General features: G+C 33.8%; 6 protein-coding genes across 6 annotated transcripts; 3 read left to right on the plus strand and 3 right to left on the minus strand.

Annotated features, from left to right (window-relative positions):
• The first annotated feature begins 1,238 nt into the window (after positions 1-1,238).
• Positions 1,239-4,103, plus strand: LOC111425810 (uncharacterized). Its single transcript, XM_071199904.1, has 3 exons — positions 1,239-2,446; positions 2,521-2,798; positions 2,861-4,103. Exons 1-3 carry the CDS (start codon positions 1,825-1,827, stop codon positions 3,833-3,835), a joined length of 1,875 nt encoding a protein of 624 aa, XP_071056005.1. The 5' UTR covers positions 1,239-1,824; the 3' UTR covers positions 3,836-4,103.
• Positions 4,104-50,285: 46,182 nt separating this feature from the next.
• LOC111421736 (histone H4) lies at positions 50,286-50,645 on the minus strand. The gene has a single exon (XM_023054918.2). It carries the CDS (start codon positions 50,614-50,616, stop codon positions 50,305-50,307), a length of 312 nt encoding a protein of 103 aa, XP_022910686.1. The 5' UTR covers positions 50,617-50,645; the 3' UTR covers positions 50,286-50,304.
• A 208-nt stretch (positions 50,646-50,853) lies between these two features.
• LOC139431923 (histone H3) lies at positions 50,854-51,373 on the plus strand. Its single transcript, XM_071200198.1, has one exon. It carries the CDS (start codon positions 50,895-50,897, stop codon positions 51,303-51,305), a length of 411 nt encoding a protein of 136 aa, XP_071056299.1. The 5' UTR covers positions 50,854-50,894; the 3' UTR covers positions 51,306-51,373.
• Positions 51,374-52,577: 1,204 nt separating this feature from the next.
• LOC111422075 (uncharacterized) lies at positions 52,578-57,689 on the minus strand. Its single transcript, XM_071200020.1, has one exon. The coding sequence runs from the start codon at positions 57,687-57,689 to the stop codon at positions 52,578-52,580; it is 5,112 nt and encodes a 1,703-aa protein (XP_071056121.1).
• A 4,750-nt stretch (positions 57,690-62,439) lies between these two features.
• LOC111416285 (histone H2B) lies at positions 62,440-62,962 on the minus strand. Its single transcript, XM_023048256.2, has one exon. It carries the CDS (start codon positions 62,894-62,896, stop codon positions 62,525-62,527), a length of 372 nt encoding a protein of 123 aa, XP_022904024.1. The 5' UTR covers positions 62,897-62,962; the 3' UTR covers positions 62,440-62,524.
• Positions 62,963-63,170: 208 nt separating this feature from the next.
• LOC111416284 (histone H2A) lies at positions 63,171-63,666 on the plus strand. The gene has a single exon (XM_023048255.2). The coding sequence runs from the start codon at positions 63,212-63,214 to the stop codon at positions 63,584-63,586; it is 375 nt and encodes a 124-aa protein (XP_022904023.1). The 5' UTR covers positions 63,171-63,211; the 3' UTR covers positions 63,587-63,666.
• Positions 63,667-67,935: the final 4,269 nt, after the last annotated feature.

A 67,935-nucleotide genomic window follows, 5' to 3' on the forward strand; every position in this document is an offset into this window, starting at 1 on the left:
AAGTTCGCAACAGAAACATCAATCCGGTGAACTACGGAAGGATATGAGGGAGAAAAGCACCAAAAAATTAACACCAAGCTGAGCAAGAGGATGAGTGTAAGCACAACCGCAAAAAAAAATTAAAAATAAAAAGACAGTGTTTGTTCCTGAAGAGAACTATGAACTACCAAATACAATTTTTTCACTGTTTTTACTACTATATCTGAATGTGTGATGAATATGGGAATTTTTATTCTTTTTGATTGCATAATCTCCGATCTTTGAAAGGAGATGAATTGATTAATCGCCTGAGGGAATGGAGATTCATCCTCAAGGAGGGTAACTATAAGTGTCCTGAATGTGAGACACCCCCCCCCCCCTTGTATTACAACATTGCAGTAATGCAATTAATGGTTACTTGTGGAAGTGCAATGGGCACATTTCCATTCGGAAACAAAAAAGAAAGAGGTGCGGTAAGGTTGTATCGATTCGAAAAGGCACCTTTTTTACACATTCAAAATTACAAATATGGCAAATTTTAGGGTTCGTGTTTCTTTGGATGGAAAAGGCAAATCTGAACCTCATTGCGAAACTTACCGAGATGTCCTTGCAAACAGCTGTTGATTGGGCGTCGTTCTGTCGAGAGATAGTCCTGGATAAATATCTGTTGCACCCAGAAAGGTTAGGTGGTCCTGGCTCTATTATCGAGATAGATGAGAGCAAGTTTGGTAGAAGAAAATGCCATCGAGGACACCGTGTTGAAGGCCAATGGGTGTTTGGCGGATATGAACGCGGGACGGGTCGCGTCTTCATGGAGACTATGGAAGATAAAAAGGCCGATACCCTGATTCCATTGATCGAAAAGTGGATACTTCCCGGTACCACCATTATTTCAGATTTTTAGAAAGCATACGATTGCTTGGAAAGACACGGGTATGTACACCTTAAAGTTAATCACCCAATTAATTTTCGGAAACTGGCGCGCACACCAATGCCATCGAATCCACCTGGCGTCATGCGAAGAGTAGTATGTCAACATCTAGCCGTACTAAAAGTCATATAAATGAACTAACAATCCGAAACATTCCAGGTTCTTCATCACAGAATGCAGAACAGAGCTAAAAGAAATAACGGAATCAATAGGAATACTACCGATACGACTAGGTGTAGCATACAATAGTAAATTATATTTTGAAATAATGACCCAATTAGATCTAAATAATATAATGAGGTTATATAACAATTATAAGAAATCATATATGACCTGGTCTACGAAAAGGGGGCTTAGGTGTGAAAACAAGTTTTCGAGAAAACAGCTGTTAAAGATAAAGAAGTCATTTTATCATTTTCGCTTTAGTTGTTCGCTTCTCCCTGCATCCCACCGCATCCTACTCTGTTCGAGGACATCCAGTGTTGTTTCTGCTTCGAATAATATCGTATTTGATCGCGTGATTTCGTGGTTTTGCTAAGTTTTGCACTTTAACTACCAACACTGAAGAGGTGAAATGCGTAAATATTATTATCAATGGTGACGAATTCGTTGTGTTGTACATTCCTCTTTTTCATTACGTTTACTGAATAATTTTTATGCGTCTTTTGCTTCCGGAAGAAATTAAAAATGAGTGTTGAAGAAGAGTTCAGTGCCGTTTACAGACAATATTTTGGTGAAAACGAAGAAGATAGTGATAAATCCGATATTGATAATGATTTGGACAGCGATTATGATTTATATCAGGCAAGAGATGATACAGAAGAAAGTTTCGTTAAAATGGACTTATCTATGGCCGATTTAGAAGAAGAAGAGCTGATAGCAAAATTTCTCTCTACCAATTGTTGTATTAAGAAATGCAATACACCATTTCCAATTGTTTAGAGCTATCCAAAAACAAACTTGATTTAGTGATACTAAGTAATATCGAAGCTGGAATAAGGTATAACAAAGAATTCCAAGGTGTTTATTCAGAAATTGCTAAGCGGAAGATAGAAGGATGCAGAAAAGGTAAAGAAGTTACAAGGCATAAGATTCAGTTCTCTTTCCTCGGCATACCAATTTGTCGTTCACTTTTCCTTTTTATACACGCGTGCGGAAATAAACGTTACGAACACTTGGTAACTCATTATCATAAAAATGGTGTAACAGTGCGAGAACATGGTCTAGCAAATAAACCAAGTACGAATCAAAAATCATTTAAACCGGATGAAATTCAAAAGGCTGTAAAATTCATTGAATACACTGCGGATCTGTTAGCTCTGCCCCTACCTGGCCGACTCCCAAAATTTAAAGATTACCGAGTTATGAAATTACCATCGAACGAAACGAACTCGTCAGTTTATCGAAAATACATTGCTTCACTCCAAGATGACGAACCAAAGATGAGTAATCGCAGTTTTCGAACTATATGGGCCAAGTATATACCCTATGTGACAACTATGAAACCAGCAGACGATTTATGCGACATTTGTCGTGGTAAGTAGATGAATGTTTACTTATCCAATAATTATATCCAACACTAATCGACTTGACTTTTTTTTCTGTCACAGGAAACACGCTGTCGATTGCGCTAACTAAAAACATCCCTGATATTGAACGAGAACAAAAACTGAATCAATTTCTCGAACATCTCCATAGAGCTCGAAACCAGCGAGCACACTATAAAAGTTGGTGCGAAAATACTGATGACACGGCAGTAGTTCTTTCCTTCGATTTTGCCCAAACGGTTCACTATCCACTTAGTCCGCAGCAGCCGGGTACAGCTTACTTTAAAGCAACAAAGAAGTGTGGAGTTTTTGGAATAACAAACGCAAAATTAAAAATTCAGGTGAGGATATCAAACATTAAAATTGTACGAACTCGAACCACTTGACCTAATTTTTTTTTCAGCATATGTACTTAATTGACGAGAAGGATGACGTGGGGAAAGGGCCGAACTGCGTCGTTAGCATTTTGCATCACCACTTGGAAACCTATTGCGAAGACATCGAAAAACTTGTTATTTTTTGTGACAATTACGTAGGGCAAAATAAGAACAATGCCGTACTATCGTATTTACAATGGAGAGTTGCTCGAAAACTTAACCAAACGATTTTATTCAATTTCCTTCTCACAGGACACACAAAATTTGCTCCTGATCGCTACTTCGGGATTTTTAAGGCGAAATATGCTACCAGCAATATAGATACGTATGAAGATTTATTGCAATGTGTCGTTGAATCCTCACCCAGTAGTCATAATAAAGCGGTATCGGCGGAGAATGTTACATGGTATCAATGGGATAGCTATTTGAAACCATTTTATCGGCCACTCGTTGGTATAACGCAGTTCCATCACTTCATAATCTGTACGGATTGTGTCAAAACGAAAAAATTCGCTGATAGTGAGGACGTGGACACTTTTCATCTGTTGTTGAAACCTATCGATAGCGAAATGCCGGAAACTATACAACCAGTTGGTTTAACTTTAGAACGCCAATGGTATATATACAAAAATCTTCGCAGTTTAGTCACAGATCCAGGAAAAGTAGATATTACAGCTCCATTACCAAAAGAAAAGTTGGTATCAAAGAAACAAAAGCCCGAAGTTGATGGAGAGGATAATTCTGCGGCTCCCTTGCCAAATAAAAATTCGGTATCGAAGAAACGAAAGGCAAAAGGTAATGACGAGGAAGATTCTACGGCTCTATTCCCAAAAAAGAAGTTAGCATCGAAAAAAAAAACAAAGGCCGAAGAAACAGTGAAGGAACATTATGTGGCTTCATTATCAAAGAAAAAGGTAGCATCGAAAAAACTACCTTTTTTCATTTTCAATCATTTCTGCTCTTCTTTTTGTACATTTTTAACAAACTTCCCTACCAGTTAGAAACTTCCGGTTTGCGCCATTCGAAAGAGCATATTTTACTTTATCTAAATCGCCAAAAAAGTGAGAAATGATTTTTTCACAACTAAGCCCCCTTCGTAGACCAGGTCACATATTATAATACTTTAAATGAAATAATAATTTTACTGAAACAGAATTGTTAAAAGAATTAGATAATGAAATTTCTTATAAAATAAATGCTTTAAATTTAAAAACCAGACATAAAAGAGGATTAATAAATCTATTAGGAAACGCTATAAAGTTTGTCACAGGAAATCTAGATTTTATCATATTTCAAACAATTATATGAATACTATCAGATATCTGAATGAAACAACTGATAAAATTAATAATAACTTTATGCAAATAAGTCAAGAAATCAATAATTTAAATAAAAGAAAATCAAAACAAGATAAATTACATGCTCAAATGTCATATTTACATGAATTTAACGTAAAATTAAGTGATTTAATTGAAATTATAAATTTGGTAAAAAGAAATATTTTACATTCAGTATTAATACCGCCAGAAAAATTAATTGAAGAAATGAAAAATATTAATTTCGAAAATAATCATAAATTTCCTTTTGAAGTATTAATTGAAAATGAGTATTTAATTGAAAGTATGTTAAACGTAAAAGCATACCAAAAACGAAACGTTTACGTTTTTATCAATTCAGGTACCTATAATTGATAATAATGAGTATCAATATTATTAATTGTATCCATTACCAACACTGATCGAATTACGATTTAAGCCGCTAATGACGATACGTATTTAATGAACGAACCATGTAAAAGTTTAAAACAAAACGAATTCTTATGTTTCAATCAAATTAATCGATACAATAAAGAAAATTGTGAATTAAATATTGTAACACATGGTAGTACAAAATATTGCAAATTATATGAAGTAAATATCAGATCTATTAATATACTAGATACTAGAACATCCAGATATAACAATTCTAGAAATTAAAGAAATATGTGGAAAATTAACTAGAATCCTAAAATTAAAAGGTACATATCAAATTGTAAACAATAATAAATGTCAGTATAACATTAACGGAACCGTAATACAAAATTATTTTAAGATTAACAAAAACTTAAGAAATTTTGTAACCAAAATAAAGTTTGAAAACATTAAAATTGAAAAACATCCTCAAATAATGTTAAAAAATATTACCGGTATAATAGAAAATAATATACCATATTTAAATTTAAACGCAAACAATAATAATGATCGTAATTGTTATAATATGCGTCATTTATAAGTATCTACACAAAAGATATCTACATTATAAAACAACAAGAAAAGAAGACATCCAGGAGAATGTCCATATTAGAGAGGGAGGAGTTATGTGTCACCATATCTAAGGAGAACCATGAATCATCCTAGAATCCCCAGAAACTTCCATAAAAAGCCCTTATTCAGCATAAACCTTCTGAAAATAGTATAAAAGGCCACGAAAATCTTAATAATTAATTCATTTCACTCGACGTCGTTATAGTGCTAGTTTGTTGAACTTTGTAATTAATTGTAAAAATAAAAATAACTTAATTTTTGAAAAGAGTTTTTAAAAATAAAACTTTTAACTTCAAAAACAAAAGTGATATCAGCTAATAAAATACTGGGTGGCGGAGATTGAACGACCACATTTGAGAAGGGCGGTGGTTTTGGTAGGGAAGGCTGGGTAAGGTCGTTGAACCTGTCATTGTGTAGCCTTGAGTGGGAAGTTTAGTTGCCATCAGTGATGCCAGATCTACCGAATTTTCGGTAGATCTACCGAATTCCAATTAAATCTACCGATCTACCGATTTGAAGGATGGATCTACCGAAAAATTACGGTGTAGATTTATGATTATTGTAATTAGGTATAAAGATCTCTTCAGATACATATCTGTTATCACAGTTCTCTTAATAATGTTCCTTATTCAAACCTTTTTTGAACTTCAATATTGGTACACTTTTTGTAGTAACCTGTAATTAAGATCTTGCGTATAGGTCCCTGTACTATACTTTCCAAGCTAGTTGTCTACACTGTGGTACAGCATAATGCCGGGGAATTTTTTGATTGGTGCCGCCGCGCCGCCAACTGGGACTTTTTTGATAGTTAATTTCAAAGAGCAGTGTAGTTATTTGGTATTCCTTCCACAATCTTTAGGCGGTCAGACGTGTCTCTATTAAACTGTTAATCCAAACATTGAAAATAATGAGTGATAGTGATGGTGAGGGTACTAGTACCGGTGCAATAAAAAAAAGAAAATATGCACAACATTACAAAAATATATGGGAAGGAATTCCAGATTTCAAAGAGTGGCTAACAAAAAGTAACAAAGGTACAGACTATGCTAAATGTAAAACCTGTGACAAAGACATTAACATAATCAGTGGAAAAGATGCTCTTAACAAACACTTTCTAAGCAGAAAACACTACAAGAATTTGCGACAGCAGGACTTCCCTCCCAAATTCAATTAGAAAATAAAATCAAAGAAGGTAAGTTTAAAATGACTTTGTGTGACAGAAATATAATTCTTTTCATTTTCTTAGGGAAAATACGGTTAAGTGCATTTGTAGCCGAACACAATATTTCCTGTAATGGACCATTAAATAAAATTATTTCCGAAAATTTGCGATGACTCAAAAATTGCCAAAGGGCTGACATGTGGAAGAACAAATACCACAGCCATCGTAAAAAATGTTTTAGGGCAACAAAGTTTTGACGATTTATGTGCTCACCTTCGCCAAAACAAATTTTCACTGATAGTAGATGAGTCAACGGATCGAACAACCACAAAACATCTGTGCTTAGTAATAAGATATTTGACGAGTAAGGGCGTCAAAGATAATTTTCTGGGTTTGATACCACTTTCCGCCGCAGATGCCAATACTTATATAATAACATTATTGTTTTCTTTAAAAAAATTGACGTATCTTTAAAATATAATTTAATAGGATTTACGGCAGATGGTGCAAATGTTATGATGGGGCAGCACCATTCTGTCATGAGTCTCTTAAAGAAAGACATTCCCTGTTTATACGTAATGAAGTGCATATGTCATTCGTTCCACTTATGTGCTTCTTATGCATGTCAAAAATTGCCCAGATTTATTGAAGATCTGACTCGGGATATTTATAATTACTTCGCGTCTAGTTCAAAAAGAATCAGTGATTTTAAAGAATTTCAAGAATTCTGTGAAGTTAAATTGCATAAGATTTTACAGCCCTCTCAAACGAGATAGCTGTCAGTACACTTTGTGGTACACTTTGTGGTACGTAGAATTTTAGAACAATTCGGGGCTTTGCAATTATTTTTCACCGATGCGGTAAACAAAAAAGATCTTTTAGCAGCTGAAAATATATTACATAAATTAAATGATCCGACTACAAAGTTGTTTCTTCAATTTCTGGATTTTGTATTACCGTTCTTTAATAGTTTGAACCGAGAGATGCAAGCCGAAAGACCAAAACTTCATTTATTGTATCGTAACATTTGTAACATTCTAAAAGCCATTTTCGATTGTTTTATTAAACGTGAGTATTTATTATCCACATCTCTTGAAAATGTAGAATATAATAATCCAAGAAACTATATGCCACTTGAAGATATTTACGTTGGAGGAAATGTGTTGAAAATTATATCACAAACAAATTTAAGCCAGCAGCAATTGCACTTTTTTAGGTTGCGTTGTTTAGAATTCTATATTGAGGGCTGTGACCAAATAATAAAAAGATTTCCGTTAAAGAATAATCCTCTGAAAAAATTTAATTTTCTAGACCCTTTGGAGGTAAAGTCGGGTTCAATTCCATCTATATCAGATGTAGCTATTTTATTTCCCAACCTAATTGATGAAAGCATGCTACAACCTCTGGATAACGAATGGCGTCTTTTACGAAATAATAATAAAATCCTAGCCTTTCCGGATGACGTTTTCTTATTCTGGAATGAAGTTAACAAAATTGAAGGCGGTGATGGGACTTTAATGTTTCGAACATTAGTGAATTTTGTTTTCAATATTTTAATTTTACCACATTCATCCGCAAACGTTGAAAGGGTGTTTTCCCAAATAAATTTCATGAAAACAAACCAAAGAAATAAACTAGACGCTGACACTATTTCGGCATTACTACACACCAAAAGTTACATTGGTGAGAATAACTGCCACGATTTTATTGTAGAAAAGAAGATCATACAAAGTATGACATCCCATAATTTGTATAAAAATACCTAAGCAGTAAAAATAAATTAGAGTTTTTTGTATTCTGTTTTATTTAATAAACATATATATATATACATATAACTGAGATTTATTTATATTACTTATAAAAAATTTTGCATGAATACAAATTTAAATCTACCGAATTTTCTCGAAATCTACCGAAAAATTACGAGCTGATCTACCGAATGTCGCTGCAAACCATCTGGCAACACTGGTTGCCATGCCGCGTTGGAGCGTTCAACATCGCTCGTTCGCCGTGGAGGCGTTTCTCCGTAACAATGAGTGTTTCGCAGCTACGCGACGCACCTTCCGTACGCATTTTAATCTCCCTCCACGTGCAACTGTTCCTAACAACAAACAATTGCGGAGTGGGTTGATGACTTTCGTCGGCACGGTAATGTTGCCCCAAAGACTGTTACACGTGTTGCAAATGTTGTGACACCGGAAAATGTGGATCGTGTTCGAATGTCCGTTGAGCAAAGTCCGCGACGTTCAACGAGACGCCGCGCGCAAGCACTCGGAATTTCGCGTCGGAGCCTTCAAACCATTTTGAAAAAACATTTGAAATTTCATCCCTACAAGATAATGGTCGTCCAGAAGCTCCTTCCAACTGACTACGTCCAACGTGTACAATTTAGTGAGCGAATGTTGAAAATTTTAGAGGACAAAAATGCATTAATCATTACATCAGACGAGGCTCATTTTCACTTGGACGGCTGTGTGAATAAACAAAATTGCCGATATTGGTCACATGATAACCCAAGAGAATTACACCAACAACCTCTTCATAGTGAAAAAGTCACGGTTTGGTCTGCAGTGTCAAAAGTAGGGATAATCGGGCCTTATTTTTTTGCAGATGAAATGGGGCAGACGGTAACGGTCAATTCAGAGCGCTACGTGCGTATGCTTCAAGAATTTTTTATCCCCTACTTAGAAGAAAATGAATGGGACACTGAGAACATTTGGTTTCAACAGGACGGAGCCACAGCTCATACCGCGAACATTTCAATGGATCTCGTCCGTGAAACATTTCCGGGACATGTGATTTCCAGAAATGGCAATGTTTCGTGGCCACCTCGCTCGCCTGACCTCGCACCCTGTGATTTCTTTTTATGGGGTTACCTCAAGTCCAAGGTGTACGTTGACAAACCACGAACTCTTCCAGATTTGAAAGAAGCAATAAGACGTGAAATTGCAGCCATTCCGGAAGAAATGCTACAGAGCGTCATGATCAATTTCACTGAGCGTCTGCAGGAATGCATCTTCATGGAAGGACGGCATTTATCGAACACTCTGTTTCATAATTAATTATTTTCTGTTTTCTAATAAAACTTCCATCCATTAACTACCACTGGTGCTTTTTTCAACCTAATACCACAAAAATTAAAAATTTTGCGTCAAGTTCAAATGTGGTCGTTCAATCTCCGCCACCCTGTAGATAGGAAGTTACGGGTAAAAGTTTGTTTTTGGAAGGTTTGTTGCTATCGTCACACGGGTTATTTATTTATTTTTATTTTGTAACCATGTATACACATGTTTTTTTTAATAACTATTTTAATTTAAGTAAACTGCTATTAAGTAAGCTACTATACTTATTTATCATTATATTTACAACATAAATATTCAGATATTTCAGTCGTTTGACAGATCAATTGATACACAATCTATTAACACAAAGTCTATTAATACACATTTGGTAGAAACAATTCTATCTAACGACATTTAATTGTCGTTATGCATCGATAGCCTAAAAAACAAGGTTTTTATCCGAAAATATGTTGCAATCTCAACAAGTTTAGTGAAAATAACTTTTTATTTTGTGCGTGGGTATAAATTAAACAATTTGAGGTTAGGATTTAATACGAAAATGCATGGTTAACATTGCTTATAACCTCACAAAACAAAACGTCAAATCGCAACTTTAAAGTGATTTTTTCGGTAAGTACTACACTTTTGCGCACGTTTTTTTAATTCTTAACTCATTTTTGGGTCATTTCCTATTGGTTTAAAAAAAATCATCGATTTTTAAAACAGACTAATATTCTTGAATTATTCCCTAACTTCTTCAAACAAACTCAAACCACGCGGGTGCGTACGAACTTTTACAAATTTAACGATGTGTAACTTACAACGCCTTGATAACAAAAGAGGAAGAGTCAACGTGAACAACGCTCAAAAGTGGTTGACCCCACCCCTAACAACAATAAAATAAATTTACAGGAATCGATACGATCTGTAAATGACAATAAATGGTAATAGATGACGCCAATTAATATTCACAAAAAACGAAATAATTCACAAAATTCTACTTGTTCAACTGTATACGTACTGAACAACACATGGCTGCGGTAAGTTGGATTTGTTTTCCATAATTTTAGATATTAATTTTTATTCTTTTCGATTGATAAGGTTAATTTGTTTAATTCATTCTTCCAAAGGAGATGAATTAGTTAATCGCCTGAGGGAATGGAGATTCATCCCCAAGGAGGGTGAGTATAAGTGTCCTCATTGTGAGAGCCCCTTCGTATTACAAAATTACAATAATGCAATTGATGGGTACATGTGGGTGTGCAATGGGCACGTTTCCATTCGGAAACAAAAGAGAAAAAAGTGCAAATTTTAGGGTTTGTGTTTCTTTGGATGGAAAAAGCAAACCTTAACCTCATTGCGAAGATTACTGACATGTCCTTGCAAACAGCTGTCGGTTGGGCGTCGTGTCGTTCTGCCGAGAGGTAATCCTGGATAAGTATCTGTTGCACCCAGAAAGGTTAGGTGGTCCTGGCTCTATTGTCGAGATAGATGAGAGCAAATTTGGGAGAAAAAAATACCATCGAGGACACCGTGTTGAAGGTCAGTGGGTATTTGGCGGATATGAACGCGGGACGGGTCACGTCTTCATGGAGATTGTGGAAAATAGAAAGGCAGATACCCTGATTCCATTAATTGAAAAGTGGATACTTCCCGGTACCACCATTATTTCAAATTATTGAAAACCATATGATTGTTTGGAAAGACACGGGTATGTACACTTGATTTACTTTAAGAAATCATTCGATTAATTTTAAGGACCCGGAAACTGGCGCGCACACCAACGCCATCGAATCCACCTGGCATCATGCGAAGAGTAGTATGTCAATATCTGGCCGTACTAAAAGTAATCTCCCAGGGAAAGCTTTTTTCAGGGAAAGCACCCTATTCCGCTTTTTTTATTAGTAACGCCATTTTTGAGTCATTTCATATCGATTAAAACAAAATCATCGATTTTTAAGACACAATGCTATTCTTTAATTATTCCTTTTTTCAAAAGAAAATGTTTCCTTGGTGTTACCGTTCATCGGATCAATAATAATTTAGAACGGCATTCAACTGCACTGTCTTGCTGCAGATTTAAAGGTTAGTAATGATAATGATTTTTATTTATTTCAGTATTCATCCATCTAATTTTTAGGAGTGCATTCATTTAATAGTGTTGCTGAAGCATTGGATAAAATTAACACAACAAATTTAACTTAAATTATAAAAATATTGTCAGTACAGTTACTGATAATGGTAGCAATTTTGTAAAAGCTTTCAAGGAATTTGGCTATACACCTCAAGCTCACGATACGGGTACGTTAAATAGTTGTTCTTTTGCGAAGTAAATTGACCAAACATTTTAGGTAATGATAGTGAAGATGATGAAACCATCCAGTTCGGCAGCATTACTGAATCTGATGGGAATGATGGAGAAAATACTATACTTGTTCATCGCCATGTTCGTTGTGCTAGCCATACCCTCAATCTGATAGCAACGACAAATATTAAAAATGTTCTACAAAAGCATGCATTATTAAGAAACAGAAATATATGAAATACCTATAAATAGCCGTTTTCGATTACTGTTAAGACTAGAATGTGATGCAGCTATTATTGCAGTTGTATCACATCCTAGACTTAAACTGCGATGGCTTTCAGGGGTTGAACACCAAAATATAGAAGAAGAAGACAATAAAATAAAAATTAAAATTCTTAATTTAATCCAGGAGGAGAACCTGGAACCTGGAAACGAATTTGAAAAAACCAAAACTAATAAGAATAGCCAAGGGTATTGTGAAATACAATTATTAAATTATCTTCAGGATAAGAGATGCGACTTACAGATGTTAAATGATTATCCAGCTATAAAGAAGATATTTTTAAAATACAATATTTCCTTTGCCTTCTTCTGCGGCAGTCGAGCGCTTATTCTCTTTTGCCGGGATGATTAATACACTTCGTCGACATAGCATTTCAGATCATAATTTCGAAATGTTAGTGTTATTAAAAGGAAACAAGAATTACCAATAATACAGGAGCAAGAATTAAATTTGGGCCAACAGAATCAAAACTTGATTAATATAAAAAAACCAGGTTCTTTAATTTATTTATAATGTACGACCCAACCCTACCCAAGTAATAAAATGAAACCATGGAAATATGAGGAACAGATGTCGTTCCTTCTGGACTCCACGACCGTAAGTGTAATTTAACATTCCATAAGCTTCCAGTTGTGAACGGAGGTATTACGTAATATTCCTTTTCTGTTGCAGAAGTGAATCTAATGTCGGTGTTGATCATAGCCAACACAAAACCAACTCGATAAGTATAGATGGAGATGAGATTGAAAATGAGACCGAAGGAGAACAACCAGAATCCGCAGCGCAAACCATCATAAAGAATTGTATTAAGAAATATACGAATGATATCCAGAACTGTAAAAAAAGAAAAGACGTAAATATCGATGGTGTTCTCTCATATCTTCGTGATAAAGATAAGAACAAGAAACCTCTAGAAGAAGAATTTAATCATGACATCGATTATAACAATGTGTCTCTCCTACACAACTGTAAGAAGGGTAAAACATTAGGCCTTTTAGAACAACTCGAGATAGATAAACACAAACATAAAAATCTAGAATTAATGAATGATCAGCTTTGCTCCATTTACAAACCTTTATACTCACACTTAAAATTCTAGTTTTTAATGACAGGTGGGGCAAAAGTAATGTCATAATGTGAATGTATCATAATTATTGCAAATGGCGTCAAATATCATTGTGTTTTGACATTTATGTTGTAGACAGATAGAGAATTAGTTGACAATAAGCAATGGAGCGATACACGCTCGAAGAACGCGGAAATATTGTTACTGCTTATTGTTGCAATATTGCAATATTGTTTGGCTGAGCGTCTCGTGCAAACTGGGTCCACTAGAGATGCTGCAAGAAGTGGCCGGCCCCGTAATGCTCGTTCGGTTGAGAATATCGCTGCGTTGGCCGAGGACGTCCGAGAGAGTCCACAAACATCGACGAGACAACGATGCACACAATTCGGTATCAGCAGACGTTCGTTGCGTCGAATTTTGGTGAAAGACCTGAAGTTGTTTCCGTATAAAGTCCAAACCGTTCACCAATTGCTGCCTGCTGACCGTCAAGTGAGGTTAACTTACTCCCATGCTCTCTTAAACCTGGTGCAAGAAGACGATGATTTCGTATCCAAAATCATAATGAGCGACGAAGCCCATTTCCACTTAAGCGGTTATGTGAACAAACAAAATATGCGTTTCTGGGGTACGGAGAATCCACATGAAATGCACGAAGAGCCATTGCATCCCCTCAAAGTGACTGTTTGGTGCGGCATATGCAGTGAAAAAGTGATTGGCCCTTATTTTTTTTGAGGATTGCGACGGCATTGCCGTAACCGTAACTGGTGAGCGTTACAGACACATGTTAAACAATTTTTTTTGCCGCAAATCGCTGAATTGGGTCTCGAGCATTGTTGGTTCCAACAGGATGGAGCAACCGCTCACACAACTCGGGCAACGATGGAGAGTTTGAAACGCCAATTTCCGGGCCGTATGATCTCCCGTTTTGGCGATTTGAACTGGCCGGCCAGATCGCCAGATCTGACGGCGCCAGACTTCTTTCTTTGGGGTTTTTTGAAATCTCGCGTTTACCGCAACATACCACAAACCCTGCAACTCTTGAAAGCTAACATTAAAGAAGAAATCGCCAATTTGGAGCCTGATATTTTGCGAGCAACAATTTTAAATGCCGTAAAACGAGCACAAATGTGTATTAACTCAGGAGGGGGTCATTTGACCGATATAATTTTTTCAAGTTAATATAACAAATTTTACACTTTTAAATAAACTTTTCGTGAAAACAGAGCCCTATTTTTTTCATTTCTAACAAAATGGCAGCCAATTCACATTATGACATTACTTTTGCCCCACCTTGTATATCCGTGAAACTTGTTTTATTCTTTTGTGATTACTCCATTTTAACCTGTAGTGTTGTTCAGTGTCGTCCACTTTACATCTTTATTTCTCGTTATTTTAGTTTTTAAATCATTCTATATTGTGACTTTTATTATTTATTTGACTGTAAATTTACTTATTTTATTTATTTATTTTATTTATTTCTATATGCCTTTATTATAATTTCGCTTGTAGATTTAGCTGATGATGATAAGTAATTATCGAAACCGGTACTAAGTATATTTATTAGAAAACTGAGAAAGAGCTCTTTTAATTTTTACCTTATTTTAAATCATACACCTCAGTGATTATGGATTTACTAGAACCTCTAGAAGAGTTGGATTATTTCTTTGCTAGCGTATGTGAAACCACGAAACGACTTCCAAGACTTATGCAACTAAGAGTAAAGGCGGATGTGATGAAGGTCATTACAAACGCGGAAACAGAGTACCTAAATCAACAACTTCCAATAGCGTGGAGTTACATTCTCATACTCCTTCACCCGGTTATGTTTCAAGTCCTTCACCTACTAAAAATTGTGTAAAAGTGCTAAGTGTAAAGCACATTTACATACAGTGACACAGAAAAGTATACATACATCCCCGTAACACACCGTTTTGAGTAATTTATGAAAATTAGAAGTATGAAACGTTTATTAAATGAATTAGTATTAAGTATAATACTTGAAATTGAAGAATTAACTGCGTATTGAACAACTTTTATTAACAATAATAACCAATATTAATTTTTTAAACACAGAAAAGTATACATACGGCTAGATTTTAAATTTTGTAAGTTGGCATTCATCTAAGGCCCCGTTCACATGACAATGATCTGACGCGCGTTTTTTAAGCGCGCGCTTTGATATCCAATCAGCACGTCAGATTCTGACGCGGGTTCATATAAACGGTTGTATATAAATACATTGGATATCAAAGCGCGCGCTTAAAAAACGCGCGTCAGATCATTGTCACGTGAACGGGGCCTAAACAGAGCTGTTAAACCATGCACTCGTATTAATGAAGTAGGGAACATACGTTTAATTCTGGATACTGTCACTTACAGCGTTGCTTTCGATTACAGAACCCATTTTAGCCATTTTTTGAGTTGTCAGTTTGGCTGGTTTGACCAGGTTTGACATAGGAATATTTTTGATTGCATGATTGTATTGTGTATAGAGGAAGAGTTGCTAGCGATTTGAAGAAAGAGCGATTTGTTGTTGTTGCTTTATAATAAGTACTTCGATTGATGTTATAATCAGCCATGAGGAAGCAGCATTGGATAAATACAATAAAATTAAAAGGAAGTCTTTGTTATTCATTTAAAGACTTCTTAATAAACCCTGTACCAAATAATTACTTAATACCTAGTCATGTTTTTTCGATGTTTTCTTTTTTGGAAAACATTGTAAACGACAAAATTTAATGTGTTTAAAATTTTGTACAGTTTTGTCGCCAAGCAATGTTTTCGTAAAAAACATCGACAAAACTTTCAAATAACAAATTTAATTTATATTTCCCGCCTGCCAATGATTTCAGCGCTGTAGGTGACAGTATCCAAAACTAATTGCGCATTTCAATCAAACGTTTATAATTGCCTATCTATATAACAAATATATAATCTGTTTTTTATTTAAATCAATTGTCAAAGTGTCGTCAAGTTGGTATTGAAAGTAAAAGCGCATGTCGTGACTTTTACTTTAATTGTGTGCCACCACTGTCTATCAAATTTGTTAAGATTGATTAAAAAACAATTTTCATATAATTTTTTTGCTGCTAAATCTACCATAAAAATGTTAAGAAAGGGTGGAACGGGATGTCAACTGTCTAAACGCGAAAAAAACTCTATAATTAGGTATTGTGAAGATAGACGGAGACACCAAATACGAATTTAAAATATATATGTGATAAAGCTTTACGTATTTTTGATGTATGTGTATTGCACTTGAGTTTTAAAATTAAATTTATATTCAACATAATTGTATTAGGTTCACAGCACGACGGGTTTTAAAATTATTCAAACCTACAAAAAATATCAAACTGTAAAAAAACCAAAAACACAAGGGCGTTGTAAAATGAACTACAAAACGGATAACAATTTATATTTTATTAAAGAAGAGTTAGGAAGACAAATACAAAAATTGCATGAAAAGAAACAGTATTTTAATCTTAATGATTTACTTAATTTTGCAAGAAATGAATGTGATTTTACTAATGGTAGATCAAAATTACATAAAATTATAAAATCTATGGGATATAGATATAAAAAGATTAGCAATAGAAAAGTGTTAATTGAACAACCACATATAGTTTCAAAAAGAATTACATGTTTAAAGACATACTTGCAATACCTAGAATCCGGAGAGTATACTTTTGTTTTTCTTGACGAAACTTGGATTTACGAAAATGGCACCCAAGTTTATCAATGGGTAAATGAAAATGAAAGATTCGGTATTCCGCAAAGAGCAGAAGGCAAAGGAAAAAGATTTACAATCTTGCACGCAGGCACTTCGTCAGGGTTTTTGCCAAATTGCGATCTCTTGCTCAGTGACAACACGGAGCACAGAGATTATCATAAAAATGTGACGTCAATTATTTTTATGGAATGGGTGAAAAATCAATAACTTCCAGCATTAAATAATTTGGGTGCGAAGTGTGCGGTAGTAATGGATAATGCTCCATATCACTCAAAACAAATCGAGAAAGCTCCAAGTTTCTGCACAAAAAAAATGATATGAAAAAATGGTTAACTGAACATAATATACAGTTTGAACCAACCTTAAATAAAAAATCGTTATGGGAAATAATCCGTTATTACAAGCCTCAAATTGAAAAATCCTTTGAAATTGACAAATTAATAAGAGACCATGGCCATACTGTTCTTCGCCTTCCTCCATACAATTGCCAATATAATCCCATTGAACTATGTTGGGCGTTCTTAAAAACTTATTACAATAAACATGCTCAGTCCAGCTCGGAGAAAAAGATCTGTCGTGTCAAGGAGACTTGGCAAAAAGCTTTTGGTCATTACACTCCGGACATGTGGGCAAATAGTGTTCGCCACTGTGAAGAACTAATTAAAAAAGATTGGACAACATTAATGGGAAATTCATTAATAACTGATTTACCTCCTGTCATCATCCAACTAGCGGAAGACTCAGATTCTTCCAGTAATTCTGAATTTTAAACAATATTCAAATTTTAATTATAGCACTTAATTATGTTATCTTAATATATTGCTGAGTTTTGAGTTTTAATTTCAAAACGTAGATATTAGCCAAGTGACGAGAGATTAGTGGCTTCGTCTTTAAAGTGACAATCAGTGACAACTTCGTTTAGAATATACACAACCTTACTTATTATTTAGTGGAAAATATTATAAAGCGTGGTCATAGAACATGGTATCTAGGGTGGTACAGACCGTTCTTTTATAAAAATTTGGCAATGACAATTGATTTAAATAAAAAACAGATTATAAGATAAGGAGCAATTCAAATGTTTTTAAACATCATATGGAAACAGGACATAATATCAACTATAAACAAAATTACTTCGTGAGAAGAGTTTTAAAATGGATTTTCGCGAAATCTAGGAAATCATGCAACATAAAAAGGATAAAAACATTAATCTCCTAAATGATCAACTCGAATTGTTTAAAATACCTATTTTTACCTTCTTAAAAGAGTCTTGTCTTTTTAGTTTGTACAACGGATTCCAGAAGAGTACAGGGTGTCCCAATTTCGATGTCCGTATAGGCTATCTGCGAAACTAAAAGAGATAGAAAAAAGTAGCTTACATGTCATGATCTCGTTTTTTGAGAAAATGCTAATGCCGAAAACTCCGAACAGCTATCGTCTTTTGTTTTCGCCCTATCGGCAAAAACTGAAAATTTTGCGAAAACGACATTCGCGAATATCTCACTCATTATCAAAGATGGAGTATTATAAATAAAACATTATATGGGCAACTTTTTACGAAGAATTCAGTGGCGTAGGTAGAAATTTTTTCCCATCTTTTATTTTCGAGATTTTAGACGTAACTTTATTTTTTGTTAAAAAAATAATTTGTTATTTTCTTCTGATAACAAATATATATAGTTTGTGGGATATATTTCTTATAGTTTTTGAATAATTAACAAAAATTCATTTTGTTCTGTCTAAAACTAATATATGTATTTAAAAGTTATGTTGCTATGGTGATAACCACACATACTATGATCGCACATAATGTATCAAATAATTGCTTAAGTTTGTATTTAAAAATTCGATAACAACTCTGGCATTATGTGCTGGTATGAAGCACCAGGATGTTAAGTGTCAAAGTGTAACAAAACTGAATAAAACTTTACAATGAATTTCGAAAATTATGAAAACTGTAACATGATGGAATGCTATATTTTATCAAATAAGAATGCAACGTTAGCCGCGCAATTATATTTCACAGAGTATCCGGAAAGAAGACAACCGCACGTAAGAACCTTCAGCCGGTTAGCAGAAAACTTAATAGATTTTAGCAAGAGGATGAAGTCAATGTGTTGGCTTCACTTCTGATAAATCCATCAACATCTTGCAGAGAAATTGAACAAGACGTCTGACCCAAAAGCCGCTGCTCCCGAATGTGAAAGAAAAATAAGTATAAACCATACAAAACGGGGCTAACTCATTATTTACGTGCCGGAGATGTCAATCTAAGATTAGAATTTTGTAGATGATATTTAGAAAAATTAAATAATGTGCTGTTTGTTCAAAATGTCATCTGGACCGATGAAGTCTCTGAGTGTTCAAAGAAGATTAGGGTTCAATGTATGGTGTGCCCTTTTAGATAATAGAATTTTGGCATATAGTATCTACCATAAAAACTTAAACTAAGGTAAATACTTCAATATATTAAGGCAGCACATTGAGCCTTTGGTCGAGAATTTGCCATTAAATATGTCTCAAATGATATATTTTCAATATGACGGAGCACCAGCACATAATGCCAGAGTTGTTAGTGAATTTTTAAATACTGCTACAAACTTTGGCAATAATTGGAAACAATGTTTTCCATCATGGTATGGTTATCACCATAACAACAGTTAAGTTTTAAATACATACAATAGTTTCAGAAAGAACTAAAAAAATTGATACATTATGTTCCATCATAGTATGTATGTATGGTTATCACCATAGCAACATTAACTTTTAAATACATACATTAGTTTTAGATAGAACAAAATGAATTTATGTTAATTATTCAATAACCATAAGAAATATACCCCACAAACTATATATATTTGTTATCAGAAGAAAATAACAAATTATTTTAGGTCATAGCCAACTATGGTTTCCATTTAAAAAAATAAAGTTATGTCTCAAATCTCGAAAACCAAAGATGGGAAAAAAATTCTACCTACGCCACTGAATTCTTCGTAAAAAGTTGCCCATATAATGTTTTATTTATAATACTCCATCTTTGATAATAAGTGAGATATTCGCGATTGTCGTTTTCGCAAAATTTTCAGTTTTTGCCGATAGGGCGAAAACAAAAGACGATAGCTGTTCGGAGTTTTCGGCATTAGCATTTTCTCTAAAAACGAGATCATGACATGTAAGCTACTTTTTTTCTATCTCTTTTAGTTTCGGAGATAGCCTATGCGGACATCGAAATTGGGACACCCTGTACCTGTTTTATTTATTTGCAATGACATAATTTTAATGTGTTTTAGTATCTTAAATAGAGTATTCTAGATTTTCAACATAATTTCATTGATGTTTCGAAAACTTTTATAGTAAAAAAAAATTTTGACTGTGAGTATTTAGAAAATCAGTTCAGTAGATTATAAATATATTATCTGTGTTCATTTTAACAATGTTTGTAACAATTTTGTTTATAATCGTTATTTGATTTCTTTGTAGTTCGACAAGATGAGGTTTCTTATTGTTATTCCTTTTTTATTTAATTAATGCTATTTGGTTTGACTGTTTGAGTTATTTCGGCGTTTCTGTGCCTCAGGGAAGTCGCCGCAGGTGTGCTGGAGATATTTGCACAAGCAATGGAAGAACAATGGGTTGTAAATGTTATGTAGGGTTGTGTTGAATGTTTTATTAAAACATTTCATACAAAGTAAACAAAAACTGAAATTTTTATACCCTTTTCTCTGTGTAGAGCCTAGTGGTCCCATACGGAGTTTTCCCAGGTGTTTTCTTTGAAATATTCATATGGATTTGTTTTGTAGCTAAATATATGTTTTAAGTATGTTATTTTATATAAAAATATGTGAATAAGGTCATCAAAATAAAAAAAAATCTAGGCGTTAATGGGTTAAGGCCAATTGTTATAAGTTAAGTTAGTTATTCTTTGACCCAGAATTCATGCCGGTGTAAGAAAAGCTCCAAGTCGGAGTTTGACCTGGAATCACTGTATAAAAAAGTAATCTTAATTTTCGACAAACAACCTGAAATAATCGCATTTGTAGCGAACCAGCTTGTGCATTTTATGAGCAAGCTCAGCTCATATCTTGTAGTTATATTGTTGAAATATATGTCATATTCCGAAATGTATCTCGAAAAGATCTCATCTCAACTATCAAGTATGATAGCAACATAATATTCTTAAAATTCAAAACATTGGGATAATTTTAAAAATTTGACAAAAGTTTGAACGACTCAAAATAATTGTATAAACAGTTACATAATATCAAGTACACAGAAAAATAAGCAGACTTATAAGGAAGAGTAATATTTTGGGAACTTTAATAAAACAAATTATCAAAAAAGCAGATCCCAAAATATACAGATTGCACGTACACAAGCGTTCCACAAAAAATTATTCAAGTTCTGTGAAATCATTCTTTGTAGAACGTTGCGTACCTATCCATAGCACAGCCATAAAAGACTGGTTCCTAACTAAATTTCTCAAAGATGAAATCATTAGGACATCTCAGCGGCACATTGTGGAAATAATATACAAATTTAGGTTGGTATAAAAATAACCCACATGTGACAGGGAAAAGTCAGGTTCAGCATCAATTTTCATTTTTCAAAATTTGATAGATCTACTGAAGGAAGTTCCATTGAATATCAGACAAAATATTTACTATCCATGTAATGACCCAATTTTAGTTGCACAATGATTGATCATCATATCCATGTAATTCACACACAAGCTGTAACAAAAAAACATGTAATTAATTAATTAATAAGTATTGTAATTCAATAATTTATATGCATTTCAGTTATTAGAAAAAATAACTACTGTGAATGCTCCCATATGGTACATTGTAGTAGAAAATTGTGGCCAATGAAAAAAACTTACGTTTTACATTAGGTTGGTTATTCATTTATGTTAAAAATTTTTAGTAAGTTCATTATTAATGTTAATTTAACAACAGCTGGCACAAATCCAGTGGTTAGCATATCTTAATATAACGGGTGCAATGAGATCTTGTCCGACGGCTGCTTTGGAAGCCCTACTCAGTCTCATATCGTTCCATTGATATATACAAAAGGAGGCAGCTTCAAGTGCCTTATAACTGAAAACATTTTCTTCACTCCACACCTCGAAACCTTCAACCTCGACCTTATACCGACAGAATACAATTGAAGGGTACAGGGGAAGAACATACAAAGTCACAAAAATTCATTTTTTAGATTTTGGTGCCATCTGTTAGCGACGACATGACTCTAGCTTTGTATCAAGTCCATATAATGAAATATCAATCCTAGTCCATAGAAATCGGCTTTGAAATTTGAGTGTGCAACGAAAGAACATTCTAAGTCCACCGGACTCATCAAGCAGGCTTGCATAAATGTGACGTTTGCATCAGATTTCGTCAGTGTGACAAGTTATTTCGTTGTAATGTGTTTGTGCTTGAAGTTTTTATTTTCTTATTGACTTACTGATCCTGTTTAATACAGTGTTAATAATGTCGAGTGAAGACGAAAATGAGACGTCTGTAAGTTTTGGACGAAATACAAAAAAAAGGAAAGTTACAGGAAGATTACGTTCTGCTAATAAGAGGTTACGTGTTGCTAGCCATGAGTGTGGTGACAGTTGCTCCTGCAAGCGTTTAAAATGTTTTGAGTATCCGTTAAAGAAAGAGACGGTTTGTTAAAAGATTTTAATTTGCTGGGATCGAAAAACAATCAAAGTGCTTATTTAGCTGGCTTAATTTCAATTCATCAGATAAAACGTAGAAGACCACGAAAAAATGAAGCAGACAGTAACTTGCACAATCATGCATTTTGTTACAAAGTTAGATTGGTACGTGAAACAGGTGCGATTGAGGTTCCTATATGCAGGAAGGCATTTCTTTCAATTTTTGGGATAACTTCTCAGATCATAAGGACTATCCAACATTCACTCATTACAACAGGAAATCCTCCAATCGACAACAGGGGTAAACACAAAAATAGAAAACCCAAACTGTCAGACCAAACAATAGAAAGGATTCATTCCCATATTCAGTCTCTAAAAGGTAGGAAATCACACTATAGCTTGCATGATTCCAAACGTTTATATTTACCTGATGATCTTTCGATTAAAAAATTGCACAATATGTACACTGATATAAATCCAGAAAATCCCGTGTCATACGAATGTTACAGAAATATTTTTAATACCCAATATAATATTTCATTTGGGTATCCAAGAACAGACACCTGCTCGAACTGCGACGAATTCCAGGCTAAGGTGTCATGCCTTCAAAAAGAAAATTGTACACCAGAAGACTGCATCGCAAAAGAAAAGGATATAGGGAATTTAACCGTACTTAACGAGTTACATTTGAGAAAAGCTAAAATGTTTTATAAGAGGAAAAGATTAGCAAACAAGAAAGCAAGAAAATCTGCCTCTTACGAATTCATCTGCATGGATTTTATGAAGAATCTGCCGGTGCCTAATATTCCAACAAATGACGTATATTATAAACGTCAGTTGTCATTTTATATGTTCAATATCCATGTTCTTTCTACCGCCGAATCTTACTTTTTCACATATGATCAGACCATTGCAAAAAAGGGAGCAGATGATGTGGTCTGTATGCTTTACCACTTTTGCAAAAACATTTTGCCACCTGAAGTAAGACACCTTGATATATTTTGCGACAGTTGTGCCGGGCAAAATAAAAATTATACGCTATTCAGATCTCTTCATCACCTTGTTCATGGCCTAGATCGTTTCGATACAGTTCAAGTTACGTTTCCAATTAGGGGACATAGTTACATGGAGTGTGACAAAAATATGGGCCTTATCAACACAAAAGTTAGAATTGAGCAGCCTTCACAGTGGAATGAACATGATCACGCTCAAAACCTTCCCCATTTACAGTAATCGAATGCGATAGGAGCCTCTTTAAACATTGGAGTAAATACTTTTTGACCACGTCCTACAAAAAAAAGCTTCTTTTCAGACCAGACCCATTATTGAGATTCTCTTTGAAAAACAACATCCACGGACAGTACAGCTACGGGAATCTTATTCTGGGAGCTGGGAATCTCACATTATACTGGACAAGAAGAAGAAGAAGACGAGTGTTGGACAGAACAAAAACCGAGAAGCAAAGGAACCAGAACTACTTTATGAGGGCCCAATTCCGATTCCAAAAAAAAAATTCGATAACATAATGTTTTTAAGTCGCTTCTGCGGACCCGAAGCTAAACTGTTCTACCAAAATCTCAAAATCGTTGACCAAGATAACTATGAAGATGACGAGGATGTATTTCTAGAGGTAAGTTATTTTATAATAACCTTGAATCATTGTGTTGTACTGTTGTTTTATTATTGTTGCAGGACGCTAATTAGATATCAAGATCTCCATATCAAAAAACAAGACGCTATGCTGATTAAAATGTACTATATGTAATCTCTATGTTAACTTTAGTTCTTTCGTTAAAAATATAATTAAAAAAAAACACATATTTTTTGCTTTGGGTCATATTAGTAATACACTTCACATAAAAATGATTGCTAAAAATTGTAAACATTGAATTTTCTTCAAATTTGAAATTTCAAAAAAAAATGATACTAAGGGTATTTATTAAGACTAATCTGTTATACTTTCTTATTCAAACTAATTAATAGCTTTATCTATATTTAAAAAGTTATAGAGTTTTGAACTTTAAACTTCGATTATCTCGCAACTTGACTTTTGTGACTTAGTATGTTTTTCCCCTGTACCCTTCAATTTCAACCAGCCGTATAAGGTCATATGTAAAAGCAGGGATGATTGGGCGACGGGAAGGCCTCAACTAAAAAGAGGAGTCCTAGCCTGGTACACCGATGCTTCAAAGACAGGTAATAGATCCGGAGTAGGTATGGGCATCAGTGAACCAAATAGCCACATTAAACTGCCCCTCAGCTCGGACATAACAATTTTCCAACCAGAAGTTCTTGCTATAAACTTCTGCACCGCTTTGAACCTACAGAATTGACAGAAAGATGCATCCATAAACATTTTCACATACAGTCGGGCCGCCTTAAAAGCAATGCAGGCCTACACGTGTGACTCCGCACTGATCAGAGAGTGTACCAGCAACCTGAGAGAACTCGTTAGGGGCAATGATGTTACCCTATGGGAGGTTCCAGCTCACCGCAATATTGAAGGCAATGAGAAGGCGGACAAGCTGGCCAGAGAAGCAGCGAACACGCCCTTCATTGGACCCCAACCTGGTTGTGGACTACAAAAAAGCCACTCAAAACAAATAATCAATAATTGGGAGGTAGGTATCAAAGGTAGCCTTACGCTGGAAAGAACTTCCAGGCATGCAAAAAGTATGATAACTCCGTCGCAAAACAAAACCAAAGAGGTTTTATGCCTCAGCAAAGGGGATCTAAGGACGCTCCCAGGCTACCTGACCGACCATACGCCCCTAAAATACCACCTCTTCCACATTGGACAAGCTGAGGATCAAACTTGTCGACTTTGCAACGACGAGTCAGAAACAGCTCAGGGCAATACTAAGGTTCATCAAGTTACAATAGATCTTATAGGTCGCGGTAACAAGAGCCCGGCAGTTCCTCTCAGCCCGGCAGCAATAATAATAATAATGTTAATTTAAAGTGAACTTTCTGTTGGGTAATTTTCAAAAGAAGAGAACTTCATCACGAAATCGCGGAAGAAAATGCTCAACAAAAACAATAATAGTTATATTGAAACATTGTATAAAATATTGAACATTGGAGTGAATAATAATTATATGATCTTGACTTGCAATGTATACATATTCAACAATACTTAATGTACAAACCATGAAACTGGCTTAATTTCTCCAAAAGTACTTATCGGATCAACATGACATTTGAAATGTGAATTTGACTAAACAAAATCTCTTGTTTACAAAATTTTCCACTGTTTAGCTGTCAAACATTTCAAGATGCGGAGCCAACTTGATTTTCTAAAATAGTAAAAATTAACATTATTCGAAAGATTATTTTACTCTGCATTCGAGAGTGTAACTACTTTTATTACATTTTTTGTTGTTATTTACTTTATTATTTACACGTTTCTATTATTTTATTCAAACTTAAACGTTTCTTTAATGTACACTACTCTCCAAAATTATCGCACCACCTAAATTATGCATTAAGTTTAAAGGTATTTTTTTTTTGAATCAACTGATGGATTTTGATGATTCTTTCTTCACGGTATAGGTTTATTTTTAAGGAAGAAATGTGTTGATGGTTTCTGACAATTGTCAACGTTTTACCCATATACGGGGTGTAAAAAGAAATTTATATTTTTTCTTCTAATTTTGCAACACCCTGTGGAATTTATCAGAAAGAACATACATTCCATTTACATTACGTTAGAATGGCAACGCTTCTCTGCATTTTCGTTCAAGAATCATCTCGATATCTCTTTTATCAAGGAAGATACACATTTTTTAAGTTTGACTTAATTTTGTTGAAATATAGTCCTTACTAATGAAACAAACAGTTTGACAGAAATACTTGTCAATTTTATTTACGCATTTAGCAAGTTGCTGCTTTGGGTTATTAAGTGTTTATTTGACACGGACCGTATTTCAAGACATTTAAACCGCGATGAGTGTGTTGAGGCAGTTACTTTAGCCAATGAAGGAATAAGTTATCGTGAAATAGGCTTGAGATTAGGAGTTTCTCATATAACAATATCACGTGCCGTTCAACGATTTCAAGAGACAAATGATCATACAAGACGACCTGGACAAGGAAGAAGGAGAGTCACAACACTAAGCCAAGATCGTTTTATTAGTCTTCGTGCATTAAGGGAACGTTTTGTTACAATGAGAAACTTACAGATACAAGTAGCAGATGTTCATAATATTCGAATTAGTACTAACACTGCACAAAGGCGTCTCGCTGAAGGTGATTTGCATGCAAGGAATCCTGCCAGAGCACCAAATTTAAACACAAATCATCGTAGAAGGAGATTGCAACTTGCTAGAGAACATCTTGACTGGAATGCTGATGACTGGGAACAAGTACTGTTCACAGATGAATCAAGGTTTTGTTTATACAGCTCAGATAGACGTTTAAGAGTAATTCGACGGCCCAATGAACGCTATGCACAGTGCAACATACGACCGACAACATTATTTAATGGAGGATCTGTAATGGTTTGGGGTGGAATTTCGCTTACAGCACGAACAGACCTTGTTTCTTTGCGAAGAGGTTCATTAACAGGTGAAAGGTATATTACAGACATTTTATCGGAACACGTGGTACCCTTTGCTCCTTACATAGGAAATAATTTTTTATTAATGCATGATAATGCAAGACCTCATGTTGCCTATACGGTCCGTGACTATTTGGATGAAGTTGGTATACAAACCATGGACTGGCCACCCTGTAGCCCTGATCTCAATCCAATAGAGAATTTATGGGATAATATTGATCGTCAGTTGAGGGGCCGACATCCACCACCTATCGTTTTGGACGACGTTGACAGGATGGTAAGAGAGGTTTGGGATGCAATTGATCAAGATCAAATTCGACGCTTGATTTTAAGTATGCCTCGTCGCTGTGAAAAAGTGATACGTAAGAGAGGCGGAAATACACGTTATTAGGTGATTTTGAGAGAATTGATTAAGGATTATGTAGTGTTTTTTAGTTTTCACCTATTTGTTTAAAATGTTAATAAAAATTCGTTACATTTAAACTTGTGTATCTTCCTTGATAAAAGAGATATCGAGATTCTTGAACTGGAATGTAGCGGTTCTTTCTGATAAATTCCACAGGGTGTTGCTAAATTAGAAGAAAAAACATAAATTTCTTTTTACACCCCGTATATGGGTAAAACGTTGACAATTGTCAGAAACCATCAACACATTTCTTCCTTAAAAATCAACCTATATCGTGAAGAAAGAATCATCAAAATCCATCCGTTGATTCAAAAAAAAATACCTTTAAACTTAATGCATAATTTATGTCAATTAAGCTATTATCCTAATCAAACTGTTTTGAGCAAGTAATCAATTTGAGTCCAGTAAGTGAGCTATAACTACGGTGACCATTCGTCCTTTATTTAAGAGGACAGTCCTGTATTTCACACTCCTGTCCTCTAACTTTATTTATTGTCTAAAATAAGCGTTTTGTCCTTTATTTTGAAAAGTTAAAAGAAATTATGCACACCATCTAGACGGCGGTAGCGGTACTGTGTAGTGTGTCGCCAACCGAGTATATTTTTACAGTACTCTTCTTTTCTCGGGACTGTACTAATGTGACTTGGTGACTTTGCATCATATACTACTCTTTTAAACACCGTTAATTAATCACACAGGGACTGCATGTGAGTTTTTAATCTATTATTTCTAATTTTTCGTGTTTAAGTATTATTTAATTTAGATTTTGTAGCCCATTTATCATGGCACCCAAAAGAAAATGCGTCTTTAATCAATCATTACAAGAAGAATTTCCATTTATTAAAAAAGGAATAACGGAGAGTGACGTCAAATGCAGCAAATGTTTAGCCAATTTTAATATTGCGAATAGTGGTAAATCAGCAATTACCCAACATATTCAGACAGCAAAACACAAGGAAGCGGATATCCGGGCTTCAACAAACACATCGTTGAATTCATTTTTCGTTAATAAAAATGTCGATGACAAGCTAAAGGCTTTAGCACTAAAAGAAGGATCTTGGTGTTATCACTCAATACAACATAACCATTCTTTTCGGTCAAATGACTGCTCTTCTAAATTAATTAAAAAATGTTTTGAGGAAAAATATTCTTGTGCAAGGACGAAAACGGAAGCAATCATTTGTAGTGTTTTTGCACCTTATTCTTTTGAATTAATTCAATATGACTTAAACAAAACCAATTTTATAACTATTTATTCTGATTGTTCAAATCATGGTAATACTAAATTGTGCACAATCTTGGTCAGATATTTTTTACCCAATTGCGGTATCAGAGTAAAAGTTTTGAGTATCAATAATCTTTCTGGAGAAACTTCAGATATATTAACAAATTGCATCACAAATTACTGTCCAAATTTGAAATTACTGATAAATTAATAGCTTTGTGTGCTGATAATACCAACAGCAATTTTGATGGTTCTAAGAGAAAAGGAAAGAATAATGTTTTATTTAAAATGCAACAAACAAGTAAAAATAAATTGATAGGAGTTAATTGTGCTGCTCACATATTAAACAATTGCATAAGCACTGCTGTAGATTGTCTTCCGATAGATATTGAAGTGATATTAGTAAAAATTTATTCACATTTCTTTATTATTACACAATACGAGTAGAAGAATTCAAAGAATTTTGTGATGACGCAGAGGTTCAATATAAAAAGCTTCTTGGTTACAGCAAAACACGCTGGCTAACTCTTTTGCCAGCTTTAGATAGAATTTTACAACTATTTAAGCCATTAAAATCATACTTTTTGAATCTGGAAAAATGTCCCACAATTTTGAAAAACTTTTTCAATGAAACTTTAGCAGAGGAATGGTTGTTATTTGTTCATAACCAAGCTTCAATATTTCACCAATATATATTGAAAATTGAATCACAAGAAATCTCAATGTGCGAAACATCCATACTTCTAAAGGAATTCAAGCTAAAGTTGAATGAAAGAAAAAATGAGCGGTTTCTTCCTATTGTTATTCGAAAAGTGATTTTAGCGTTAAAAAAATCTGAAAATGAACAAGCAAAAAAATTCAATGATGATGTCTACACGTTTTATCAAACATGCATAGACTATCTAAATAATTGGGACAAGTGTTTTACTGAAATAGAGGTGTTTGAATGGGTCACTTTACTCTAAATTCCTACGTGGGCAAAGGTAGAGGAAAGCTATATTTTTATTTCCAATAATAATTGGTCCATAAACATAATCGATGCTGAGTTATTTGATGAAGTTTCGTGTGTAAAAAAATACGTCACAAACGACAAGATCGACGAAAGCGAAAGAATAACAAGCCTTGCCATCAAAGATGGGTTGAGATTTTTGAACATTTTACAGCTAAAGAAATTGCTTTTAAAAATATTTGTAAAATCGTAGAATTTTCTTTATGTCTTCCTGGATCTAATGCCCCCGTCGAACGAATATTTTCCTTGGTGAATAATATGTGGACAAATGAAAAAACTCAGTTAAAAGTAAGCACATTAGAAGCTTGTATTTCTGTCAAATATAACTTTCAGATGAACTGTATAGAGTTTTACGACTTTTTAAAGCGTGAACCGGCGCTATTAAAGATAATTAACTCTACAGAAAAATATCAAAATTAATGTTATTTAAATTTTTACAATAGTTTAATGTAAAAATTTTAATGTACGCATTGTTATATACATGCTACTATTTTTGTAATAAATATAATAAATGTGATAAACATGGTTATAAAGTATTTTTTGTAATTCGCTACGGTAATGCAAGCTATAACAGTACTCAAACGGGTGCTGTAATGAGACTCCTTACAGCATCCGATGCTGTAATGAGATTTTAGTAACATTTTATGGAACCAGTTCAAGTTAGTCACATTGGGTCATTAATTTTTCTAGTTGTCAATGTGACAATGTTTGTCTATGGATATTTAAACACGTTCTTAGCATCGAATACAAGGTCCACAATGATGAGGACATTGAACTCTGAGCAATTTCTATTATTTTGGGAGGTATATATGAAACATTTTTGTCAGGTGAATACATTTTGTGTTTTGACAGTTTCTAATTGTCAATTCAAATTTCTATTTTCAAGTGTTACCAACTGCTACATACCTATTTCCCTACATTGTCAAAATTTATTTTATGTTTGAGAAAAAAAAAGGATAAAAACGCGAATTACAAAAAATAGCATAAAAAACACGTTTCATAAGACTTAAAGCACTCATTCATTAAAAAACTCGTGGCTTCGCCACTCGTTTTTCAACTTGAATTCGTGCATTTCAAACGTGTCTTACGAAACTTGTTTTTTAATATACTATTTTATTTTCTTCGATGTCCTTTATTTTTCTAAAAAAAATATGGTCACCGTAGCTATAACATCACAACACCGGTAAATATTATAAGCAATACTTACCAGACTGTTTCAATATAAATTGAATATAAACAAACTGTAGCAAATTTTGAGGTTAAATAAGAATTTTTCGATAGCTAAGGTTATAAAACCAATTTTTTTTAATAAAACGACGTGTACCTTAAGGCGCTGTTAGATTGACTGTCTCTCCTCCGAAAATTTCACCCCTTATATACGATTTTCTTGAAACAAATGAAAATCGGTTCTTTCTGATTGGTTGCATTTTGTGGTGGCTCATCCATCTTTTAATATTCCTATTGTTTTGAGGTTATAAAATCACTTCTATTAAATTCTACCTTATTCTTTTGAATTTCCTCAAATAAAGATTTATTATTCTTCTCTTTCAGAATTGACCAAATGATTTGACGAAAATTTCACCCTATGTTATGAATTTTGATGTGAAAACTTTGTAACTATGAAAGGGATTTTCATTAACAAATAAGTATTATCAAGTTCCAAATTATCGTTAATCTAACTAATGAGTACCTTAATTATAGTATTTAAGTGGTTTAAAGTCTTTTAATAAAGAATTTAAAAAATTAAATAATAATTATGTCAAATTTAAAAGTTTGAAGAATTTCAATTCTAAAACTTATTTAACTCTCAATCTCTATTTAAATGTGATAACGAACTATAAACTTACAACTAATTACAATAACTAATGTAATCCTCGATTGGATTCTTGACAATTTATACAATTTTTTACCCTGATATACAATAATTATACAAAATATCTTCCAATTACTGTTTACCTGTATCAATTAATGTTGTAAAGATTGTAAAATCACAATACGTTTCTATACAGGATGTTTCATTAAAAAACTCTTAAGTTTTATATGACATGAATTCATTTCTATCACATTTCTATACAGCGTTAGTATAGTACTTTTTTTTATTGCAATACGATTTAAAAACAAACTATAATTTTTATAGGAAACATTCTTTCTCATTTCCAAATAGTTGATTATTTTTTCATACAATAATTTAAATGCATCGGTTCTATTCAAGTCTACATTATTCATGAGTGCTAATGATTATATACACCTAGCTTTATACTGTGAGCATCAAAAAAAAGTAAACAGCCGTTATTTTTCTATTAAGAGGTTAATAAAAATGCAGTTCATAACGAAAATCAAAAAGTTTTATTGCAGTCTTCACAACTCATATATACTACATATATTTAAATCAATAAAACCATGAAAAAAAAAAACAAATCATTACCCGTAATAATTCAGTTAATTGTTAAGGTCTACCGAATTTACGCGTCAAAAGTAAGTAAACAGAATACGTAAATAATAGATATTAAGTACAAAAATAAATATAACATCAACTTTTAATACTTGGTTTGAGCTCCTTTGGCCTTCAGCACCTCCCTTAATCTCTCATCTTCCTGTCAAGGTGATCCCATAGATGCTCTATAGGATTAAGGTGTAGAGACTGCGGTGGATGATCTAATGTTTTAGGAACTCAGTATAGCAGCCATTCCTTCACAATTTTGGAAGTGTGTTTTGGGTCGTTATCCTGTTGAAAGATCCAGTTCTCTGATAAGCCCAATTTATTAACACTCGGGGTAACATTGTTCTTTAAAATGGTTAAATAGTCTATTTTGTTCATTGTTGATTCTATAAATACTAGATTACCGACCCCTGACGCCGCCATATAGCCCCAGACCATAACCGAGCCTCCACCGTGTTTGATGGTATTGGTAACAAATTTCTCTTTGAAGGCCTCATTTTTTGGCCGCCATATCTTTGGTGGTTTTCTCTTTCCAAAAATTTCAAATTTACTCTCGTTACTGAAAAATATATTTTTCCAAAAATCTGGAGTTTCGATTTGATACTTTTTTGCGAAATCAAAACGTTTCTGTTCATTTATTTTAGATATATAAGGCTTTTTACGGGCTGTTCTTCCATGTAGGCTACTTCTGGATGTGCTTGCTATCTGCGATATGTCGTTTGCTATTTTAACCGCACTTGTACATGGATTATTCTTCACTTCTCTGACCACAGCTCTCGCCTGTGCTTCTATAAGGTGCCTTGGTCGTCCAACGCGTTGTAAATCCGCTACAGTATCTTGTGTATTTATCCAAAAAAAATTTTATTGTGCAATGATTTCTTCCCACTATTTTTGCTATTTCGCGTAAGGATTTACCATTTTTATTTAAGTTTAATATAATTTTACGCGTTTCAATACTTGTTTGTTTTCCCATGATAATTTTTGGTATTTACAATTAACTTCGACGTTCAACCACTTGCTGTTTCTTCTAAAATGTTCTAAAGTTGTTATGATAGGAGTATATAAGTACTTATGGTGTGAAAAGTGTGGTGCTTACCCTAAATATAAAATGAAATTACAACAACCGGATCGGCTGTTTACTTTCTTTTGACGCGTAAAAATCGGAGTATTTTACTCTAAAGGGGATTTACCATATTTGTGGGGGTTTTTGCTTAACTATTTTCTACGGAGGGATAGCTCACAAAAATAGTCGTAAATTCTGGTATCTAAATTTTTATTGTAAGTTAACAGAATCGTAATAAAAATGGTTTTTAGAAGTAAACAACTAGTGTTTACTTTCTTTTGACGCTCACAGTATGTAGTAAAGACTAAGAATAAGTCTACAAACAAGAATCAAGTTATTAGTTATTAACTTATTAAACCTAACACTTCCTAATTTAAAGTTTTAAAAAAATAAAAAAAAATAAAAAAATACTCGCACATTTTTCTCAATAAATTAATTTGCTATTTAAAATTGTATTGTATTGTTTAAAATTTGTTTAATATTTAATATAATTAACCTTCCAGTTGACAGGCTGGGTCTGTGAGATCTGCCAAAATCATTTTTTATTGTACCTTTTCAAACATTTTTTTAATTGATTTATCTTCTGGGACCTTTTTATATTTAATGCTTATATTCATGCTTTTCTCTTTTGTTTTTAATTTTATGTTTTGTCATTTAGTTATGAGAAGAGCTTTGGGCCTATTAGAACCAACCCATATGTTCGTGTCGCTTTTTTTCATCTAACTTTTTATCAAAAATTTTATAGGTAATTATGGTGAGTTCAATTATATACAAAACGTTCCTGGGGCATCCCCTGTGTTGTAACTAGAGTGTTTCTTGTATTCAGGAGACGTCCTGAATACAAGAAGTGTTTGTTTCGGTTGCTTTTGAATAAGAAAGTAAATTTCTACGTTTGCTATCAGGGAATCCCTTTCCTTGGTTTGTCTACTGTACAGATGTTCCATTTTAGGGTAATCCCTGTTCTTTAATATTATTTCGGAATACTATATAAATGAAGGCAAACCGCATTATGCTTAATATGTTGTAAGTTACTTGCACGTAACGTTTTCTACATGCGAATTTATTATTTTTATTTTGTGAAATGGTTAGTTATGAACAGAAAATCGCATACTTGTCACGAGTTCTGACAGCTGCAATTCCACCCTTAAGATGTTTGACCATCTACATTTTGTGCATAGACTGTATATACAGGATGTATCTGAATGACTGCAACAAACTTCAAGGGGTGATTCTTTAGTGAATTTTAAGGGTACTTTGATATATGAACCATAGGCGACTTCGGCTCCCCTAAGGAGCTACATCCCTTCAAAAATGGCGGAACATTTTGGTTTAATTTTTTTTTCTCAATAACCATAAACGCTAGGAAAATGAAATTTGGGGAATATGTTTAACCCATAATAGGGCACATTTTGACCCTATTTGTACTTTCAACCTACTCTTCTAAACTACTAAACGTAACCACCCCTTTGCATTTTTGCGAAAATTTTTTTTATGCAGATGATAAATACATTAGAAAAATTTTACATAGATAGATGAAAGTATTCTAAAACTTTTTTGTCTCCCTAAAATTTTTCCAAAAACGACTAATTTTTGAGAAAAAAAATAGTAAAGCAAACACTGCCCGTTAAACAACGGGGTTGTCGATCAAAAGTTGGAATGACTTTTGAATGAAAAAATCTTAGTAGGCTTTGCAATCTTTATCAGAAATATTTTTGACGTTTAATGTCAGTTTTTCTTACTATTATTATTGTTTTTCAAATTAATTTTTGAATAAAGTTCTATCGCATTTACGCTCGTTCACTCGACGTTTCAAAATTTTAAATAAAACAGTAATAAAGTAAGAAAACCACTGATATTTAAACGTCAAAAATATTTCTGACAAAGATTGTAAAGCCTACTAAGATTTTTTCATTAAAAATTCATTCCAACTTTCGATTAACAACCGTACAGCTTAACAGTTAGTGTTTGCTTAATTATTTTTTTTCTCAGAAATTATTAATTTTGAGAAGAACATCAGACAGACAAAAAAGTTTTAGAATAGTTTTATCTATCTAACTGAAATTTTTCCAATGCATTTATCATCTTCATAAAAAAAATCTAGGCATAAATGGAACGGGGGTGGTTACGTTTAGTAGTTTAGAAGGGTAGATTGAAAGTACAAATAGGGTCAAAACGTGCCCTATTATGAGTTAAACATATTCCCCAAATTTCATTTTCCTAGCGTTTATGGTTTTTGAGAAAAAGAAATTAAACCAAAATTTTCCGCTATTTTTGGAGGGGTGTAGCTCCTTAGGGAAGCCGAAGTCGCCCATAGTTCATATATCAAAGTACCCTTAAAATTCACTAAAGAATTACCCCTTGAAGTTTGTTGCAGTCATTCAGATACACCTGTATACAGGGTGATTCACATAAGAACCGACACAGAGCAGAAACATGTAGAGGGCAATAAATTAAGATGATTTAACGCAACTTATCTCTATACCAAGTTGTATCCCTGAGGAGTTATAGGCCTTCAAAGTCGAGTGTTAAATTTTTAAAACATTCAATATCTTCGTAATACAGTAAGCTAGAAATACCAAATTTGGTATACGTTATGAGTGTACCAAGGGTATTAATTGGTAGCAAGTTGAGATCAATTGAGGCATTTCAAAGGGTTGATTATGGTTGATGGTACCCTAAATTTTGACAGATCTTTTTAACCTTTTGACGGATTTAATACATTATTACCTCATTTAATGTGGAATTTAATTCTAAAACTTTTCTTACTCTTATTATTTTTTAAAAAACTTTTTCGTTTTCATAAAAAACTTAAATAACTAAAGACATTTATTTCGTAATGTTACTTAAAATAAGCGAAAATTCAGTAGTCGGCTATGAAATTGTACGTTAAACTTGACAAATAGGTTATAACATTATTTGACAACAAGGTTTTATAACCTATTTGTCAAGTTTGACGTACAATTTGACAGCCGACTACTGAATTTTCGATGATTTTAAGTAGCATTAACGAAATACGTGTCTTTAGTTATTTGAATTTTTCATTAAACGAAAAGGTTTTTTAAAAAATAATAAGAGTACAAAAAGTTTTAGAATTAAGTTCCACATGAAATGAGGTAATAATGTATTAAATCCACCAAAAGGTTACAAAAATCTGTCAACATTTAGGGGACCATCACCCATAATCAACCCTTTGAAATGCCTCAATTGATCTCAATTTGCTACCAATTAATACCCTTGGTAGACTTATAACGTATACCAAATTTGGTTTCTCTAGCTTAATGTATTACGAATATATTGAACTTTTTAAACATTTAAGAGCCAACTTTGAAGGCTTATAACTCCTCAGGTGTACAACTTAGTATAGAGGTAAGTTACTTTTTGTAATTCGCGACGGTAATGAAAGCTATTACAGTACTCAAACGGGTGCTGTAATGAGACTCCTTACAGCATCCGATGCTGTAATGAGATTTTAGTAACATTTATGGAACCAATTCAAGTTGGTGACATTGGGTCATTAATTTTTCTAGTTGTCAATGTGACAATTTTTGTCTACGGATGTTTAAACACGTTCTTAGCATCAAATACAAGGTCCACAGTGATGAGGATTTATTTTGGAAGGTGTAAATGAAACATTTTTTTCAGGTGAATACATTTTGTGTTTTGACAATTTCCAATTGTCAATTCAAATTTCTATTTTCAAGTGTTACGGTGTTACCAACTGATACATACTTATTTTCCTACATTGGCAAAATTTATTTTATTTTTGTTAAAAAAAAAGGATAAAAACGCAAATTACAAAAAATAGCATAAAAAACACGTTTCGTAAGACTTAAAGCACTCATTCATTAAAAAACTCGTGGCTTCGCCACTCGTTTTTCAACTTGAATTTGTGCATTTCAAGCGTGTCTTACGAAACTTGTTTTTTAATATACTATTAAATCATCTTAATTTATTGTCCTCTACATGTCCCTGTTCTATGTCGGTTCTTATGTGAATCACCCTGTATATCAAAATTCTATTTTTTAGTAATCATGTTTTGGATACAATTTAGAGGTTAATTATAAAAGTTCCATTGTTTAATTTATAAAAAAGTTTTTTTTAAACACATAAAATCTATTTCAGGTACACATTCTTCAACATCAAACCATTTTGCGATTTAGAAAAAGAAGACTTACAAAGTCATAATGCAGAATCATTATTGTAATACATTAACACAAAAAAGATTATAATTTGATGTTGATTAATTTATGAACAAATATGATAAAAAAAATAGATCAAACTATTACCTGTTAAACCGAGGACTTGTCTTCGAAAATTGGACTATAGGAAAACCATAGTTGGTGTCATTTAATTGTTAATCAAAGTAACTTGAATTGAAGGTGTTTGTAATTTTAGTGCAAGGTTAATTACTGCACAACAGAGCACTACCCATACTTTTAGAGGGTTGGTCCCCACCTAAAATATACAAAGACATTAAATAAAAAAAAAATATTTTACATCTTATACATATAGAAATGTAATATTGTTATTAAAAAATGTGATTTATAAAGAAGTCACATACTTTCATGCTGAAAATCAGAAAGTTTCAAAAATACTAGTGTAAAAAAAATTTTAATTTTTGAATAAATTGCAATATATTTTCAAATACAACCCCCAATTTTTTTTAAGGAACATGAAATAGGATTTTTTTTAGCATTTAGTACAATCAATGTTTTGCAAAAAAATTACTTTATATTTGCTTGAAATGATATGAAGCAGTAGCTATTGGTAACAATTGTTTTAATGATAAATAAATAATTTATAAGAAATAATTAATAAATTTAAATGAATAAAAAATTAAAATTAAGTTAACTGTTCGAATGTTGTACCTTGAGCAGCTGCTTGTCAGTAACCTAAACAATTCTTAAATGCTTCCTGACAATTTCTTCTCAGATTTTGATTGTTTGTTCATCCAAAATATTTGGCCCAATAATGTAAACTTTATTCTTCAGATATCAGTACAAGAAGTCCAGCAGAGTCAAATCTGATGATTTTACAGGCTACTCAATTAGCCCTCTTCTCCCAATCCATCGGTTGAAAAATAATTGCTTGAAATAAGCTTAAGCACAAATGGCATAATGTGGTGGCTCATCATCTTATTGGAGAAATCACTGCCACTGGAAATGAGTTCATTCATTTAATTTATTTATTTACAAATTAATGTATATATTAGTATTATACGTATTATAGTATTCATAACATTTTTTTTATAAAAATTCTTACCTCATCCATGCCGTCATCTTGTTGTTAATCATCTTCGAAATGTAAAATTGAAAATCTGCCTTTTTTGTGTTTATGCGATGACAATAGTGATAGAAGTTTTGACGTAAACATTACAAGAAACATTCCATATGCAATATTTGGACATTTCTACGACGTTGTTTTTGATAAAAACGGCTAACACAACAAAAGAAACTTCTTCGAGACCAGCTCGACCAGCTCTTCTTTGAACTCTTTGAACACTTTGAATTGAAAGCGAGAATGCCAAGAATGGTTACGCGTGGTTATGGAAGGTCAAGGAAAGAGCTCATGTGTCACTGAAACATCTGGGATAAATATAGTTTTGTTTCCCATTAATAGATGGCACGATTTAAATTATTCTACTTTTTTAGACACAATTTATTTTTATTATCTTTTTACATATTTGTTAAGAGTAGTACTTAATTATAAAGATAATTTAACATTTAAAGTATGATGCAGTTAACACTTGGTTCATGTGAACCTGAATCAATGTTTCTAACCACAGATTACTCACGGTACTCTGTGTTACCAACCTTACCGACATACGCCATCTACTGATTTTCAAGAACTTTATTTGCAAAGAATATATTGTATTCTGCATACGATTCTAACCTATTACCGTTGTTTATAGATATGTTATGTATATCTATAAACAAGGCTATTACCCTTAGATTTAAATTTTATTATAAGCGTTACTACGAGAAACGTAAAATAAGTTGCATATATTTCAGTCTTGCTTGTATACAAAAAATACGAAAATGTGTCCTTCCAGAGTAATAACGAATTGTTGGACACACTGTTCGTCGGTATTTACCTATTTGTAGGCGCCAATTTTGTTTACGTAGGTGTATGCATGGTATAAGAATACACCACAATCAGTGATGGGCGCTGAGTAAATACTCAGCGGGTAGGTATTTCTATGAATAAATGAGTATTTATTCGGGTATTTATCCCGACCCAGAGTAAATACCCAAACAGTGCGATAAAAGTGATACCAGTAAAAATATATCAGATTCTAAAAAAAATTAAAAGGAAGATGATGAGGACGTTGAAGACGAGGAATTGTCAAAAATTAAAGACGTATCATTAGACGAATCTGTCGTAATATAGATTAGATCAAGTTATTATGATCAAGCAGCCCTCTGCGTCCATTGTTGAACATAGACCTCCGCTATTCTGTTCCATACGATTCTATTCTGTGCTATCTGAATCCAATGGTTGGTCATTCTTTTGACGTCTACTTCGTCTGTTCGCTCGCGGTCTCCACTCAAGCAACCGTTTTGTCCACTGCTCATTCTTCATTCGCGCGACATGACCCGCCCAGTTCCACTTAAGCTTTGCCACAATGTTTATCACATCATTTACGCCAGTTCTTCTTCATAGGTCTTCATTTCGGATGTAGCCCCTCAGAGTTAGACCCTGGATCGACCTCTCCATCTATCTTTGCGTTACATGGACCCTCCTGGCAGTGGCTACCGTTAATGTTAAAGTTTCGGAGCCTTATCTCATAACCGGAAACACGGATTGGTTGCAAGCCTTTCTTGGCCTTTTCTCTTGAAGATGTCTCTCTGTTTCCCGTAGGCTGCCCATACTAGTATGATCCTTCTGTTTAGTTCGCTTTTTTGATTATCTCTCGATACACGAACCTCTCAATCTCATTATCCCCAATGTTGATGTTAGAGCTGGGAACAAGATTTATCATAAATTTTGATTTCTCCTCGTTGATATTTAGCCCGACTCAATGATTATGCCTTTTTGGGTCCAATCCAGTTTAATCCTGTTTAAATACACTCTAAGGATTGTGGTGAACAATTTGGGTTCAACAGTGTCTCGCCTTGTTTTACTCACAATCAGTACTTTACTACTTCTACTCTCTTCAGTACTTTCATGCAATTTTACCGTCATTGTAGCATTCTTATAGATGTTATAAATAAGTTTGGTATATCGATAATAATCGACTCTGCATTCTTGAATTGCAAAACTGCCATCAACTCAATTTAAATTAAATTTTAAAAATACCTCTAAATACCCATCTTGGGTAAATACCCCTGGGTATATATCCAGGAAATTTACCCTTGAAAATAAATACCCGGGTATTTAACAACACTTACCACAATATGTATATGGATAACACTGGTCTACAGTGGTTTTGTTGCCCTAGATATAAGATTGATTTTGGATATATTTATGCTCACAATTCGTGAAACTATCAATGATTTTGTAACATTTGCTCTCGTTTTTTTTTTAAATCTTTATTTTCATTTTACATTACAAAAATTGGAAAACAAGAAACAAAATAACAGATATATTTATAATGTCTGTTTTGTTCTGAAAAATTAGGATACATCAAAGGAAATAGAGAGGAAAATGTCGAAAACATATGTTATATTTCCATAAAACACCTTTTATGAGCTTTTCTTTTATAATTTTTCAGGAGACAATCTCTTTTCAAAGACCAGCAGTAATCTGCCATCATGTGACAATCCCATCGACCCTGACACCTTTCCTCCATCACTTTTAGATCCTGGTGGAACCGCTCTCCCAGTTCCTCACTATAATTTCCTAAATTATCCGGACATTTATCCCGATGATTGCGAAGATAGTGTAACTTGATACTCATATTTGCTCCTAGAGTCTGAAAGTTTGTCAGCATATTTTGTACAATTTCTTCATACAAATTTTCGACTACCAACACAAAACTTTTCCAAGCTTTACTTTTCGGAACAGTCATAACTTTAATAAAATCTGTGTCTTTCATCAATTGCCGTATTTGAGGACCATCAAATATTCCACCTTTCTACTTTTCCATTCTAAGCTTCGAAAATTTTCTACAAATGTAATTAAAACAATCTCCTTCCTTGTCCAACGCTTTTACAAATTGCTTTATCATTCCTAACTTAATATGTAATGGTGGAAGTATGATTTTGTCTCTGCTCACCAACGGCTCCCTTATTACATTGACTTTACCGACAGTTAAAGAATTTCTTACAGGCCAAACATCTTGTTCCCAATGAAGTTGCTTTGCTCTACTGTCCCACATACAAATGAAGCATGGGTATTTCGTGTATCCATTTTGTGGACCAAGTAAAAAATTAACCATTTTCAAATTGTCGATATTTCCATTTGCCGATAACATTTAAGAGGCTTGATTTCAACCGCTTTAATTATTCTTAGTTTTAATAGTTCTGCATCATCTTGTAATGGTTCACTGTAAACAATTTGTTTCAATCGTCCCCCAAAATAAAAATCCATAATTGTAAGATCAGGACTACGTGCTGGCCATCAAATACGACCATTTCGTTCAGTCCATTTTTGATGAAATTGTAAATTTAACCATTTGGCACAATGTGTGAATGGTAAGCTGGGCAACTGTCTTGCAGAAAGTACATTAACCGTATAAAATTTAAGGGTAATTGGATTTACATCGCTCCTATAACAACAATGCAGGGAAGAAACAATGTCATTTGTTGAAAAGCTATCTAAAAAGCAGCGTCTTCCTCATTTAGTCTCTTTGTCTGCCTCTTTATGGATAATACAGAACCCGTTTCCAAAATTTTTTTCATAAGTTTGCGAGCCCCAACATGAGGTATTTTAGTGCCCGCATATTTTTGCTGGAATTTTTGGATAACTACACGAAAACATAATTCACTAGTATCATAGCACAGTACTAAATAAATTCTCTCTTTCACGGTTAACATCGCATGAAAAGACTTTAATCGCACCAACATAAGTTGTAACTTTTATGGCTTCTATGGTTACATATCATAAATTGAACTTGAAAAATTTTCAATTTAGAGAAAAGTCCAATTCTTACATAAAAATTGGAATAATTAGTTAACTTTTATAGTTAGAGTATAAAATTCATGCGATTTAGTAGTTTGAACATATCCGACGCATTATTTATAAGTTTGAAAAATCAGTAACAAAATTTTCTTTCCTCTTTGTAACTCGATCCGGGGACATACTGTATAAACACCGCAAATATAGCAAAATAAATCACTACTATATTTACACTTTCTTCGTGACGAACTCATGTTTTAAAAGACAAGACAAATGTATTAGAATGAACGTTCAGTAATTGAAACAAAATATTAACACATGACAACTTATCCAGATTCACGTGTAAGTACTTCAATATTGTCAAATGACTGAGATCTCAGCTGTTCTGTGGAGTAAGGGGTATGAGAGTGGAGATCACGTAATGTTTGTATGCGCGAAAATGTTGCGCAGAAGCCTAATCATGACTGGGAAAATAAATTTTATTACTAACAAGCCGATAATTGTTCAAAATATAAGATATGTAAAAATCATAAAAAAACAAGAGCACATTCAGTACTTTCATGAATATATTCGTAATCTGGGATCTTGTAAACATAAAAATTTGCAAGGATAACCAGGGCAACAAAAAAAATTTTTTTGTTGTAGAGCTACCTATGTAATAATTACCAACGATCTGACAACATCGTTCGCTTCGCTTCTCTCTCTCTCAAAAAGCTACCTTCACCATCGGCTTATACGAAAAAAAAATTGAAAACAAATTACAGACAAATTGTTAAAGGTGACCTGAATCTTATTGGGATATATTTAGGCACGTAAAAATGTGAATTATATTCTTGTATTATTATTTTATTTGTTTGGTAAGTACTGAGTAGTTTTAAGACGATATTGTGTGATTTAAACCATCCGAATAAGGAAGTTTCCTTTTTTCACCATCTTGTTTTCACCATATGTAACATAATCTAAAGTTAAAATAGAAAACACTGACAATAAGTTGCGAAGATGTAAAAATTATTTATTATCAATATAATGCTATTATAATATTTCAAAACAATATAAAAAATAAAATAATACAACAATAAAAAACAAGTTTTGATAAAAGATAGTTCTTCTTTTTATATGGACACATGTAAATGTTATTAAACATTGTATGTCTAAGAATGTGACGATTATTTAAAATCTCTCGAACATAATGGAACGAATCGAACGCAACAATAATTGGTCGAACATTTTTGGATGGTGTTCTTTCAATTCTCTTTACTTCGATGTTATTCAAGTTAAGATTAGTTAATTCTCGAAGAATTGTTTGTACTTTAACTTTATCAGAATTATTATTCGTAAGTTGTGATTCGTGTACGTTATGAAGAATTAATTGGTACGGATTTCGCATCTTGAACCAAATGAAAAACTCAAAAACACAAATACAGAAGAACAATATCCAAAGAATCATGTTTAGAGTAGAAATACTCGTATCATCAGCTGCGGTTGTATCCATCTATTTATTTTTTACCACAAGTTTTATGATCTCACTTTCGGAAACAATTAGTTTTATCATCAACCTTCTCTTGGAGATGTATTTTCGTAATTGTTTATTATTTTAATTGTTAGATATTAGCTCCGAACTATTTAAACTAATCACACACTTGTTTTATTTTGAAGAGATTGAAAAATAAAAGGAAAGCCATTGTTTATGAGATGAAAGTTAAACGCGGAGTGAGCCTTTACGATAACGGTGTCCAATGTACAATAATTTAATATGCTCTACGTCTGTCTTTAAAATCCAGACACTTTTATACAGAGTGTTATAAACTTGTCTGTTTTACAACCAGCTTTATGTATGTTTTTTATCAAAAAATATGATATTTCTTGTAAAATCGGCACCATTTACAATAATATTTTTTAAAATTCTATGTAGTTCCCCAGTTTTTGTATTTTGAAGTAATCTTACTCGAAATTTGATTATTCAGACATCTAACTGGTTAGCAATTCTAATAACTGTTAATAAATAAAATACGTGTTTAAAACTAGTAACACGTTTTTATCAGCTTCCAATCGTCAAAGTATAAATATATGACTTGATTTTCAAAAAGCTTATTCACACCACTTAAAAATAAAAACCCAAAAAATAGTTCTTAACAGTAATATCATCGTTATTTTGCAACTTTTGGTAAGAAATTTTTACGTCAATGTCAAGATGTTAATCAGCCCTTGAAATTAAAATCACAACACTTTGTATACTATTAGTTCGTTTGTTCATATCTTGTTTTTGTATGTTAATCTAACCCATATCTTTTTTGATTAGTTGTTTGTTAATGATAAAATTTAAAGCATACATATATTTATTTTTTCGTTATATGGTAAACAAAATGCACAATAGAAATTACCAAAATAAAATAATAGTAACTAAAAGAATAAGTAAAGAAATATAATATGAAAGGATTAATAAAACATAATTTATTAATATTAAAAAATTTAAATTTATTAACAAGCAAAAAAAATAATAAAAAACATTAATGTAACTAAATAATTTGAAACCCACAAAAAAATAACTAAATAATTTGAAGCCGTATTACGCCTCTGTAAGTACAAATTAATATTTTTTTAATTATTAAAATATATCTAAATATATTTTAAACGGCTTTCAATGTTAATGAATTTATTGTTGTCATCGTTTTTAGGAACTTTCGTCGCGTTGCAATCTGTGATATTGGTTGCATACTTTGTCGGATACGATAATTAATTAACACACTGTATACAGTGTGTCCCCGGATAGGTGAAACGACTCTTATAAAATGTAAAATTTTTTCGATATTAATTGTCATTTTTTGGGGTTTAGCCCTGCTTGGTGAAAGACTAATTTTGAACATATTTTCAAGTTTTAAAAAACAAGTGAGTGTTGACACTGAAGCGAAAGCTCCTTGTGTGTCAGGTAATTAGATTTTTACCAAAGTAGGCTGATCATTCCGAAAATTTGCATATGGCCATAATTCTTCATTCTGAACAAAACTTCTTAGTAATACTTTCACGTACTGTAAACAGAAAAGGTAGTTTACCTGCCACAAAAAGAGTTTTTCTTTCACCGTCCAAGTTCACTTGTTTTTTAAAACTTGAAAATATGTTTAAAATTAGTCTATAATCAAGCAGGGCCAAACCCCAAAAAATGACAATTAATATCGTAAAAAATTTACGTTTTATAAGAGTCGTTTCACCTATCCGGGGACACACTGTATATGTAATAACAATTTGCAATCGTCGTATTGTAATAAAAACATGGTTTATGTTTTTAATTTATTATAAAGTAGAGAAATAAGTAGTGGGAAAAGTTATTTTTTAATAATTTTTGGAGAAACTAGAAATTTAGATAATGACTGACTATTATTGTTATGGATACATGAAGTAAATGAATTAATTATTTAACAAATATTTTTATTTTATTTTTTCTTTTTACATTATTATTAGCTATTACGTAACTAAGGTTTCTTAGACGAATATACGTAAAGACTCTTACCATTCGTAAAATTACCTCTTTCGGGACGTTACTTTTATTTCACATTTTTCGGTTACTTTTTGAAAAATAAATTTCTCTTTTGATAGTGATTAGCTGGACTAGCAGGATGTCGATTTTGTTTTCTTGTAGGACTAACGTTGTTTCGTTTTTCCTTGGTCTGATGCTGTTGGCATTCCAGAAGGCCAACTTTATTGTTTTGTTGTGGTTTGTGTTATTCATTTATTGTTTTTTGAAGAGCTTTACGATTTCTCTTGTGTTTTTTATTAGTTTGCTGATCACTTCTGGCGTGATGTTGTTCTTTTTCTTCTTGTTTCTTTTCTTGTTGTTCCTTCCTTTTGTTTTCATCTTTTCTTTTTTCTTCTCTGGTTGCCTATACGGTTTCTGGCGCTGTCGGTGTTGCAGTCTTCTTCTTGTTTTCGCTGTTTGGATTGTTAGGATTTTTTTTGCATTTTATGGGTGAGGAGATGTGTTTCCCTTGGCAGCTGGCTCATTTGGGAGGTAGGGTTAAAGGTTTTGAGCAGGTGTTGGTCATGTGGTTCTCGCCGCCTTTCATGCACTTGGAGTCGCCGTTGCAAATTTTCTGGACGTGCCCATAGAGCTGGCAGCGATGGCATTGGATTATTTCCGGTTTTGTCCTTAGCGATTCCATTTCGACCGTGAGGCCGCAGACCTTGGTTATGTTGAAGATCGATTTATACGCCTTTTCGATTTCTACCAGCACCAGTGGCTGGTAAACTTTTAGTTTTTTTTCCGATTTCAGATCATAGATGTAAATGTTGAATTTTTCGTTTTGCAAGACGTTTCTTAGTTTTCGGTAGTCCTCTTCGGAAGTTGGTTCAATGGAGATGCCCTGCGCTCTTAGTTTTGCCTTCGTGTACTTGATTTTTCGTTGTGAGATTAGGGTATCTATGTGATTCCATTTCTCCTTCTCAGTTGCGATTATCGGTGTCACTTTTATTTTGTTGAGTGGTGGTTGTCTTTGTCTATGTTGGTTCGGTGTGTCACTGCCTGGTTTTTTTTGTGTGTTTTGCGTTTTGTTTTTCCGGGTTTTCAGTCTCTTCGTCCGTTTCTTCGTCTGGTTTCCTGTCGTGCATAATTTCTTCTTCACCTTCGTCGTCACTCAGCAGTGTGTATTTGTTGCTTGTCTCTGTGAGGTGGTGATTTTCTTGGGTTTCGGTTTGTATTTTCCTTTTCTTGTACTTGTTCGGTTCTTTGAACGTCTCGGTTTCGTTTATCTTTTCGTTGGCGTTGTTTCACCTCTCTTGTAGTATCGATGAGATGGCCCTAAAAAGGTCCTCTCGGGTCTAAGGTATTATTGTCACAATTCCGTAGTATTTCATCATCTATGACTGATATGGATTATAAATCAAGGCTTCTAGTCGAGTTCTAACTGGTGACTGATGATGTCTTTCTGTTGTGTTATATGTTTACATCGACATCTTTACATCACACGTCACAGTTCGTGAACTACGCGAGGTTAACTGTGTGGCGCCTAAAGCAAATAACCCAACTCCTTTCTTCACTGGGCCGGACGAGGACTCGCGGGTATTTCACTTTGTAAACTATATTATTTTGCAGTTAAAGTCTGGATGTCATAAAACGAAATATAACCAAGTTTTACGTCAAATATCCTCAAAGTACCAAAGTTAACGCAAGAAGTTTGTTAACCGTTGCAGGTAAAGTGGTCTTTCTGAGCAATGTACAACAAAAGTTGATTAAGATAAAATGTTTCTTATGTTAAATTATAGCGATATGTAGAATTTTATTAATTTAGCATATAAAAGAAAAAATAAGTTCTTTCTTGAAAATTTTTTTCTAATATTCCGTTTTACGATAAAAACAAATGAGCTGATTAAACTAACAATTATCATTTGATAGCTTAGCTTTAGCCTATTGTCAAATATTAATTGAACATGTTTACATTACAACATAAAATATTTATAGTGCAGGCTATGAATTGGGGAACATTAGTTACAATGCAGTTTTAAGCCAATTTGAGGAAAAATTTGGATTTTTAGTAGATAAAAAAACAATTAAGAGAGTTGTTAAAAAATTTTGGGAAAGGAGCAATGTGAAGGAAAAATAGCTTTTAGATGAACATGATGCGGGGTCGATTGTTGCAGTAACGAACGCAATGTATTACGGTAAGGTGTCGTTAAGAAAAAGGGCAGTTCAAGTCGGTATAAGTAAATCCCATTTACAAAGAATTTATCGAGAAAATAAAATATTGCCATATAAACCAAAATTTAACCACACTATCGAATTAGGTGATGAAGCAAAACGTTTAGATTATTGTTTGTGGCTTGTGTACGAAATTTTGAAACACAGAACTTTTTTAAAAAACATAATATTTTCGGAAGAAACATCGGTCACCACTAATGGAGTGGTTACATCACAAAATGTTCGATTCTGGTCAAAGACTAATCCACATTATCGCATAGCTTGTAAACGCCAGTATTCCCAGAAAGTGAACGTGTGGTGTGCTGTTTCGTGGTACGGTGTTATTGGACCTTACATCATAAACGGCAATTTGGATCAACACCGATATTTGGAAATACTAGAAAATTGTTTATTTAATTATCTTCACGACGCGGCGTGGATTTAGAAAATCGCAGTAAATTATATTTTCAACAAGATAGTTGCGGCCCACAATCGACCATTTTAATTAGAAATTATTTAAATACGTTATTTGGAAAAAAAAATGGATTGGTAGATATGGTCCGCAACCATGGCCGCCAAAAAGTCCGTATTTATCTATTATGGATTTTTATTTTTGGGGTTATGTAAAACAAAAAGTGTCACTGAAAATTTTAATAACAATTTTGACCGTTTAAAACAAAAAATTGAAACTGTTATTAGAGAAATTCCGTTGGACCATAGTAGAAAATGTTATAAACAATGTCGGAAAAGGGCTGAATTATGCGTAAGTGTTGGTGGTGGTATCATTGAATAAGCTTTTATGTTAATTTAGTTTAGATCGAAAATGTTTTGTTAATCTTATGATTTAAAAATCTGCATTTTGCTTTGATATCCTAAATTAATAAAATTCGGCATATCGCTATAATTTAACATAACAAACATTTTATCTTAATCAACTTTTGTTGTACACTGCTCAGAAAGACCACTTTACCTGCAACGGTTAACAAACTTCTTGCGTTAACTTTGGTACTTTAAGGACATTTGACGTAAAACTTGGTTATATTTCGTTTTATAACATCCAGATTTAATTGCAAAAGATGGAATTTGAATTCAAAAATTTATCGTCAATTATACCTTACGGGGACACAATCCGGGGACACACTGTATAAATTATTATAAGAATAAGGTATGGAGTAGGGTGGCAGGTAGATGGTAAACAAAGACGTTTTAGTCGTTGTGCGTCGAAAACCAAAGAAACAAGGGTATTTCATCCCAAAATATGCGTTGTAACATTAACAAGTTATTAATTCTTTTGTTGATTTTAAGAAAATAATTTTATTTTTACTTATCGGATTGGTGTTGTGTGTGTGACCTCACATCGAAACTATTAATTGAATTTTCCGTAAGTTTTTCATTTTTCTGCACTTCTTTTTTATTCTAACGGCTTATTTAGGTCATTTCAAAAGGAAAGTTACGCGTCACCACTATAAAGACAACCACCTTTAGTTCCACCGATAACTAAACTATGCGTCCTCCCGAAAATTTTCAATTTTCTTCCATTTGGTATATCATTGGTATATCATTCAAAAGCCAAAACACAAAAGCGCTCACATGCCTTATTTATTTAAGAGAAAGTTGTTCTTTTATTAGTGTTTGGTAAACAAGGATAAACATTAGCAAGGTAAAATTTGTAAAGAAATCATAAAAAAGATGGACTGTTCGGGAATCGTCGGCTGGACAGTCCGATCTCAGCGCGTTTATATGTGCTTCTAATTATAAAAAAACTATTTAGGGCAAAAATTAAGAATAATGAAATGACAGTTAAATTTATGGTACCGTGGATCGAGACTACTACCCTTACTAGGAGCCGGTTGGGTAATAAAATAAACCATCCAACCAGGTGAGTGGTGAGGCTTAATATTGAACATATTTTAAAATGAGCATAGTTTTTATGAAATTTTTTTAATTTAATATTTTCAAATTGATGTTATTAGTTAACAGTTTAATGAAATCTTTTTGTTGAAAAGATTAAAAGCTATGTTTACTGCCCAAAACGTTTAAAAAATTTTGTCCACGCATTAACGGCAAACACATCTTTTAATCTTTTCAATAAGGTTTTATTAAATTGATTATGTCTAATCGTTCTATCTTGAAATGTAGACTTCAAAAAAGCCTATACCACAACCGGATATGGTTATGGCATGGGATGCCCGGTGCATAATGTACATACCTATACAGTGTGTTAATTAATTATCGTACCCGACAGTGATATTGGTTGCATACTTGCAATGATGATGTCGGGTACGATAATTAATTAACACAGTGTATGATGGATTGGGTAAGTAGTGGCAGCAAATAACACATTACTCTTACTGTGGCTCTTAAATCGCAGTAAATTTAGTTGGCGTATGTGAAATTGTTCTTCAACTTTTATGAATGTTTTGGTTCTGAAAAGAACCGGGTCGTGTTGATATTAAAATAATTTCAATTTCTTAGCCTCCAAAGCCGTAGAGAGTGCGCCCTTGCCTTTTAAGGGCGTAAACGACGTCCATAGCAGTGACGGTTTTCCTCTTTGCATGTTCCGTATAGGTGACAGCGTCGCGAATAACGTTCTCAAGAAATACCTTTAGAACTCCTCTGGTTTCTTCGTAAATTAATCCGGAAATTCGTTTTACGCCTCCGCGACGAGCAAGACGCCTGATGGCCGGTTTAGTAATGCCCTGGATGTTGTCACGGAGTACTTTGCGATGACGTTTCGCACCTCCTTTACCAAGCCCTTTTCCTCCCTTTCCTCGGCCAGTCATTGTGTTGGTTTATTAATAATCTAGTAATCACGAACAACAAACAATAACGAACTCGGTGGTTATGATAGGAGTGACCACTTTCGACCCTGTTATATACATGTGGAACGGGAACGCCCATCACCGCTTGGGTTCGACCAATCCGAACAAGCGTGCAATGAGCGGTACGTGTAACGGATAGAAAATAGCCTCCGGCCGTTAAAATTTTTTAGATCTGACGATAGCAATCGGTTTGTGACTGTCTTGTTTGTTACTGTTACGTTCATAAAAAAACAAAGAAAATGGCGCGTACGAAGCAAACTGCTCGTAAATCTACTGGCGGTAAAGCCCCTCGTAAACAATTGGCAACAAAAGCAGCCAGGAAAAGCGCTCCCGCTACTGGAGGTGTAAAGAAGCCACATCGTTACAGACCTGGAACCGTAGCTCTTCGGGAAATTCGTCGTTACCAAAAGAGCACTGAACTTTTGATTAGGAAGTTACCTTTCCAACGTTTGGTTAGAGAAATTGCCCAGGATTTCAAGACCGATTTGCGATTCCAAAGTAGTGCCGTGATGGCCTTGCAAGAAGCTAGCGAGGCTTACTTGGTAGGACTTTTTGAGGATACCAACTTGTGCGCAATTCATGCAAAACGCGTCACCATTATGCCGAAGGACATTCAGCTCGCTAGACGTATTCGTGGTGAAAGAGCTTAATTCATTTTAATCAACCCAACTTCTAAACAAGACCGGTTCTTTTCAGAACCAATAGTTTATTTTCTGAAAAGCAACTTTTCTAATACTAATTTTACATCTTTAAGTAAGTTTTAAGACCTAAAGTTTAAATTACAACTTCTTTTAAATTTTTATTTCATTCAAAATATAATGTTTAATATTTTCTTGGCAAAATCAAATAGGTGCAAAATAAGGTTATAATGTAAATTCGGAATATACTTTGCAATATTATGATTATATAGTAACATTAATTCTGATGTTATCACCCAAAAATTGTAATTATTTTTGATAAAGTGTAAATAAGAGATTAATTTTTAATCAAATAAATTTGTGCTTTTGATCTGCATCCATTTTGTTTCTAGAAGACAATAAAATTTGTGTGAATCTGAAGTAAAATTTGCCCGATTTTCAATGAAACCTGTATAATTCTGTGTAATTTAAGCAGATCTACAATAATTATTTTGTTTTGCCAAGAATAGTGAAATGAATTAAACCCCTTTGTTTAATTCATTGTTTAAAAAGAAATTGAAAATAAAGAAAAGTTTTAACATTGTTGACAATATTAAAACATTGTTAAAACAAGTTTTAACAATATTGACCCTTGAACGAAAATTAAGAATTAATTAAAATAATTAAAAAAAATGAAATAAAATATGAATTTTAAACAACTGTGTATAAATACATATGTAGTTATTTCCGAAAGCTTTTTCATTGTAAAGTCCTCCAGATGGCGATCGGTTTTTATGACTCCGTCCCTTTCCTACTGTAGTAGTAAAACGGTTAAAGACGGGATTATAAACAGGTAGTTTTCGTAGAATACTGGGATTTCTCACTCAGGGCCGCATTAACGAACACCCTTTACTTGCAAATTGTAGAAAAATAACACATAGGTTGATATGACTGTCAAACAACCGATGCCAATATGGAAGACTATAACGACCGACCGTTATTCCTTTCCTTTCTACGTATAGTCGTTGTTTTTGGGGAATAAATCCACTTTTTAGTTTCTGCTGTATTTTAATATATTCAAGTATAAACGATTAAATCTTTACATGCCATGACCGTTAACTCGCGTCTTCGCCATGACACCCGCTTCGTGTTGTGCGCAATGTGCACCGTTTTCAATACTACCAACCCAACAGTACTCAAAACTTAAAAATATTAATGTTACTAACTCAACATACCGCCGCCGTTGAAAGTACTAACTTTCAAGATAAAAATAGGTAAGTATAACGAAAATCTAAATATTACATGTTATGGTTTTTTAGGTACTTCAACGTCTATAGGAAGAACGCACACCTTTTTAACAGCCCGCTTCGCAACACCACTGGTTGTTTTTACACTAATAACTCGCACAATATTATCACTGCCAGGATGAACTTCAAGAATTCTTCCCAGTCGCCATTTCAACGGTGGAGTGTTGTCTTCCTTGAGTAATATTAGCTGTCCAATCTTAACGTTTTCTCCAACAGCTTGAGACCATCTGCCTCTTTGTTGTAGGATGTTGATGTATTCCATAGACCATCTTCGCCAGAAATGTTGATACATTTGTTGAAGTTTGTTGAATTGATTCAGTCTGTTGAAGGGGATATCCATAACGTCTCGCTGAGGAATCGTATTAAGAGGTTCTCCAATGAGAAAATGTCCCGGGGTAAGAGCCAAGAAATCATCAGGATGTGTGGATAAAGGAGTAAGTGGTCTAGAATTTAGTATTGCTTCGATTTGAGTAAAAATTGTTGTTAACTCTTCAAAGGTTAAAACGTTACAGCCAATAATTCGTATAAAATGCGATTTAGCCGATTTGATAGCAGACTCCCATAAACCTCCAAAATGCGGAGAACGTGCCGGAATAAATTGCCAATCTATGTTATTTCTCAAGCAAAATCTTTCAAGTTTATCGTTGTTATAGTCGATTACTTTTTTCAACTCGTTGAGATAATTCTTAGCGCCAACGAAGTTAGTTGCATTATCCGTGTAAACTCGTTTACATAAGCCTCGTCGAGATACGAATCTCTTGAATGCGTTTAAAAATGAATCGGTGCTTAGGTCTGATACCACCTCAATATGTACTGCTTTGGTTGCAAAACACACAAATAAACACACATATGATTTAATGATAGTTCTGTTTCTTAATTTCCCATCTTTGCTGTTGAATGGGCCAGCAAAATCTATACCCACTACATAAAATGGTCTTATAGCCGATGTGCGATCTCTAGGTAAATCACCCATCAAATAACTGGGACTTACTGGTTTAGTTCTAAAACATACAATACATCTCCCAATCACCCCCTTCACGACAGTTAAACCGCCAACAGGCCAAAATCTTTGTCTGATGCAAGATAAAAGTCCCTGTGGGCCAAGGTGCAAATTTCTCAAATGTTCTTCACGTATAATTAAATTAGTCAAAGGATGTCCTTTAGCCAATATGATTGGATGTTTGATGTCGTAGTCATATTCTGAATTACGCAATCTACCACCAACTCTTAACAATCCATCTTCGTACATTGGATTCAAAGACAATAATTTACTACTTTTAGGCAAATTCTTTTTAGCCATCAATAAATCAATCTCAGTTTTGAATTCCTGTCTTTGCATGACTTTCAAAAGTCGCATAAACGCGCTTTCTAACTCTAGTGCAGTTAATTTTGCCTTTATTTTATTTTCATTAGGTTCTCTCAAATTATTGTAGAAGCGCATGCAATACGCAACAACTCTTTTTAATTTATTTAATGATGAATATTTATCAAAAATGTCGCATGTAATTGTACAATGGAAAGTTAGTTTATTTTTTTTCTTTTCTGGTAACTCCTTAGGAAAGTTCATGTCAATATCAGGATAAGTTTTACTCTTTAACCATTTCGGCCCCTCCCACCAAAGGTTAGACTTTATTAATTGAGAAGTCTCGATACCTCTAGAAATCAAATCTGCAGGGTTCTCTGCACTGGTTACGTGCTTCCATTGTGCATGTGCTGTTAGTTCTTGTATTTGCGATACGCGGTTTGCAACAAATGTTTGCCATCTCGAAGGATCCGCATGTATCCAAGCAAGCGCTATGGTGGAATCAGTCCAGAGATAAACCTTAGTAATTTCTGTGTTTAATGAATCAAGTACTTTTTTCACTAGTTCTGCCAACAATAAACAACCATTGAGTTCCAATCTCGGCAATGAAATTTTCCGTAAAGGTGCTACTCTCGATTTGGCGCACAATAAACGAATCTTTGTTTTAGTTTGGTTTATGGTTTTAATGTAAATACATGCTCCGTAAGCCATTTCAGAAGCATCGCTGAAACCATGCATTTCTACCATTGCAAAATCTGTTAGCAAAATGTGTCGATCAATTTGTAGTTTTGCCAAATATTGCAATTCCTCATAAAGCCTCTTGAATGATGTGTAAAGTTCGATAGGTACAGCTTCATCCCACGTGATTCCCAGCTGCCACAAACGCTGTAAAACTACCTTTGCTTTGATCGTAGAAGGAGATACAATACCAAGTGGGTCAAATATCTGAGCAATAATTGACAGAATAATACGTTTCGTTAATTTCCCATATTCAACTATAGGTTTAATTGAATACTTAAGTGTATCGTCTTGTGAGCACCATAAAATTCCCAGCGTTTTTACATCCTTAGAGTCACCTATTAGATAATCCACGCTTGTTTCATCGCTTCCTTGCAGAATTTCTTGTGAATTCGAATTCCATTTCCGCAATTCAAATCCGCAACCATTTAAGATCTCACTTAAGTCATTTTTTAATTTCAATGCTTCTTCCAAAGTCTTTGAACCTGTAATAAGGTCATCAACATAGAAATCGTCGATTATAACTTTAGCTATGTTAGGATGTTTATTTTGAATATTTATGCCAACTTGATGCAGACTGCGAATTGCCAAAAATGATGCTGATGCGGTGCCGTACGTTACCGTGTTTAATTGAAAATGCTCCAAATCATGTTCAGGACTTTGTCGCCATATAATACGTTGTAAATTTCTCTGACTAGGTATGATGTTTACCTGTCTATACATCTTTGCAATGTCACCGGTTAATACGTAATTATGTTCTCTAAACCTACAGAGAATGGAAAATAATTCCTGTTGTATCGTAGGTCCAACCATTAGAGTATCATTCAGTGAAATGCCAGTACTTGTTTTTGTCGAAGCGTCAAATACTACTCTGAGCCTCGTAGTGCTGCTTGTATCTTTAATCACTGCGTGATGAGGTAAATAATACGCATATGTATCGTCGCGATTTACTCTTGTCATGTGTCCTAATTCTTGATATTCACTCATGAATTCAGAGTATTGTTTCCATAATTCTTGATTCTTGAATAACTTTCGTTCCAAATTTACAAATCTTGCTTCAGCAGTTTCAAACGATGTTCCTAATTCGCTAATATTATCTTTCGTTGGCAGTTGTACCACAAAATGTCCATTGTTGTCCCTTGTGGTCGTCTGTTGATACAGATTCTCACAATATTTTTCCTCCGCAGAAAAAACCATTTGTGCCGTACACTCTTCAACCTTCCAAAATTTTTCCAAGGCCCTTTGAATCTCGCAGTTATTTATACATACGTTGCTGCGCACCTTTTGTCTTAAATTTGTACTCATAGGCCCGGATACGATCCATCCCAGTGTTGATTTCTGTAGAACAGGTAAACCAATTCCGAGTTTAATTTGACCCATAGACAACAATTCAGCGAATAAGCCAGCGCCTATTAAAATATCTATTTCTCCTGGTTGATGGAATTTCGGATCAGCTAACCTAATGTGTCGCGGTATTTCTAATTCTTTGATGTTTATTGGAACATTTGGCAAGTTATCAGTTATATCTCTTATAACCAAAAATGATAAATCAATGGTGTATGAGTTATATATAGACTTAATCTTGGTATTCGTTCCATACTTAACATTAAGGTTGCATTGACTAATACCTGTTACCGGTACGTTTAAATTGTAAGTATGTAATTGCAATTTTTCTACAAGCTTCATTGTCATAAAATTCGACTGCGAGCCAGAATCCAAAAGTGCCCTAGCCTCACACCATTTTCCAGTCGCATCTTTGATGTGAACCTGCGCGGTTGCTAAAATTATCGAAGTATTCTCCAATGCTTTCATGGTATGTGCGGTTGTAACACGTTTTTCAGTTGTGTGTGTATTTGTTTGTGTATCATAATGCAAAAGCGTGTTATGTTTTTGCTTACAAGCCTTACATGTGGACAAAGATTTGCAATCCATCGAGAAATGTCCCGAACGAAGGCAATTTAAGCAAAGCCTGAGTTTTTTAACTTCCTCAACTCTTTTGCTTGTAGTTAATGCTTTGAATTTATTACAACCGTAAATGATATGATCGCCCGATTCACAAAAAACGCACGTTTTGTTGTTCGTGGCTAAATTTGCAATAGTACGCTCATTCTTCTTTTGTCCTATATGTTTATTCGTTTTGTTATGACCTTCTATGGTTTCCAGAATACTGCATCTATTTGTAAGAAAATCTATCATACTTTTTATGTTTGGTACATCATTATTAAATGTCTGCCCCGCGTGCTCCTCCCATTTCATTTTAGAAGCGTCATCCAATTTCTTAAAAATCAAATGTGTAAGCAACGTGCTCCAGTGCTCTACTGGTTCACCTAAGGCCTTTAAAGAACGAGTGTGCCTGTTATAACTATCAATTAAACGTCTTAAGTTTTGATGAGCTTCTTTTGTAACCATCGGTAATTCAAACAAAGCCTTAACGTGTGTTTTTACTATAACCGCCTTATTTTCGTATCTTTGACGCAACATATCCCAAGCAATTTTGTAATTTTCCTTTGTGATTTCAAGAGATTGAATGATATTCGCTGCTTCACCTTTTAAGCAACTAAATAAATAATGAAATTTATTGATGTCATCTACATAGTTGTCATTGTCAACGAGCGATTTAAAAGTATCGTGAAAATATATCCATTGATCATAATCTCCGTAAAATTTAGGCAAATCCAACGTAGGAAGTTTAACATTTTTATGAAAATAACCGTCGCTCGGTGCATAAGCCGTCGCAGCCCCCGCCGAACCGGTCGTTTCATCGTTTATAGCGCTTTTACATACGGTGTCATTATCTCGCTCTTGAATAAATGTTGTCGCCTCTGCTATTAATTCATAATATTTTGTTTCAAATATTTCGTATTCGTCATTATACTCGTCGTCTTTGTTTAGTAAATCGATCGCGTTTTGTATTTTGTTAAACTCATGCAAAATCTCTTTAATGTTTTGTAATCTGATTTTCAATTCGTTTAATTTTTCCGTTGTAATTTTTTCGAGAAACGTCCCGAAACGCGTTAATTGTGCCTTGAGCAGTTTCTTTTTTGCCAACAGAGGTTTGAGTTCCTCCATTTTGTGAAGCAATACTCACGAAAAAGGATAAAAATAAAAAAGGACTTAGTTTACGTTTTGTGTTTTCTTTCAGGAACCCACCAGTGACCGCCGCCGATGAGTTGACCTCGTGTCGTTGTCGAAGAGAAGAACCAAGTTCCGATCGCCGGACCCCAGCCAAGATGATGCAATTCACGAATTTTTTTTTTATTTTTAATGTCTTCACTGTTACTAATCCATGCTCGAAGGACCAATGTTTTTGGGGAATAAATCCACTTTTTAGTTTCTGCTGTATTTTAATATATTCAAGTATAAACGATTAAATCTTTACATGCCATGACCGTTAACTCGCGTCTTCGCCATGACACCCGCTTCGTGTTGTGCGCAATGTGCACCGTTTTCAATACTACCAACCCAACAGTACTCAAAACTTAAAAATATTAATGTTACTAACTCAACAGTCGTCCACACCAAGATCCGGAATTACAACCCCTATAAATTGTAGACCTCTGCTTCTGTGTGGTTAAGGGTACTTAACCATTTCTACCTGAGACGAGACCTACACTGAGGGATATTATTCTTGACTTTCAAGAAAAATTTATTCTTGAATGTATTTCTTAGAAACAAGTTAAAACAAAAATATTTTTTTGTTTTAAGAATAGAAATATTATCGAATGAAGTATCTCATATTCTTAGCATCGAAGAATATCAATTCTTTGTATCAAAAAATTCGTTCCTGCGTCAATAATTTATAACACTCAAATGAAGAATTATACAAGATTGTTGTTACATGAATAAGTTTTTCTAAAAAGAAAGATACGTTATTCTTGGTATAAGAAAATATTCTCGATACGAAAATGGCATTGTTGACGAAACAGTAAGATACTCTTTTTAAAGATGATTGATTTACTTTCACTAAAAATTCGTTTTCTTGAGAATCAAGAATATTTGTATACTTGCTTTGAGAATATGTGGTTTTTCTTCACTTAACAAAATGATCTTCTTGTAGATTTACACGAATATGTTAAGCTTGTGCCAAGAGTAATAATCTTCGTTCAAGAATATATTTCCCTCGGTGTACAACTCCGTATAGTTTAGAAAGTCAGGGACGTACCAACGGAGTGCGGGAAGTTAGCCCCCATTTTTTGATTTTTTATTGTTGTTCTAGATTGTTCTAGAGTTGTTCTACATTGTTCCAAAGCGGCAAATCGAAAAAATAAGAACTCCGCGAGAAAACCGAAAAAACGGGTTTTTTGGCTAGCCCCCCATTTTTGGAAAAATCAAATTTTCTTTGTTGTTCTGGGTTGTTCTAGTTGTTCTAGTAATTGTTCTAGAAAATCAAAATTATGGGATACAGCATTACGAAGTTATAACTAAAAATAGGTTTAGCCGCCGAAATATCTAGTTGATTGCTGTGACGATAGTTTTTCTATTATCAATTCCATATTACAAATATATACTTATTATAGCTAACGCAATCTGGAACAGCTATTATTTTCACTAGAACAACTCTCTAAAAGGCACTTTACTCTTTGAAAATTAAAATTTTTCGAAGTTTCAGTCAGTAATTCTTGTGTCAGCGGTTTTATATTACACAATAAGAATTAAAAAATATAGAACAATCTAAAATAACTCAATCTTTGTCGATTCAAATTGTTCTAGATGTGTTTTACGTTTAACATGGATATTAATTTTGCAAAATCACATATTTTTTGTTGCTCTAAATTGTTCTTGTTGTTCTAGGTACTTAAAATGTTTATTTAATCACTGCGGCTTTAGTTCTTTTAAAGTTTCATATTAAAAATTAGTACTTACAACAATTAAAACAATTCAGAACAGCTGTTATTTTCACTAGAAAAACCTTAAATTTCAGTTATTGTGATATCGGACAGATTTTGTTGAATCAGTGAACCCAACCTTTAATGTAATAATAGTTTTAAAAAACTAAAAACATATGGAATAATCTGACCATCCTAATTTTCTAAAAATCACAAGTTTCACCTTTCTCTTTAAACTTATAATAGTAAAACATAAGTTGCGATTTAAAGTGTATAAACTAAGTAATAAATTAATAAATAAGCTAAACTAACAAAAAATACAACAACTATTCGATCAGTATTACTATATCAGTACAATAACTTATTCTAAGGTAAACTATAACTAAATAAACTAAATTATGTAAATAAACTAATATCATGGAATAATATGGTTACATCACTTTGCTCATTTATAAACATACATTCAGCAGCAGAAGTCTGCGTACAACGAACGTAGAATGCTTTAAGCGGTAAAAAAATAGTGATAATCTAATGCGATAAACTTCAACTCATATTTTTTCTGCATGTTAACAATATATAAATTTATTAACAAAATATAAATCAATAAAATATTAACATTACTTAATAAAAAAAATTTAAACTAAAAATACTTCAAATAATGCCTATGGAAAAATCTACGTACAGAGCAAAGCGACTAGTGTAAACCGGTTTTGTAAATAGGTGTTTCCGGTTTTAACAACAAAATAGTTGATTTCAATTGCATTAGCAAAGAATTTGAAGCTAAAAGTTAGAATGGAGACGAAAGGAAAAGAAATTGAAGTTGGAGAAAAAAAGATTATTGTAAAGCTATGGAAAGAGGGAAAAACTCTACGAGAAATAGGAGCAACTGTAGGCAGATCACATTCCTCTATTCAGAGAGTCATTAATAACTACAAAAACACTGGAGACTACGTCTCACGACCGCGAACGGGTTGACCATCCCTTCTAATATACCGAGTGGAGCGAAGCCAACTACCAGTCACGTTGCACGAAAAAAACCATTTGTATCAGATGTCAATCGAAAGAAGCGGATCGCCTTTGCTAAAGAACACCTAAATAAGCCTATAGAGTTCTGGGAGAAGGTTCTTTTTACAGATGAGAGTAAATTTTGCATCTTCGGCATTAAAGGAAAACAACTTGTGTGGAGAAAACCCGGTACTGCTCTTGATCCTAAAAACTTAAAAGCTGCTGTAAAACATGGAGATAGTGGAGTGATGGTTTGGGGATGTATGTGCGCCAAAGGAGTAGGAAAATTGGCATTTATAACATCCACAATGGACCATAAACTATATATAGATATTTTAAAGGAAAAGTTGAAGCCAAGCACCGACAACTTGGGTTTGGGGTCCGAATACATTTTTCAACAAAACAACGACCCTAAACATTGTGCCCACAATACCAAACTTTGGCTGCTATATAACACCCCAAAACAATTGAAAACAACCCCACAGTCACCGGACTTAAATCCGATTGAACACTCGTGGGATTTATTGGAACGCAGGATTCGTCAATATAATATAACATCGAAGGAAGTGCTAAAAAGTGTTATGATTGACGAATGGGCAAAAATCACTAGGGAAGACACGAAGAAATTAGTACAATCCATGCCGAAACGTTTAAGGGAGGTCATTAAACGTAAGGGTTATCCGACCTCCTACTAATATATTTTTTATAGAAGTCGCCTTAATCTGTACGCAGATTTTTGCATAGGCACTATTTGAAGTATTTTTAGTTTAAATTTTTTTTATTAAGTAATGTTTTTATTTTATTGATTTATAGTTTGTTAATAAATTAGATAATACAGAAAAAATATGAGTTGAAGTTTATCGCATTAGATTATCACTATTTTTTTACCGCTTAAATCATACTACGTTCGTTGTACGCAGACTTCTGCTGCTGAGCGTATATGCACATTTGTACATTTATTTCAGTAGCTTCTTCAACTTGTACGGATTTTTTTCGTAAGTCATTAAATAATATTTAATTGAGTTGTTTTAGATTGTTCTATGCTTTTTAATCCTTATTGTGTAATATAAAACCGCTGACACAAGTATTACTGATTGAAATTTCCAAAAACTTTAACTTTCAAAGAGTAAAGTGCCCTTTAGAGAATTGTTCTAGTGAAAATAATAGCTGTTCCAGATTGCGTTAGCAATAATAAGTATATATTTGTAATATGGAATTGATAATAGAAAAACTATGGTCACAGCAATCAACTAGACATTTCGGCGGCCAAACCTATTTTTAGTTATAACTTCGTAATGCTGTATCCCATAATTTTGATTTTCTGGAACAATAACTAGAACAACCCAGAACAACAAAGAAAATTCGATTTTTCCAAAAATGGGGGCTAGTCAAAAAACCCGTTTTTTCGGTTTTCTCGCGGAGTTTATATTTTTTCGATTTGCCGCTTGGGAACAATGTAGAACAACTCTAGAACAACAATGAAAAATTTAAAAATCCAAAAATGAGGGGCTAACTTCCTGCAGTCGTACCAACGACTTTCTTTAAGTTAATTACACTTAACTTTATTGGTCAGTAAACTATATAATAATAATATTTTTAGTACTGTTGATAGATGAAAGAAATGGGGGTTAAATATACCCTAAAACCTAATTCAAATCAAATTAAAATCTAATTAAAAAAAAATTAATTACTTTTTGAAAATTATTTTCTTAATCCTTATTTAATAATGATAACAAATATTAGGTACCAGAACTTATTTTCGCTTAAAAAAAAAGTTAATTATTTTTAAGAACATTACAAAAAAGTTGCTTATGCCGTGCCTGATTTTGTAAACCCAAAAGGTAAAACTATTGCCACTTCTATTGTTAACGGTTTTTTACAGCCGTATCGTAATTCCGGATCTTGAATATATTTTGTGATAAAGCATTCGACGTGTTAAATTTATATTAAATTTAGCACGTCTTGTACGAAGATAGTTTGTAAAACTAAACTGTAGATAGGATGCGATAATACTTTCTCAGAAATAGATTTGTGGCTCTGAAAAGAACCGGTCGTTATAAAAATGTAGAGAAATTATTTGGAACTTGTGTATTTCGTAACAGCTTTGGTGCCTTCACTTACGGCGTGCTTCGCCAATTCTCCCGGTAATAGAAGTCTGACGGCCGTCTGAATTTCGCGACTGGTGATCGTCGATCTTTTGTTATAATGGGCCAAACGAGACGCTTCCGCGGCAATTCGCTCGAAAATATCGTTCACAAAGCTGTTCATGATGCTCATAGCTTTACTCGAAATGCCAGTGTCAGGATGAACTTGCTTCAATACCTTGTAAATGTAAATAGCGTAGCTTTCCTTCCTCTTGCGCTTCTTCTTTTTGTCGGTTTTCGAAATGTTTTTCTGCGCTTTACCGGCCTTTTTGGCTGCTTTTCCACTAGTTTTTGGTGGCATTGTTGATTAGTTAATATTAATAAATCGATTACAAGATTTTAATATCGTTCAGTACTCGCACGACGTTAACAAACCGTTCGCGTCTACAGAATTAAAAAAAAAACCCGTCGTTGTCGCTTAAAACGTGGAAGCGTCGGACCAGTAGGCCACGCCTCCTGTTGCTACCGCTTGGTTGACGGCTGCCTATTGGTTGCACCGTCGGCGTAGATGCGTATAAATATTTTAAAACAACGGTTTCGCTGGCATTGAAACTAGAACCATATTGTTGAAGTTTTCGGCACACATTTAATCAACAATCAATTAATCTAAGTCGCCATGTCGGGTCGAGGAAAAGGTGGAAAAGTTAAAGGGAAAGCAAAGTCCAGATCCAGTCGTGCCGGATTACAATTTCCCGTTGGCCGCATTCACAGGTTGCTGAGGAAGGGCAATTACGCGGAACGTGTAGGAGCCGGAGCTCCCGTATATTTGGCGGCCGTAATGGAGTACTTAGCAGCGGAAGTTCTCGAATTAGCCGGTAACGCCGCTAGAGATAACAAGAAGACTCGTATCATCCCTAGGCATTTGCAACTGGCCATACGTAATGACGAAGAATTAAATAAGTTACTATCGGGGGTAACTATTGCACAAGGAGGTGTGCTTCCGAATATTCAAGCTGTTTTGTTACCTAAGAAGACCGAGAAAAAAGCTTAAATTCCTCTTGCATCCTTGCCGCCGCTGAACATTAACAAACGGCCCTTCTCAGGGCCACAAACATAATATCAGAATAATGAACTATCAATGTCTACGATTGCGACAAATATAAAGATAATATTTGTGCATCATTCTTGTTGCTGGTGTTGTTCATCTAACAACTTTTCATTTGTGAACAAATAATAAAACAAGTTAAAGCTTTGTGCCTATAGATATCATTTGAGATTTTCTTAACCAAGCACGGCAGTGTCATCTGAGAGACGGCTGCGTATAAACATAACATATACTAAAGAAAATAATAAAAAATAACGTTAAGATACGTCATTAAAGAAGGTCATTCAATATTTTCAATAAGCAACAAATAAAAAAATTAAAGAAATATACAATAAATGTTAAATAACAATTAAATCTTATTTGTTCTTTAACCTTTAACTACCCGCGCTCTATAATCTCGCGTAGCTACCCGCGCGGTGTATTATGTACACCACATCTATGAATAAGAGATGAAGTACATAAATCAATGTATAGGGATAAGAAAACATGTTGCCTCGATTTTTCATGCTGTTTTATTGAGATATAAAACACAGTTCTCGACAAAAAAGGCAAACTCTTCAACAAAGAAAAGATTCAAAAAAAAAAACCCCAAATATTAATATCTCACATATAAAGTATGGTTAGTTTGTTTCATCCGCTGCTTGCTTCGCCATTTTTGCAGGAATCGCATGTAACAACTGTTGTCATATGGTGTTTGCAAACTGACCTATTGCAACTTCCGCAAATTATGGTTGTGACTCGATTTTTTTTCCTACCGCAAATGAAACACCTCGCTCGTATCTTTGCAGGTGGCTCCTCCTCATTGGTGTCTTCTGCTGGTCTTTTGTATTTTGCTAGGAAACAGTGTATATCACTTGGCAATGACTGTATGCTGGCACGTTCAGAGAGATATGGCTTCATCAAACCTAAGGAGAGCAGCACCTTCAAAAATTCTCTTCTGTGCTTGTAAGCTGTATTGACATGAGTTGCATTATAGAGCAGTTGTCCATTGGTCCCCGCGATGTTCATCAGTTGGAAGAATATAACCAAAGGCCATCTTCTTGTCCTTCTTGATATTGAGTATGTGCCACACATTTTATCAACGGTATCAACTCCTCCTTTGGTGGCGTTATAATGTAAGATGATATCAGGCTTACTCGAAACTGGATCTATATCTCCATCCTCGTGCATTGTTGAGATTAATACGACCGCTTTATTTTTTTTCGGTACGTAGGAAACCAATGTTACATTTTTCTGGAATCCAAACAACGAAGATTTCACAGGTCTAGTTTTATGAGACAAAAAGTCTTGCGGTATTTCGCGTTTATTTTTTTTCATGGTCCCAATCATAGTAATTTTATCTTCCAATAATTCTTTCGCTAGCGGATAACTTGAATACCAGTTGTCACACGTTAAATTCCGATTACTATCTTTCACTTCCTTCAACAAGCGGTGAACCCTTCGGGTTGCTTACCGCAATAAACTTCAAAATTCGACACATAAAATGTTTTTGCATCACATAATACAAAAACCTTCATTCCATACTTCGCCGGTTTGTTTGGAATATACTGAAGAAAACTACAGCGTCCTCGGAAAGGTATCAACATTTCATCAATAGTTAAAAAATTGTCCACAGAGTAGTTGTTCTTGCAATTCTCTATAAATTTATCTATGACCCATCTTATTGCAGCTAATTTATCTATCTTTTTTCTTTGATTCCTTGTACTTTTATCATCAAATCGGATAACGGCAAGTAAAAATAGGAATCTGTTTTTACCCATACATGCCCGAAAAATTTCAGAACCGGTACCATCTGTTGTCCAGAGTTCTAAAAAGTGAGTATGATTTTGCTTCTTATATCCAGATAACAATAGCAAACCCATGAATGCTTGCATTTCTGTTTTTGATACGTCTTTAGCGCCACGTTCTCTCATAAATTGAGACCTAACATTCGAAATGTGTAGATTCGTGCATTCAGTTATACAGCGTGTCCCGTATCTTCCGCATCAGAGCATTATACGGTTGTAGGATACATTATTCTGAAGCGATCTTTCTAATAAAATTTTTTCGAAATGTTTATAATAACCGCACGGGAACTGTTTAAAGGAACTGTTTTTCGTCCAATCAGCAGATCGCAAATCAGACTCAGGTAATCGGTGCCACCCTCGGCCGGTCCGCTACGCCGATGATAACTCGTTTCCCACGTGTACTCACCAATAAATTCGTCATGGAAAGAGAAATAAACTTTTTCGATGAATCAAAGTTGTCCGTTATTGGTCGTCGTTAAACAGTTCCCGTGCGGTTATTATAAACATTTCGAAAAAATTTTATTAGAAAGATCGCTTCAGAATAATGTATTCTACAACCGTATAATGCTCTGATGCGGAAGATACGGGACACGCTGTATACTGTATCATTTCATCAGTGAATATTCTCATAAAAGCATCTACTTCATTTTGAATGTCCCTTGCTTGTTGTTTGGCACCGGGAAAGATTTTCACAAGATTTTTAGCACTCACCTTACTGAATTTGCTTTTTAGCGAATTTTTGCTCCATCTAGTCAGTTTATCTTTGGCAATAAAGTAACTGCTATTTCCAATATCTTCTAAATCATCGGAGTCATTACCTTCGATTTCTGATTCAGAGTCATGTTCAGTATCTTCTATGTACTCTTCAGAAGAAGTATCAGCATCATCGTCGTGTAATTCTTCTTCCGAATCGGAGTCCCAAATCACTTGAGCCAGCTCCTCTAATTCACTCTGCGTCAATTTTTTGGAATCTTTTATTTTTACTTTGTCCCTAAAATGATAAAAATTAAAAATTTTTTTTTTCATTTGTTTAGCTGCCCTAAATGGCAGTCACTATTACTTACATAGCTACCCGCGCGGTGTATTTCATACACCAGACTGTAGTGCACCAAATAAATTGTCAATAAACCCAACTAACTTTCCAGCCACCAAAGCGTAAGTGTCTGAGCTACTAGTAAACACATCGGTCGTAGGTTACATCGAGGGGCATGAGTGGGGGATACCGCATTGGATTTTAACCGCTTTTTTAGTAGAACTGGTGTATTTTATACACCGGCGCGAGTAGTTAAAGGTTAAAAGTTCATTTCTATACAAGGTTGTTCAGTTTTTAATCGGGAAACTTTACTAGGATGTACTTGCCAAAATAACACAAGTTTTTTATATAAACATAGGATCGCAACTCTTTTGTTTTCGAGCTATGGGCGACCAAAGTTGAGCAACAATTTACTTAATTTTAAATAAAATTTATTTTTTATTTCTTCTGTAAGTAAACCGTGGAATTTGAAATTTTGTACGTGTTTACTACTGGTTAAGACCTTATTTTCAAGTGTACCTTGAGCTACGCTTATTAAGTATAGAGTTTTTGTATTTGTTTTGATTCTTAGTAGATCGTTTGTTACGTGTTTTTCTGGGTTTGTTATTAGGCGTAGTGTGCTGTTTAGTTTTTGTTGTAATCTCTTCTTGGCAGTGCACTGCCGGCTATCGGCATTATTATTAATTTGTGGATTTTTATTTTGTTGTTTAGGTTTAGTTTGCTTCTTTTATTGATGATACGGTACAGTTTTGCTGTTATGGCTGCTATTTTTCTTCTGGTTTGGTCTGCGTGGCTGTTTATGTTTAATTTCTTGTCTAGTGTGATTTCTACATATCCAATCTCTCTTTTCCATTCTATTTCCTTCTTGTTGATTTTGACTTTTTCGAGAGTGCGGTGCGGTCTTGTTTATGCACGAACATTACTGCTTGTGTCTTGTCTTCGTTGATTTTTATTTTTCATTTTTTCACATAACTTATTACTTGGCCTGTTGTTTGTTGGAGTTTTTTAACGATTGTTGATTTCATCCTTAATGAAGTAAAGATTGCTGTGTCGCCAGCGAATTGTGCTATAGTGGCTTTGTCGGTATATCTGATATGTATATGTTGAAGAGTCCTAGTACTGAGCCCTGATATTGCGTTTTCCAGTTTGACTTGAAATTGCCTTTTGTTTAAGTATGATTTTAAGATTTGAATTAGTTTAGTGGCCAGGGTGCCAAACTTTGTCAAAGGCCTTTTCTATATCTAAAAAGATAGCGCCCGTGTGGTTGGACATGTTTGCTTTGCTTATTGTGTGTTCGGTGATTTTAGTAAGCTGTTGTTCTGTTGAGTGCTCTTTCCTATATCCGAATTGGTGATCGGGGATTATATTGTTTTCTTCTGCTACTTGTCTTATTCTGTTGTGTAGGGTTCTGTTTTGACTGGTGGGATTTTTGGTTTGCTTCTTTTGCCCGTGATCATTTTCCACAAGGAAAGTTC

Source organism: Onthophagus taurus, chromosome 11, assembly GCF_036711975.1.
Source record: "Onthophagus taurus isolate NC chromosome 11, IU_Otau_3.0, whole genome shotgun sequence".
Taxonomy (NCBI): domain Eukaryota; kingdom Metazoa; phylum Arthropoda; class Insecta; order Coleoptera; family Scarabaeidae; genus Onthophagus; species Onthophagus taurus.

Coding starts and splice junctions, on each gene's coding strand:
- LOC111425810 (XM_071199904.1), top strand. CDS start 1,825: ATGCAATACACCATTTCCAATTGTTTAGAGCTATCCAAAAACAAACTT. Junction 2,447..2,520: donor TTTATGCGACATTTGTCGTG/GTAAGTAGATGA, acceptor TTTCTGTCACAG/GAAACACGCTGTCGATTGCG. Junction 2,799..2,860: donor ACGCAAAATTAAAAATTCAG/GTGAGGATATCA, acceptor TTTTTTTTTCAG/CATATGTACTTAATTGACGA.
- LOC111421736 (XM_023054918.2), bottom strand. CDS start 50,616: ATGACTGGCCGAGGAAAGGGAGGAAAAGGGCTTGGTAAAGGAGGTGCG.
- LOC139431923 (XM_071200198.1), top strand. CDS start 50,895: ATGGCGCGTACGAAGCAAACTGCTCGTAAATCTACTGGCGGTAAAGCC.
- LOC111422075 (XM_071200020.1), bottom strand. CDS start 57,689: ATGGAGGAACTCAAACCTCTGTTGGCAAAAAAGAAACTGCTCAAGGCA.
- LOC111416285 (XM_023048256.2), bottom strand. CDS start 62,896: ATGCCACCAAAAACTAGTGGAAAAGCAGCCAAAAAGGCCGGTAAAGCG.
- LOC111416284 (XM_023048255.2), top strand. CDS start 63,212: ATGTCGGGTCGAGGAAAAGGTGGAAAAGTTAAAGGGAAAGCAAAGTCC.